This window comes from Garra rufa, chromosome 23 (genome assembly GCF_049309525.1).
Source record: "Garra rufa chromosome 23, GarRuf1.0, whole genome shotgun sequence".
In the NCBI taxonomy this organism is placed as follows: Eukaryota; Metazoa; Chordata; class Actinopteri; order Cypriniformes; family Cyprinidae; genus Garra; species Garra rufa.
Window position 1 is genome coordinate 8,866,629 of NC_133383.1, and position 72,089 is coordinate 8,938,717.

Here is a 72,089-nt window from a genome sequence, read left to right on the forward strand (position 1 = left end):
TGTCTCCTGGAAATAAGTAATGGTCTATTTTAAGAGAAAAGGAAACCGTAATCTCTATTACCTTGAGATCCTTTCACACCTGTCGATCAAACCGCCAGGAGGGAGACACCACAATAAACGCTCCACATGGGTGGACATCATTCTTAGTCTATATAAAGTGCAATAACATACCTCTCATCCTCACATTTATCCTTAATCTTGTGTCTCTCAAGCTGCATAACCAAACAATCCTCATGTCTAGTCTTGACAAGAAACAGATTATCTTTAGAGATTATAGAATTTCAATGCACCCTGACAAGCGCATATCTTAAATCCTTTTCCGATTTCTGATTCATTTTCTGATTTACTATTTTCTGAATTACTATTTCCATGTCACGTTCAGCTGTCAGATAGATAATTCTATCAAGTCTCAAAATCCAACTTGGTGGAAAAGGTGAAAACACTCTGACCTCCTTTCAGTTATAATTTCCATCAACAGATATCAACATTTCACATAAGCACCAGCTGACATTAATGCTTAGATACTTGGATTGTTACATATTCTTAATGACTTTTTAATAAGCAGAAGTTTCTTTTAAATATCTTAAGGATTCAGGATTTTAGGTTTATTTCTTTAGCTAACATATTTCATATCATGCCAAGATTCAGATTATGAAAATCAGTTGCATAACTACTCAACAGAAAAATGCGAGGAATCCTAGAAATTCCTTCAGACGCTTTAAAACTGTGTTCACGTCACAAATCTGTTCAGATGTTCACACAACATAGATAAAACACAGTTTATATTATTTCTAACCCTGTACAGCACGACATTTTCACCATCTACAAAGCGATCTTACCAGTAAGGCTGTGTTTTCTCCGGCGCTGATGCCGACAGTGCAGTGGAGAGCCCGAACTCGACTAATGACGGAGGAGGAGGATGCTGAAACTCCTTGTTCCAACATCAGTAGCAGCGGCAGCAGCTGATTCTCTGGACGGGACTTCAGGCGTGCAGATGGGCAGAAAGTGTCGAGATGAAATGCCGGGAAACTTTGCGTGGATGTGAATATTGCTGTCATCCTCCCCCTCGCTTGCAGATTTCACAGGCACCTTTGGCTCACCACTCGATTGGTTGTTGTTTGGAGCTCTCAGCAAACGAGCTTGATAGCGCTGCATGCTGTAAGAAAGGTTAATTAATATAAGGCTGTTAATTAAGGCTAATTGATAAGTCACTGCTGTAATGCGTGATGTGTTTTTATTAATTATTGAATAAAAAATAAGTGCTTCATTTAGATTTGGAAATTTACATTGCTGTTTAGGCTAACAAATAATGTCTGGAATTAGGTGTAAACAGGATACATAAGAACGCTTAAAAATCACCTTTTTGCGTCCACACGTTGCTTTCACGTATTTGAAAAAAAAAGGGCTTTTATCATTTTTACAAATAGTTTATTTTAGTGATGCTAGTGGTGTAACTATCAAGCAAACATCATACTTTTGTTAACATCGAATGTATTGTAATGCTGTCCAGAAATCATTTGAACGTTTTTTTCCCATGACAACATTATAAATATATAGAGTGTTTTCACCATGCGTTATCAATCCGCCGTTTTGGCGACACTGAGTGTAAACAATGCCACTGACTGAACCGAACGAAACTCCCAAATTTCGCTAATTATTGCTGCTGAAAATAAGAAATTATTGTCATGTTTTGGACTACTAATCGGTCAGACCGGGAAAAACATTTGGAGTAGGCTACTTTAGACTTATAACAAATCAAGGAGAAGAGTGCAAAAACTGTCTGAGGAACAAAAGGCATTTGTGGTTTTGCAAACTGAACCATTTCCGTTCAGGTAGGTGAAATATTAGACTAATATCTTAATACTGCTCGTATGTATCTTTATTTAGTCAAAATATTGTGCCCTTTCCTGTTTATTAACCCCTTAGCATTACTGTAAAATTTAACTCAATGCAAAATGTCCCGCGGATGGAATATTGGAATGCTAAAGGGCTAAGTCCATCTCTGTATGATTTACCAGCTTCCCCACATTTTTTCCATGGCTTAGATAGCATAAGTTAGTAGAACAACATATTCAGTAGTACGTTAACCATGCAATTCATGCTGTTGTTTACATCTGATGCCGCGTTCCAGGCAACCCGTAACTCGTGTTTTTCCGACCTTCTACCAGTGAAAGTGCACTGAAACGGCAGTACAACCCGTGACTTCCCACTCGTGAACTCGTACTAGATCGATGTACTCCCAGTTACGAGTTCTGATGTAACATAGCCCGCGAAACAACAAAGTCAGCCCTAATGCGTGCTGTGTTTATGCAAGTGGCACACGGTGGAAAAATAGAGCTTAGGACAATATAACGTTGCAATCAAATTAATAATAGTATAAAAATAATAGTAATTCATAAATGTGCCCAGGCAATTTGGCGTGACTTGCCTGGAACGCTACAAAGTCGTAAGTCGTGGTTTGAAGTGGTGATTTACCAGTTAAAAAACCTGCCTGGAACGCAGCATGAGTATCGCCAATATGGCCACGAATCTGGGTAACTGACCAAATCATGACATAAGTGCTAACCTTCTATCTGGCGAATAATATACTTGTGAGAACGCCCGAATATGTAATTATGCAGCTTTCCAAAATGCATTCAAATGTTTTGTTTTTGTTTGTTTGTTTTTTGTTTTTTGTTCAACATCATGAATATCAATACGCTATTCCGTTTGGCCTGAACAAAACATGCCAAAATGGCCTATGCGTCCTCTGTTTTTGGATTTTCTTACGACAACAAATTGGCATCCTGCTTGCTGGTTACCACTAGCTGGCGTTTTCAGTATTATTTTGGTATTTAAAAAAAATCTTACTCCTACATTTATTTTACTTAATAAAGATATTTTTTAACAACACGTACAACAGGCTACGCAACTAGAATTTTTTACTGTAAACCCTCACAAAAATCTTACATGATTTTAAATTCAGTAAATAAAATAAGATAAATTGTGTGATGTGTTCATGTTTGTGCTCTTTAATGGCATAAACAGATAATGTAATAATTTAATAACAGAAAAAATATTATTTAACAATTTACAAGGTTCCAATCAATGTAAAGCAAAGTCATAAAATATATACAGGTCTAAAATGATTATAAAATTGGAAACGTGTGAAATACCATGTCAGCTATAAAATACATTTTGTGAAAAAAATTGTTACAATGAAAATTCATTGGGTTTATTTAATTACAAATATTTAATATAACTTTAAACAACTTTACTGCATTACAATAAAGCAACAGTTATTTTAAGATCAGGTAAAAAGACATTTTGTAGGATTGTAGATTGAAAGATATTATGTAAGGCTATTTGAGACCATGAAGAAAAATACTGTAAAGAATTTTCTTTAGAAAGGAGGCTGAGGAGATGAAAAGTATTTTTAGTTCACTGAATGTTCAGTGAGAATGTCATAACAGTCCACACAAGCTATAACCTTCACTCAGTTTGTCTCCAGCAGCTGGAACTTTAGTAGAAGTGAATTCGTCAAAGATTAGTTAGTCAAACACATGTACTATGTGGACTAGATTATTGGTTTTTCTGACGTTTCGTTCCTTGACGTAATTAGGGTCAAAATGAATTCCACAGGCTCCATTTGAACATGACAGTATGATTTAAAAACAAATGAAATCCAAGAAATCTCCACTAGTGTATTGTTGAGGACTGGTAATCACATCAATTTGGGTGTATAATGAGTTTTCAGGCCCTGGGAAAAGGATTGCAGACAGAAGATAATAAAAGGCGCAGAGCACGCAAGACAACGAAGGCAGGCCGGAGAAGGAACTGTCATTACGAATAACGCTTTTTCATCTCAGGAAAAATAGAAAGAGAAATCACAACGAGCAGGCTGTCTGCTGCCTAACAGAATGTTTGATTAGATGTGCGGTGGGAGTTTGAGTCACTTCGGTGGCAGGTGCGTTGCAGTCGGTGATGATGCCTAGACCCTGACGTGTGAACCAAGCATGGAAAATATTAAACTCACTTCACTGGTTCTTGCCTATGATTAACTGCACAGGTCTATGCTATTTTTGGCATATTCAGGATGTAAAGAGCATCTTATACAAGACACCTAGCAGGGGGACAAAATTTTTTACTTGGTTTTTAGTCTTTAAGATACTAAAGCCATGCTGTTGAAATGCAAATGCGGTTCTCACTACCACTTTCAGAGGTACTAAAGGAGCAAAAGGCACTTTGAAGTGCAAAACCTGAGCAGTCTGCACAAGAAAAGCAGGTGACGCCACTGTTTCGAGCAAAGGAAGGTGTTGTTTTCTTCTTTTCTTTGAAAGGAGGGATTTAATCTAGGGAATATGTCTCATAGGTTTATTTTCTGTATAGACACAAAAGTCGTGACAAAAAAAAACTATATTTCATCCATCATTTCCATGGATTATGCACCTTGCATGCATGTCTATCTTCCGGTCTCATCCACATCGTTATTTTTACCTGTACAAAACAGCTAGATTTGCTGCTTGATATTTCAAATTGGTGTGTCTTACCATATTATTTTAATGTATTATCTTAATTATGAACACACTGGTTTGTAGTGCAAACAGTGTTACTGTTTACTGCACGTTGTTATTCTTTTTGTTGTTTAGCTATAGCAGCTAATGAACTGGAAGTCTCGCCCATAGGCTTACTTCAGCGAAGAATAAGGTGGATAAAGCACAAAATAAAAAGAGCAATAAAGTAAATAGAAAAAACTTCATTGTTTTGGTTAACAGAACAAACTGTACAAAATTTCAAACCTTAAATATTCATTAAAATGTTAATTTTAAAGAGAGCAACAGAGTAAATGTAACAGAAAAAACGTCATTGTTTTGTTCAACAGAATAAACTGTACTACAAAATTTCAAACCTTAAATGTTCATTAAAATGTTAATTTTCTACATTTTTGCCTTAAAATATCAGTTTCAAAATCATTTTGGTAGTAAATGTTGATTCTGGGAGTTTGTCGTTTAGTGATCATCGAAAGTTCTGATCTAAATTAAATGATTTGCGATACCAGCTCCGAAGTTTCAATCCAAATTTAAATGATTTGTGATACTGGCTCGAAGTACCAGCTCCGTGTAACAGCCGGTGCTGGATTGACGAGGCGAAAGTCAAAGTCAAATAACGAATACTTTTAATCTTGATTTCCAAGGAAGAGACAGGGGATTTCCACACACACTGAACACATTCGAATAACATCCAGGAACATTAAGGAGCATTGACATTAAATGACCGACAAAGGACTGAACTCAAAGACTGACTTATAAAGCAAACTAATCAAGAAAACACAGGTGATACAGATAATGAACAAACGAGGACTAATCACAGGACTAAACCAAATCATACAAACTGACGGGGGGAGACAGAGGGAGAAACCAAATTTCAACAGTGCAAACACAAGGCAAAAGACAGGAAACATAAGGAGACATGTGACACTCCGAAGTTCTGATCTAAATTAAATACAAGCTCGTTCCGAACTGAATTAAAAGATTTGCTATTCCACTCCAAAGTTCCTATTTAAATCCAATGATTTGTGATACTATCTCCGAAGTTCTGCTCTAAATCAAATACGAGCTCGTTCCGAACTGAATCAAAAGATTTGTGATTTCACTCCGAAGTTCCGATCTAAATCAAGTGGTTTATGATACCGGCTCTGAAGTTCTGATCTAAGTCAAATGATTCATGATACTGGCTCAAAGCTCTGATTTGAATCAAAACATTTGCAAACTTGTTGCAAAGTTCCGTTCTAAATCAAATGATTCGCGAAGCCGGTACCGAAGTTTTGCTCAGATATTCCGATTTAAATTAAAAGATTTGCGAACCTGCTCCGAAGTTCCATTTTAAATCGAATGATTTGCAATTCCGGGTCTGAATTTCCGATCTAAATCAAATGATTTGCAATGCCAGCTCCGAAGTTCCGATCTAAATCAAAATTATTCGTAATACCTGCTTCAAAGTTCCAATCTAAATCAAATACGAGCTCGTTCCTAACTGAAAAGATTTGCAATTTTATTGTGAAGTTTGGATCTAAATCAAATGATTTTCGATGCCAGCTGAAGTTCCGATCTAAATCAAATGATTCGTGATACTGGCTCGATGCTCCGATTTGAGTCCAAAGATTTGCAATTCTGCTTCAAAATTCCAATCTATATTAAATGATTTGCGATGTCAGCTCCAAAGTTCTAATCTAAATCAAATGATTTGTGATGTAAGCTCCGAAGTTCTGATCTAAATCAAACACGAGCTCATTCCAAACTGAATCAAAAGATTTCGATTTCATTCTGAAGTTCCGATTTAAATTATTTGGATTGTGATGTCAGCTCTGAAGTTCCACTCAGAATCCAAAGATTTGCAATTCCTCTTCAAAGTTCTGATCTATATCAAATGATTCGCAATGTCAGCTCCAAAGTTTTGTTCCAAATCAAATGATTCTCAATGTCAGCTCCAAAGTTCCACATCAAATGATACTGGCTTGAAGCTCCGATTTGAGTCAAAAGATTTGCAAACTTGTTTCAATGTTTTGTTCTAAATCAAATTATTTGCATTGCCGACTCCGAAGTTCCACTCAGAATCCAAAGATTTGCAATTCCACTTCAAAGTTCTGATCTATATCAAATGATTCTCAATGTCAGCTCCAAAGTTCCACATCAAATGATACTGGCTCGAAGCTCCGATTTGAGTCAAAAGATTTGCGAACTTGTTCCAATGTTTTGTTCTAAATCAAATGATTTGTGATGCCAGCTCTGAAGTTCCACTTACAATCCAAAGATTTGCAATTCCTCTTCAAAGTTCTGATCTATATCAAATGATTCGCAATGTCAGCTCCAAAGTTCAGATCTAAATTAAATGATTCACGATGTCAGCTCCAAAGTTCTGGTTTAAATCAAATTATTTGCAATGACGGCTCCGAATTTCCAATCTAAATCAAATGATACAGGCTCGTCGCTCCGATTTGAGTCAAAAGATTTGTGAATTTGCTCCAAAGTTTTGTTCTAAATCAAATGATTTGCATTGCCGACTCCAAAGTTCCACTCAGAATCCAAAGATTTGCAATTCCGCTTCAAAGTTCTGATCTATATCAAATGATTCGCAATGTCAGCTCCAAAGTTCCACATCAAATGATACTGGCTTGAAGCTCCGATTAAGAGTCAAAAGATTTGCAAAATTGTTCCAGTGTTTTGTTCTAAATCAAATTTGTGATGTCAGCTCCAAAGTTTAAATCTAAATCAAATGATTCGCAATACTGGCTCTAAGCTCAGATTTGAATCAAAACATTTGCAAACACACTCCGAAGTTCCGATCTAAATCAAATTATTTGTAATACCAGATCTGAAGTTCTGATCTAAATCAAATTATTTGTAATACCAGATCTGAAGTTCCGATCTAAATCAAATTATTTATTATACCAGCTCTGAAGTTCTGATCTAAATCAAATGATTTGTGATACTGGCTTGAAGCTCTGATTTGAATCAAAACATTTGCAAACACGCTCCAAAATTCACAAAAATACACATGTACAGCTATTTAATGATATATTTACGACAGTGAATTCCATTCACTCAACTGTAGAGGGCTCCAAAGTTGCAAAAATACACAAAACTACATACGGTTGCTTATGTTGTTTTACTGTATTCACGTTTTAATTTATCGGTTTTAATTATAATGGAATTTAGTGTATTGGACTTCAGTTTAGGTGTCTGAAATCAACACACAAATGAAACGTTTGACTAAAACCTTAATGCAATACAGTCCTTCTTTGTGTGACAACTAGCCCCGGTTCTGTGCAACTAACACTGACAGGAAAAATAACTAAGACAAAATATGTTGGTTGACTCATATTAGCTTCATTCGGAAAGTTTAGAGTTTAAGTACTTGAAATCAATATACAAAACCAGTGACTAAGAAAAATAACATTTGACTCAAAATGTTACAGTAAATGATAATGTTTTGCTAAACCATTAAGTTACGAAACCACTATTTAATATTCTATGAACAATGAAAACATTCCGTTTTTAAAATATTTCAAAAGCATTTTTTCTTTATGCAAGCGTTAAGGGAACATTCTATTTTATAATTTTGCAATTACCAGAACCTTACTTTTGAAAGTTCTCTGAACAATTTGCAACATTTAAAAAACATTCTCAACACAAAACATTTCAGAAATAAGCATTCCATGAACACTGTATAAATAGTGCTTTTGTGCTAACATTTAAAAATATATATATTTAAGAAAACTCTGAATGAACATTCTGTTAACGTTACTGAAAGAATGTTTATAATAACAACTTTAAGAGAACATTGCCAAAATGTTCTGAAAATATATCTTGTTGGCTGGATCTCTATGTGACAACTAGCCCCAAGGTATAATTAACAGCAAGAATAAAGAAGACAAAATATGTTTGTCAACTGATTTATTATTCATTTAGAAACGTATGTGATCAAGTGAAAGGATTCCACTTGTATTTAGTCTGAAGCTCAGTGCCTTAATTTGGCACTTGAGAAATTGAAAGCATCCCAATTCTAAGTCTTAAGTGATGAAAAGCTTAAAAGTCGTAAACAGTTCTTGGGAAAATCTCTTCATGGCACAGCTGAAATGAGCTCACTAAGCCTCTGATGTCATCCAGCACTCATTTTTTCTATTTAACAATCATCCCTGAAAGATAAAACCAAATCATTTACATTCACAACACATATAAACATCTGCTGTAAAGGAAAGAAATATATAACAACAGTCTTTTGGTGCAGTTTTTCTATGCTGTATGTGAAGAAATAAAACTCCAGAGAAAACAACATGCAAGAAAAGCCTGTTAAAAAATGCATAAATGTGACATTTGTGGCTCTCTCAAGGGTCTTCCACTGAAAACACACTGTATGCTTCTTGTGCTTTTCTTGACCACATGGTCACTAAAAACAAAATCACCCATTCCTGCACTCTGCATGAGCGCTGGAAGCAATACCACACTGAATGATTTCAAATGGTCAGTAGTTTGGTATGTGGAGCCATAATGTGGGATGGCATTTCTCTGGAGTATCCCTTTACGTCACGTAGCCTGGTATTGTGACCTGATGATAACTGCAGAGTGTCTCTGACATTTACATAAGAATCCCTGAACAGCTCTCTCACTCTTCCTCAACATGCACTTCACTGTTTGCACTACATTTGGTTTGTAGAGTAGGCCCATGTTTGGGTGAGGAAATCTTGAATGGAGAACGATAACACAGAATGACAGCACTATTGGATCTTAATCATATACAGCTGTATTTCTGTCCATCTATAAAAACATTCTATAGAAAAGTAAATTTTAATATATATATATATATATATATATATATATATATATATATATATATGACATTTATGGTTGCTCCCTAGATAAACATTAAAAAATATATTAATTAATAAATAAAAGGTAACAGGGTTGATTTTTACACTTTTTAAAAACATTATTTAAAAACAACATACAGTATTTTCTAATAATATATATATATATATATATATATATATATATATATATATATATATATATATATATATATAAAATTAAGACCATTTTTGTATTCACTAAGGATGCATTAAATTGATTAAAAGTGAGCACATGCTTTTATTTTTATTAAATATTAAGCAGCACAACTCATTGTTGATAAGATAATCAGCACATTAGAATGATTTCTGAAGCACAATCAAGTAATGCTGCTGAAAATTCAGCTTTAAAATGCATGTACCATTTTACTAAAAATGTTTTTAGCGGGTTCTTTAACTGTTCGTAACTGAATGCTAATAACATATATATAGAATTATGCTAACATCATGTTAATGACATTTTAACTGTATAAGCATAATGGTAAACATTAGACTATTGTTAAAAACATGCTAGCAACATGTTAATCATGCTAAAACATGCGAAAAGCATGTTAATCATGATAAAAACGGGCTAATGACATCCTAATAATGTTAGAAATGTTTGCAACATGCTAAAAACATGCTAACAACTTGCTAATGATGTTAAAACATGGTTACAACATGTTTAACATGCTATATCATGTTAATATCACCTAGCTAAGTGCTAAAACATGCTTAAAACATCCTAGGATCATTAGAGCTAAGACATGCAGATTGCATGCAAACATGCTATTGACATGTTAACTGTATTAGCATAATGGTAAACATTAAAATCTTGTTTAAAAGTGCTAACATGATGCCAACAACATGTTAATCATGCCAACAACATGCTAATCATGTTAAAAAACACAGCAAGTCTTCCAGGTCCAGAAGCAGCGAAAAGGCCCCAGACCATCACACTACCACCACCATATTTTACTGTTATTATAATGTTCTTTTTCTGAAATGCTGTTACTTTTACGCCAGATGTAATGGGACACTCACCTTCCAAAAAGTTCAACTTTTGTTTCGTCAGTCCACAGAGTATGTTCCCAAAAGTCTTGGGGATCATCAAGATGTGTTCTGGCAAAACTGAGACGAGCCTTTATGTTCTTTTTGCTCAGCAGTGGTTTTCGTCTTGGAACTCTGCCATGCAGGCCAATTTTGCCCAGTCTCTTTCTTATGGTGGAGTCATGAAGACTGACCTTAACTGAGGCAAGAGAGGCCTGCAGTTCTTTAGATGTTGTTGTGGGGTCTTTTGTGACCTCTTGGATGAGTCGTCGCTGCGCTCTAGGGGTAATTTTGGTCGGCCGGCCACTTCTGGGAAGGTTCACCGCCATTTGTGGATAATGGCTCTCACTGTGGTTCGCTGGAGTCCCAAAGCTTTAGAAATGGCTTTATAACCTTTTCCAGAGTGATAGATCTCAATTACTTTTCTTTCTCATTTGTTCGTAAATTTTTTTGGATCTCAACATGATGTGTAGCTTTTGAGGTCTACTTTCGGTCTACTTCACTTTGTCAGGCAGGTCCTATTTAAGTGATTTCTTGTTTGCGAACAGGTGTGGCAGTAATCAGGCCTGGGTGTGGCTAGAGAAACTGAACTCAGGTGTGATAAACCACAGTTATGTTTCACACAGGGCCATGTGGGTTTGGATTTTCCCTTCATAAAAAACCCTTCATTCAAAAACTGCATGTTGTGTTTACTTGTGTAATCTTTGATTAATATTTAAATTTGTTTGATGATCTGAAACATTAAAGTGTGACAAACATGCAAAAAAAAAAAAAAAATCAGGAAGGGTGCCAACACTTTTTCACACCACTGTATTATTCTAAATAAAAGACAAAATTACCACATATACTTTGGTTAAAATTGAGCAAAAATGTTGTTACAGTAAAGAGAAGTTGGGAAAGGATGGCATAATGTAGAATGACCTTATGCCCCTTATGTCTTTCCACTATGAATAAATCTAATGAGCACATGAGCAGAGATGTATTGAGTCTGACAGACTGTGTGCAGTCCTCTCATGCGTTTGTCATTTCTGCTACATGCTCAATACAAACCGCATAATTAATCACAGAACGCTTTGGCCCCGCCATGTCACTTCAGATGAGCAGTTTATGTGTTTACCCCTGAACAGTTGTATGAATGTTGTTCATTTCATTCACATACTGGGCAGCCTGTGTAAATTTCAACTTTTCAAAAGTCTGTGTGCTGCAGAAAACCAACAGCATTCAGAGTCGCTTGCATCCTGTCAGATGTCACATTAAGCCACATGATTTATTTCACGGTTTTTATACACAAGCCCAGCCAGTAGATTAACAGTCCCGCGGTGCTGGACAATATCATCCGAAAGGGGATATAAAAAAAGATGGTAGTTGCATTCAGGCTCAGTAGGAAAGGAAAGACTGTAATAAAAAAGAATAACTGTGGTGATCTAATCAAAGGCCAGATGGCAGAAGATGATGGAGGATTGCTTGCCAGTGGAGTGGGAGGGAATCCAGCCCTGGCACGCTCGTCCCGTGGTGTCACACCGACACAAATACGACATTAGCAACCAACGCTGCCCCACGGTGCCAGCGCATGAGGTCACAACTGTACACTATTTGACTGGCTGTTTTAAAGCCACATTTCATACATGTACTGTGTCCTTAAAGGCACAGTGCACACAAAAATTTAAATATAATGAGAATTTACTCCCCCTTATGCCATTTAAAATGTAGATGAATTCGTTTTTTTTTTTCATCAAAACAGAAATTTAGCATTACATCACTTACCAGCGAATCCTCTGTAGTGAATGGGTGCCGTCAGAATCCAAACAGCTGATAAAAATATCACAATAATACACAAGTAATCAGTATTAATTTTTAACTTAAAATTAGTCAGCCCTGTTACCATCATATTTTTGTCACGCCCTTGGACTGTTTGTCTTGGTTTTTTCCAGTGTTTCCCCCCTTTGGACTGTCTGTTTGGTTTCTGCCATGCCCATATTTGGTCTTCCTGCTCATTTGTGTGATCCCCTCCACCTGTTGTTGCAATTATTTCCCCTTTATAAGTTCGTTTGATTTCCCTGTTTCTTGGTCCGGCTACAAACGTTACACCTGTGTTCCTTCGTTGTGCATGTATTCTGTGCACTAGCTGTCGGACCAGATGCGAGACCCGGCCACGATGCACACCGGTGGATGTTTCAGTGGGGCGCGAGGGTGCTGAGGTCAGCACCGCCCACTGCATCGCCGCTGAGAGTGAGCTAAAACTGGACCTGGGACAGCTAGCGATGAAACAAGACTTGATTTATTTCTCTGAGGATATAGAAATTGAACTTTCTGTGTACCCTGAACTGTCTGCCTGTGTGGATTTCCCACACCCCTTCGCCTCCAGCCTCAGAGTCCTGGACTCCGCCTCGGCCCTCCGACCCTGCAGCTCCATCCCGACTCTCAGCTCCCTCGTCTCCACTGTCGCCCGCTGGTCCACCAGCTCCACCATCCCATCTGGCTCTGCCTTGGTCCACCCTGGAACCCACTGATCATCCTCCTCCCAGGAGTCCGTCCTTCCCCAAATCCTTCCTCCAGAGACTGTGTGTTTAGTTTTTTCTTTTTGTCGGCGTGAGGACGTGCCTACCAGGAGGGGGGGGGGGTCTGTTTGGTTTCTCCCATACCCATATTTGGTCTTCCTGCTCGCTTGTGTGATCCCCTCCACCTGTTGTTGCAAATATCTCCCCTTGATAAGTTAGTTTGATTTCCCTGTTTCTTGGTCTGGCTGCAAACATTACACCTGTGTGCTTTCGTTGTGCATGTGTTCTCCTGCGATTCCTATTTGTTAAAGACTTTTTATGTACTCTACGCCGTGTTGCGCTTCCCTACACGCTTCGTGACAATTTTCCCCTTTTAAAGTAAGGAAATATTCTACAGATTTTCTAAAGATTCTATATATATTCTAAAAAAAGTCATAATGATCCTTTTTAATTTTACAATTTAAAGTCTCATATTTTATATAAAGATACAGATATTGATATATAGATTTTTTTATGTTTTTGAACAAAGATTAATATGCTCACCAAGGCTACATTTATTTACTATATAAGCATTAACAGTCTAATAAACTAAAGTAAAAACAACAGTATTTGATATATATTTTAATTTTTATTTTTTTATAACAAACAAAAAATAATGCATTTATTTATTATTTAAATTTTACATTTATCATTAAATTTTTCCCACAACTGCTTTAATAAAACATATTAACTGGACTTGTTGAATAAACATAACTAGACTTTAGCTTGTAAAACTTCAACTAGAAAGGATAATGCCATTATTATTTTATGATATCATTTTTTTCTGAAAAATACACAAATAAAGACGTTTTCACAATGAGTTTATCATTTAATTAGTTTAAAATATTAACTAATATTTTATCCATTGCTTTCTCCGGTGAAAAAGTTGTTTCGCCTGAATCAGGAGAGAAATATACACAGCAAAAACAGTCTATTATTATGGATTATGGACTTATATTCATACCCCGAAATTAATATTCTGTCATCATTTACTCATCCTCAAGTAGTTCCAAGCTATATATTCATCTAATGTTCAAGATGCTGGTAATCAAACCGTTTTGGCGCCCATTGACTTCTATTGTATGGGTAGAAAACCCTAGTGTGTCGTTTCTCAAAATATCTCTTTTTTATGTTCTGCAGACTAAAGCAAGTCATGCACTTTTGGAATGACATGAGGGTGAGCAAATGATAACAGAATTTTAATTTTTGTGTGAGCAATCTCTTTAAAAGTTAATTCCCTTCTTATTTCCCTCTTAATGTGATCATTCATGTAGAATCCATTTAACCTCTTCAAAGAAAAGGTCAGCAAGTGCTGGAGTGTGCTCTCAATAAAAATGTAGCATTCAAATTAGCCACACAGAAATGGTCTTTCTATCTGACAGCAAAGCTGAAATTATAGCCGATATTTTTCTCAGCTCACTGAGCAGATGTACAGTATTTTACTTCTTAGATGTCATAATGAAGCACACTTCCAAAATATAAATGAGTTTTTAATAAAAGTGAAAGAAAAGACTTTGCGTATTTGATCAACAAGATAATATTAGTCAATATTAGTTAATTTTTTAACTAATTAAATAATAAAAAATGCTTTACTATGATTTAGCCAGTTAAGATATCTCGATATCTTGTCTGTGTAGATATCTCTGGATATATTTAGATTTTTGTTAGAACAATATATTATTAAATAGACTAAAAGTCAACCCCGTTACCATCATATTTCCATGTTTAAAGTAGTTTAATATTCCATAAATAAAATAAAATCTGATCATTAAATAATAATGGCATTAACCTTTCTAGTTGAAGTTTTACCAGCTAAAGTCTAGTTATGTTTAGTCAACAAGACCAGTTGTATTAAAGCAGTTGTCGAAATAATTCAATAATAAATGTAAAATTAAATGAATAAATAAATGCATTTTGTTTGTATTTTTTGTTTGTTTGTTATTATATTTAAATTTTTTTTACATTTAAAGTAAAATGATTCAACATAAATCAAACACTTACAGGTTTTAATAAAAAAAAACGGTAACACTTTACAATAAGGTTCCGTTAGTTAATGTGTTAACTAACATGAATCAAAAATGAATACATTTATTACAGTATTTATTCATATTTGTTCATGTTAGTTAATACAGTCATTTATTGTTAGTTCATGTTAATTCACAGTGGATTAACATCAACTTTTGACTTTAAAAATGCATTAGTAAATGTAAAAATGAACATAAACTAACAGTAATAGATGCTGTTAAAGTATTGTTCATTCTTAGTTAATATTAACTAATGTTAACTAATGAACTTTACTGTAAAGTGTTACCAAAATAAGCAAGATGTATTTGATCTTTTTTTTTTAAACTCAAAAGTATATTTCAATATGGAAAATTTTCATTAGATTTCAGATTTTTAATGCCAGTTAAAAAAGTGTAAAATCTAACATGATGTGAACTGAACGTGATGTGATTGGCCTGAAACATGAAGAAACTCTTTTTCTAGCAAGTTTTCCAGTCGAATTTCAAGTTGTCCGATCAATTTTTATCACACACCTTATCTGCCAATTCTGAAATGGGCAATTATAAAGAATCTCCTGTAATAATGGCGTGACAGCGGGTGCCCGGGCTGAAGTCACCCCGGGGATAAAGAGGGCTGCCGAGCCTTTTCAGCGCACTGCAATTCTCAGGGATTTTATCTCCCTTTGAAATCACACTGGTCTTTTTCAGAACTCCTCAGCAGACCAGATGTGTCTGAATAGGCTCTCCCTGAGCAAAGTTGCTTGCAAAAAGACCCAGGTGCCCTCAGAGCAGGAGACAGGCTGTGAGTCTGCATTTGATAATCCTCATTTTTGGAGCATCCGAGCAGAATGTGCTTTAATTTGAGATGACTCAACCAAGGTGCAAGTCAAGCACCAGCCAGCGCCACAGCCGTGCTGTCGAGAACTGGGTGAGAATACAAAGAGACCAAACAATCAATGCATGGTGTGTGATGACCGTACGCTTTCAAAACGGCATTAGCTAAAACAGTGCAGGGTACAATGCAATACTAGTAATCACCATATTTGTAGCGCTTTTAAAAACATAAAGGATTACTTTAAAATCTTTGTAAATTACTTACAGTTACTTATGATATATTTGGATTAAAAGGTTCACCCAAAAATTTTAATTCTGTAATTAATTACTCACCTACATGTCATTCCAAACCTGTAAAACCTTCATTCATCTTAAACACAAATTAAGATATTTTTGATGAAATCTGGGAGCTTTCTGACCTTGCATAGACAGCAACACAACTGACACATCCAAGGCCCAGAAATGTAGATCATCATTAAAATTGTCCATGTGAGATCAGTGGTTCAGTCATAATTTTTATGAAGAATACTTTTGTGCGCAAAAAATTTTTAAATAAATGAATATAGCGGTAAGCCGCGATTACCGGGGTTCAAGCACTTTAAGGCATTTAAGCACTGTAATGACCTAAATCAATGATTTAAAGAATTTTTGTTAAATTCAGGTTATTTACCACAGAAATATTGTTTTTTTTAAGGTTTATGACTTTTAAGATATTATAGCACCAGCTGTGGTCCAATCTCCCTAAAACTTTGCACGCAGGCGGACGCACTAACAAGGAGGCTAAAAGGCCGCAACCTCTAGCGTCAGTCGCTAGTGCCCTCTTGAGATCGGGGAGTGAGGTTTACCCGCACAGCTCCTACTGGCTGGCCTCCGTTTCACTTAGAGAGTCCAGAGAATTGTACCACAGTGTTTTTTCCAGATTGATCAAAAAACCTAGTAGGTTTTTTACATTTTCTCAAGCATTTAACAAACGGTATAATTGACAGCAGTGGTTCTAGAGGCAAAGTTGTTTGGAATGAGAAGGTCTATCGTATGATATGAATATTATGTGTATGTGAGATAAACCACACAATTTACAATTGTTTACGCCCTTGAAAAATGTGATATTGCCCCCCAATGGCCGATTCCTTTCAAATTTCTCACAGACCTTTAGAGTTTCGTTCTGATCGTTAATCTTGTCTAAAGGTTTGCTTACTCAAAGTTTATCGCAGCTATGTTTTTTTTAGATACACAAATGTCCTTATTGCAACTTGTGGCACTTTGGACCAATTTTCATGTTGTAAAGACAAACGGTTGCGTAGTTATGGCCATTTTTCCATTTTTTCGCCTCTTATAGCGCCATTAAGTGGCCTAACGCTGTAACTCTTTTCATGTGACCTTAGATAGGTTTCCAACTACACGCTGCATTCATGCCATGTTGTAATTACCGTAATTTTGAAATTACAACACGTGCATTCTATTGGGTACTGTTCGTGTCCTCGGACTTATGCGTTTCTATGCCAACACTATTATTGCTATAATAGGCTTAATCTGCTGCTGTCAGGTGACACAAGTCATAGCTTTTTTAGAGAATTCCGAGTTTATCAGGTGTAATTACAGGTTCTACAAAGTCATGAGCCCTTTTTACAAGTTGGAATCTCGTAATTATAGTAATTACGACATGGTGTGAATGCACTTACATTCCTGGATCCCTCAAACTGCATGTTTTCCAGGTTTCCTTAATTAAACACTTCGGATTCAGATCCTCAGGTCATTAGTAGAGACTCCAATAACTGAAATTCTGTGCAGTTGCTTTGACACAATCTGTATTGTTAAAAAAAATGCTTTATAAATAAAGGTGACTTGAAATTCGTGTGTTAGAAAAAGGAGAAATGCAAAATGTGCACTGTTAGAAGGGGGTTCCAGGCACATGTTTTTTTGAGATACACAAATGTCCTTATTTCAACTTGTGGCACTTCGGACCAATTTTCATGTTGTAAAGACAAATGGTTGCGTAGTTATGGCCATTTGTCAGTTTTTTCCCCTCTTATAGCACCACCAAGTGGCCAAGCTCTGCAACTTTTTTCATGTGACCTTAAATTTAGCACTTACATATACATTGTGAGTTTGCAAAGATATTTCATTCTGTTCAAAAGTTATAGCCATTTTAGTAAAGGCAGCCTTGCCTCTTTCGAAAGTTTCAGCATCCCACTTTTTTTTTGACAATTATTGATATTCACTCTCCAGAGAATCTTCTTGCACTGGTTTGGTTCCGATTGGGCAAAAAACCTAGGACTAGTTCGCAAAAGTAGGTTTTTCAAAAAATGCAAAATACCCAAAAAACTTTGTAATGGACGAATCCGAGCATTTTGGATTCCAACAACATAAGCAACTTGAGCCTGCGACGAATGGTTTAGGAGTTATGAGCGATTGCATGCTTATGATTGCTGTAGCGCCCCTGTTAGGCCGATTTGGGCGAGCTTTGATGACGTTGTAGATGGTGTGAGTACTATCATCCCTTCAAGTTTCAAGTCTCTACAACTTATGGTTTGGTCTGCCCAATAAGTTTTACGTTGGGTTTGCTGATCCTTGGCCATTCTAACAATTACAATAGGGTTTCAGTGATACGTTCAACAATTTCTTTTCTTCCGTGTCTCTGTGGACTATTTTAACAATGTCCTAACTGCATTTCTGGGCATTAAACATGTCAGGTGCATTGCTGTCTATGCAGAGTCAAAAATATCTAAATTTTAACCTTTATGACTGTTATAGCGCTAGCTGTGGTTCGGTCTCCCTGAAACTTTGCATGCTTGTTTAAAATCACCTGTCGCATGTGCTCACCAGGTTTTGTGAAGTTTTGAGTTTTCGTTTAGGCTTTATAGGCTTTTGGGTATATTTGGACAGGTCCCTTTTCTAAACGCACTGCTACTTTGCAGTTTCTAAGGTGAACCGAATGGGTGGTTTTAGTGTGTTTATGTTGTTCTGAGGACTTCATCACTTTGCCAAAAATCTGTAGATATGCCTCAGGTCCCAAAGGCTATGGGATTTTTCACCCATTGTGTCATCTGCCAGGTTAAAATCATACATATGATTGATTTAAAAACTGGTTTAAAAAACTTACGGTTCAATAGCCTCTATAGGGAAATAACGAGAAGAATAACAATGTGCAGTAAATGGTACAACTGTTTGCACTACAAACCAGTGTGTTCATAATTAGGACAATAGATTAAAATAACATGGAAAAACACACTAATTTGCAATATCAAGCAGCAAAACCAGCTGTTCTGTACATCTAAAAATAGCTGGGCATGGATGAGACCGGAAGCCAGACCCATAAAATTTACAAATGGCCCACTCTTATGGGAAAAATAAGGTGGATAGCATAAATGTTGTGGGTTGAGTTAGATGTGCTTAAGGGTTTGTTCAAGTCACCAACCCTACGTATTAGCAATAGCAAACACGCTGATTGAATTAGCCCCACTCATAAACCTTTTGGCTTTTTTATTTTGTCGAAAACATGCGCTCACAATTCCACCTTCCGTTCATCGCCGTGTCTGGAAATATCAAGTGGCAGGTGTCAGCCTACGAGTGAGGCTCACGTCCAAGTGTTTGCGCGCGGGTCACGCGGGTTAATTAATCTTCTGCGAAGAGATCAAGTCAATGTAAGGTTTTACTGCCAGGTTAAGATCTATGCGATCACCCCAGCCCCCTGCAATGGTCATAATAACCTTAAATGGGCTTTCAAGGCAGAAAACGGTGAATAGAGGTTTCAGAGTGGATCTTTGACAAGCACAACTGGGGTCTGGACTTCAGGCAGATTGGTTGCTATGGAGACAGCGCCCCGGCAGCACACTAATGGCAGGTTGCGTTGCGCAGATAAGCACAGTGCTAATCATAGACTATTGTCCTGAGATGCATTGTGCGTCTCTCGTGACCCTGTGTGACGGACCCCGCCTGCCAAATGTCTTTGGCTGGTCTCGTCGGGTGCATTTAAATCCATCCCTCCTTAAAATTCTCCCCTTCCACAGTTGTTTGCTCGGCCCGCTGAGAAATGCAGAACAGGAGTGGAGCACTGAAAAGCAGAGATGACTTGACTGAGAGCCCTTTTTTGGCTTGAAAACAATACAGCTATTCAAATATTAATAACTCTGAGAAGTCTAGCCTATCAGAGGCAGCCGTGGCCTAATGGTTAGAGAGTCGGACTTGTAACCCAAAGGTTGCAAGTTCAAGTCCCAGGTCCGGCAGGGATTGTAGGTGGGGGAGTGAATAACCAGCACTCTCCTCACCCTCAATACCACGACTGAGGTGAGTCCCTTGAGCAAGGCACCGAACCCCCAACCACTGATCTGGGTGTGTGTTCACTACTGTGTGTGTGCCCACTTGGATGGGTTAAATGCAGAGCACAAATTCCTAGTATGGGTTACCATACTTGGCCTCACTTCACCTCCTTTCCTTTCCTTCCTTTCAAAAATGGTGTACATCTGAAGATATGAAACACAGTCCTCAGGCTATTCTCTGTGAGACTGTGCACCTGTTGTTAGTATGGCTCTGGAAGCACTATTATATAACATTACCGTCATCATTGAACGCAGTTGCTTGAATCACAAAGAACAACCTTGTTTATGCAGTTGTGAAAGGCTGGACATGACTAATGCTTCCTCGTCGGTGAAATAGATGCTTTTTCACTGTTAGAATACCAATATCGTTCAACACTTTCTCTAATGTCATTCAGAGACTAATTAAATATAGGCCAGCAAGTCAAGGGGATGTTAAAAAAACATTTAAAAGAGAAGGACATAAAACGTAGGCTATTCACATAATTACATTTTTGTCTCTCTTACTCAGATACTCGGACCGCCCGGAGCTTCGGCTTTTTTAGTCATTTTGCGGGAACACGCCGGTCCTCTGGAGAACTGAGCGGTATTATTCAATCATCTTCAGCCAGATGTGATGGGCAACCCGCTACAGAGGGGGCGAAACGTCCTCATCTATCTCATTACATCTCTCATCGCTTTCATTACATGTCATGGGTCACCATCGTTGGAGCTCTGTTCAATGAGTAGACGCTGCAAGGACGGTCACATTATGTAGATAACGCCGCCGCTAAAAGGATGAACGGAAGATAGTTCGAGATTCTTTCATACACTTAAAAACAGAAGTGTAACTTTAACTTAAGTTGCATGGGAAATTGAAAAGCTGGGAAACAAGCTAAAAAAGAATTACATTTCGACCATATACTGTTTTACGTAGACCTAAATACTGCGTACTGTGCATTGTGCATAGTAAGCAAACTGTGGGATATTACCACACAAAACACTAGAAATCGCATTCTGTTTCAGGTTCTTCTGTTCATGACGATTCAAAAAGTGTGTCTAAAATAGCATACTGTCTGAGTACCCGGCTAAAAAAAAACAATATAGAAACCATTACAGAAATTCGAATGGTTTCCACTACAAATACCATTACAAACCATCAACTTTTAACCATTAAAACCATTAAAAAATATTATTCTGTAGTGTGTTTTGGGACATATTCCATTAAGGATTTAGTGGTTTTAACAAGCCACAAGAACTTGAACAATAGAAACTTGGATAACCTACTTCGGCCAAGCTTCTCAAGTGTGCATTTAATGGATAGTAAAATTAAATTTTACTATCCCATAAGGCCACAGGAGACGATTTAAAGGGATAGTTCACTCAAAAATGAAATTCTGTCATTAATTACTCACTCTCATGTCATTCCAAATCTGTAAGACCTTTGGAACACAAATTAAGATTTTTGTGTTTTTTTTTACGAAATCGCTCTTTTTGAGCTCAAACGTTTACATGCACCTTGCAGAATTTGCAAAATGTTAAGTATTTGACCAAAATAAGAGGGATTATACAAAATGCATGTTATTTTTTATTTAGTTCTGACCTGAATTAGATATTTCAAATAAACGATGTTTACATATAGTTCGCAAGAGAAAATAATAGTTGAATTTATAAAAATGACCCTGTTCAAAAAGTTCACATACACATTGATTCTTAATACTGCATGTGTATGTGAATACTGAAAGATCCACAGCTGTGTTTTCTCTTGTACTATATGTAAATGTCTTTTATGTGAAATATCTTACTCAGGTCAGTGCTAAATAAAAAATAACATGCATTTTGTATGATCCCTCTTTTTTTTGGTATAATAATTAACATTTTGCAGATTCTGACAGGTTTTTCTAAACTTGACTTCAATTGTATATCCCAGGGGTTTCCAACCACATGCTGCATTTATGCTGCCATGTTGTAATTACCGTAATTTTGAAATGCATTGTATTGGGTAATATTCATGTCCTCGGACTCGGAATTATGCGTTTCTATGCCAACACTATTAACGCTAAAATAGGCTAAATCTGCTGCTGTCAGGTGACCCAAGTCATAGCTTTCAGAGAATTCCGAGTTTATCAGGTGTAATTACAGGTTCTACAAGGTCATGAGCCCTTTTTACAAGTTGGAATCTCGTAATTATAGTAATTACGACATGGCGTGAATGCACTTACATTCCTGGAGCCCCTTTAACACTGCATGTTTTCTATAGGTTTCCTTAATCAAACACTTCTTATTTAGATCCTCAGGTCATTAGTAGAGACCTGAAATTGGTGTCAGACAAAGAAGAAATGCAAAATGCGCACTGTTAGAAGGGGGTTCCAGGCACATGGTTGGGAACACTGCTATATCCCACAATTCAGTGTGCTCGACTTAAAGGCACATGTAAGTTTTCACCACTAGAGGGTGCATATTCAAAACAAACAAAGAACCAAAGGTGTAGTTTGATGATGCTGTGATAAAGTGTTGTTTTCTTCATCCCCACAACCGATGCAATCTGACGGGACTTGGGCAGAAATCATGTTCATGGATGAGCTAATGTGCTAAAGACGTATTGACGTCACTGTAGTATGAAGCAGGGTGGGGCTGAATATCGTGGAAGCGAATTGGAGCGATTGCTAATGAAGGACGAGTGCGATATTTGGCTCGAAAGCAGGGGAGCTTTTATTATGCCACTTTTTCCGGTTATGCGTATGTAGAAAAAGCAGCACTGTTTTATCATACTAGATACATTTGAGTGTGTTAAAAGTTCTGTCATAATGCTACTCTAAAATAATACAATGCATAACATATTAAAGTGTCTTTGGGATTTCCATGTTTTCTACAAAATAAAACCAGAAACATTTGGGATAATGTAATTACACAAGTCAGCAAAATATATAACACTGTTCCAGTGGTTTTTGGATATTTTATTTAAAAAATCTTACATATTCTGCCTTCCATACATTTGGGACATATTTCATTGCGATTTAGTTGTTTAACAAGCCACCAATAGAAGGCGTAGTTGTCAGAATTCATAGTATTTAAAAAATAGTAGGCAAAAAATACTTGGACCAAGTTCGGCCAAGCTTCTCAAGTGTGCATTTGATGGACACTTTACTATCCGATGAGGCCATAGGAGATGATTTAAAGGGATAATTCACCCAAAAATTAAAATTCTGTCATTAATTACTCACTCTCATGTCATTCCAAACCTGTAAGACCTTTGGAACACAATTTAAGATTTTTTTTACGAAATAGAGCTTTCTGACCCTGCATAGACAGCAATGCAACTACCATGGTCAAGGCCCAGAAAGGTAGTAAGGACATCGTTAAAATAGTCCATGTGACATCAGTGGTTCAACCGTAATTTTATGAAGCTATTAGAAAACTATTTATGCGTTCAAAAAAACTAACATCATCCAACAACTTCTTCTCTTCTGTTTAATCGTTGACGTGCATGCTGATGTCACATGGATTATTTTAACAATATCCTTACTACCTTTCTGGGCCTTGAATGTGTGAGTTGCATTGCATAATCTTGGAAATAGTAAGTTCAGTTATTTCAGATACGTTACCTGAGAAAAACGCTTTTTCCTCATTCAGTATCTACGGTCAAAGGAGATGTTGTCAAGTTTTATGTCAGTGTCATTATTCTAACGCTAATTTTATAACTTGTTATAAAATAAAAATTCCCTCATCTAAAAAAAACGAACTTTCCATGTAAAACATTATACTGAATAAAAAATCTTTCACAGTCATCTACATGTCTGTCTATTTTGAAGTTTAGGCTATATCATACCCTATATGTAGTGCATTTGTGGGTGTTATTATAGCACAATTCTTAACACCTTACTTCGGACCTCACTAATTTTTAAACCCTGGTTACTAGCACTGTATAATGTGAATCCTATTACTAAAATTTACGGGTGTGAGTTCGGTTATAGAAAGCGGTTGTCACACCCGTAAATGACCGGACTGTGTGTGAACACGATCTTATTAAGGAGTGACAACCGTATTCTTTCTGTTGCTTTGTGAACGTGGCCTATAGTTCCACTGTCATTCCAATGCAGCCGAAGTGTTACTTTGCATATAATCTACATAAAAACACATGTTAGACAAGCAGTGTCCTCCCAAATATTGTTCTAACAAATCTGGTTGTTGTCTGTGAGTTGTCTGCGGAGGTCTGAACAAACAAAACAGCTGCTGGTTTGCTAAGGGTTTGTGAGCACCCAGCATGCACTGTAGCATGAATAATAATTTATTAAGACAGTTGTTGAGTGAACTGAAAAATCTTAGTGCATCATGTCGCCTTGACTTTTAACTTTTCTCGACAACCCTTTTTGTACAGTTCAGTGGCAATATGTTACGTTTCACCCTAAAATAAGTAGAATTCTGTTATGTGCAGAAGTAAGGAAGTTTTTAAACCCATTTAAAGGAATAGTTCAGCCTTAAATGATAATTTGCTAAAATTTGCTAAAATTACTCACCCTCAGGCCATCCAAGATGTAGATGAGTTTGAACATAAATGTAACCCTGGACCATAAAAGCAGTCTTAAGTAACATGGGTATATTTGTAGCAATAGCCAAAAATACATTGTATAGGTCAAAATGATACATTTTTCTTTTATGCCAAAAATCGTTAGGATAATAAGTAAAGATAATGTTTCATCAAGATATTTTGTACATTTCCTACCATAAATATATCTAAACTTAATTTTTGATTAGTAATATGCATTGCTAAGAACTTCATTTGGCCAACTTTAATTGCGATTTTCTCAATATTTAGATTTTTTGAACCCTCAGATTCTAGATTTACGAATAGTTGTATCTCGGCCAAATATTGTCCTATCTTTACAACTCATACACCAGAGGAAGCTTTTTTATTCAGCTTTCAGATGATATATAAATCTCAATTTAAACATTTGACCCAAAACATTGGTTTTGTGCTCCAAGGTCACAAATCTGTTGAGTACAGATTTGGTGAAATGTATCATTACATCACTTGCTCACCAATGGATCCTCTGCAGTGAATGGGTGCCGTCAGAATGAAAGGCCAAACAGCGGATAAAAACATCACAATAATCCTGAAATAATCCACACCACTTCAGTCCATCAATTAATGTCTTGTGAAATGAAAACCTGCATGTTTGTAATCAAATCTATCAATAAGGCATTTTTAAACTGAGTTCTCTATCCATAATATTACATTATATAACAGTGAAAATTTGGTCTTATCTGAATCAGGAGAGAAATATACACAGTGAAAACAGTCCACACCAATTCTAATCAAATATCTTGGTGGATTTAGATGTGAGAAGATGACAGGAGATTATTATGGAATATAGACTCTATTTTGGCTAGGAGCAATGGTTTAAAGTTAAAAACATCTTAATGGTGGATTTGTTTTTAACAAAAGTGCAGCTTTTTGCTTCACAAGATGTTAAAGCAACACTAAGAAACTTTTCCCTCAACTACAGGTTGGAAGCGGAATTGTCAACACTAAAGAGTTGTTTTACCTTAAAATAATGTTTCCGAACTCGTGTCAGTGGTTCATCAACTCATAACACGGTGAAACGGCATCTTCTTCGCTTTGCGACCCTCTATCGGCCATAACAGCACTATGTAAGTTTGGGTCGTCCGGTCGTGGTTTTGTAGTTCAAATGAGACTACAAATGCGACTTGCTTTACGGCAGGCTTCACAAAAGGTTTTCATACTTTTATAAAGTCATACTACCTTGTCACTGGACATCGTTATTTCCAAAGCCGGTCCTGGATAGCCTCCAAACAAATAACGTGCATGTGACGCGACGGTAGGCTAAATTATTTACGACAGCGGTAATGGACAATTCCGCTTCCAACCTGTAGAGGGAGCGTTGAGGGAAAAGTTACTAGTGTTGCTTTAAGTGATGGACTGGAGAATAATGTGGATTACTTGATGGATACTTGATTATTGTGATGTTTTTATCAGCTGTTTGGACTCTCATTCTGACGGCACCCATTCACTGCAGAGGATGCATTGTTGAGTGATGTAATGCTAAATTTCTCCAAATCTGTTCTGATAGAAACAAACACATCTACATCTTGGATGGCCTGAGGGTGAGTACATTTTCAGTGAACTTTTATTTTTGGGTGAACTATTCCTTTAAACTGCAAATATAAATAACTGTCAGTTCTGGAAGACACTCTTGAGGAACAAAAACAACAAAACAAAATATATGCAGTGAAATTTGTCTTCACAAACAGCTCGATTGAGCAATGCACAGGAAATAATTTCTCCCTCAAATGTCTCTGTGTTGCACTTCCTCGCTTTCACAGTCTGCCTCAGCAAATGTTGGCAATTATGTGCAAATTGCACATAACATCTCACTTTCAGTTTTTCTTGTCAGTGAAACGAAAAAACACAGGAGGCATAAAAGACCCACCAAAGGGCATTTTTCACATTTGTGGGAGAAAAAAAAATCTCTTGATGCATTGATTACAATGACTTTCAAAGCGATAAAGTGACGTGTGCTTGCAATGCTTATGAAACGATTAACATACCGTAGATAGGTGCAGTAAACAGGAGAGAGGCCGAAATGGCAGCTTGGAAAATCATGTTGATGAATTTCATTATGCTAATAACCATTAGGCAATCAAGCCTAAAATGTCTTTTTTCTGTCATGTGAAGAGCAGACATAAAAGCCAATTTGCTCAGCCATTCTAAAAGAGAGAATATTAGCCTTGACTTAAATCATCACAAATCAATAATGTGCAATCTAAAATCTGAATAATTAACACTAATATATGAATAATATTTAAACTGAAGTGTTAAAATATATTTAACACTTGAATCACAATAAATTAAAAATGCATTATCACCTGCAGTAGCAGATTGTAAAACCTAACACTGTAACATGGAAATTATTTAGACACTTCACAATATTATCAAACACATTGTATACACAGTTGTATGTCAGATATTTAACATTTGAGGCAACACAGAAATAATAAAGTGTGATAATAATCTGCCTTTATGGCACCTATGTTTGTATTCTTCCCAAAGGTTCTTTAGTTCTTATTTTTTACAAACAAATGACCCCTTGTGGACACAGGAAGAAAGTGCAAATACAGAAACAAACATATGAACTTACTATTGGGAGTTTGGACACCTTTATGGCAAAACCATATATGAAAAGACTTGAGCCGTTTAATAAAAACACAAAAACGAAATTAAAGCTGTAAGTCATGAAACAACAACAACCTTTGCAAATAATAAAACTGCAAAACAAATTTAAAAAAGCATAATTAATCAAGTTTGACGGCAAGATAAAAAAAGACATTTTATGTAAAATTGATCTAAAAAGTTATTAATTTAAAAAAAACATACAAAAATACTCCCATTTACTGAAATAAAACATGGAAAAAAATATTTTTATTTTTATTTTAAAGTAAAAAAAAAATCAAATAATATAAATTATGTATTTGAAACTAACTCAAAATAAAAAGGTTAAAGCTGAAGTACTAAAATATGAAAACTTTAAAAAAATAAATTAAACCTAAATTAAAGAATATAAAAAAAAAATATGACAAAAGCACTAAACAAAATTACATTACTACAAAATGAACTAACTAAAATTAGAACGAAAACTGAAAACATTCGAATGAAGGCAACTCCAAATTAATTTTTACTATAATAATATATAAATGATACTAAAATAACACTTATATATTAGTTTTGTTAAGAAATATAGTGCTGTGCAACGAATAATTGTGATTAATCACATCCAAAATAAAAGTTTTTGTTTATATAATGTGTGTACCTTGTATATTTATTATGCATAGCCTACATAAAGACACACACACATATAGTATATATTTTTATGTATTTGCATGTGGGTCAAAGACAAAAAAGGGTTTAAGCATAAAAACAATAAGTATAATATGGCTTTAAATGGTTGTTTTTCCAAATGTTCTTTAAAAGTTTTCTGTTTAATTGCATTTTTGTTTTCTGAGCAAAAAATAAATATCATACATTTTCCCTAATTTACAGAAGACACCCACTAAAATATCATTCATATTCATATCAAAAATCAATATATGACATTAAAAGACAAATTACTTTTTTTTACATTAAAAAAATTGCCACTATTCTAGGTTTTGCTCAGTTGTCAGTAAGAATTTTTTACTCATTTAAATAATTTAAAATTGAATATGCCTCCTTATTCTTTTATATATTTTAATATGTACAAGTCAGAATAAGCATGTTAGAATTTTTACATAACTATTGTTTATACTGAATGACAATGTAACATTATTTCAACCTAAATTTGACATTTTATTCTCCAAAAACCTTAAAAGTAGACAATTTACTTACATTTAATGTGCATTCTATGGACATAAAATCACTTTTGTAAATTTATTTTGATGTTGACATCTTTGTCATTAACCCATGTATATATTTATATTCATAAGTTATACTGTATGATATAGAAATATTTAATATATAAACAATATTTTTCTTAAATATATTAACCACGATTAATCGTTGCCCAGCACTAATTCATACACGTCGCACAGCATATTTTTGTCTTCCAAACTAATTTCAAGCATTAAATTAAAATAGTTTTGAGATCATTAGAAACTAATTCAATCAATCTAATTCAGACTTTAACCAGAATTCAATAAACCTGAATGAAAACACAAGAGTCAAATTCAGAGTAAGCATGTTTATTAGGTGTAACCTGACCAAACGCAAAAAGTACACTCCAATAATTTAAGTAAACTGTTTTTTTGTTTTTGGAATTGTTAAAACATTGTGTCCCACAGCAGGAGGACATGTTACATCTCCTGTACTTTGCAAAAAGACAAACATGAATGAGGTCACGACGTCTCTGGAATTCTGGGATGCGACGCTGCGGAGGAGGCAGCGAGATCAGTGAGGAAGCTCATGAGGCACTAGCTTGTAATGAGAGCCGCATGAAGGACAACGCTGGGCTTCACCCTCATGGAGCCAGAACCACACGATAGCGGTGTTGTCCTCCTCACCTGGACAAATACACGTATACATTTAACAAAATTAACTACGACATTAAGTACCTAGAATGAAGAGTTTCGACTTACAGACACAGCCAACGATTCTTTTGTTGGTGATGGATGGTACAAGATGGGGATCTGACTTTGACCCAGCATACGTCTTGGGCTTCAGCATGTTAAAAGGATCCTGGGAGACGAAAGAACACAAAATCAGTCAGTCAATCTGAAAAGTCTGTTTAAAATGTCCTTTAAGGGACTAAAATCCCTGCAAAAAAACCAAGGTCATTGGTTCAATTCCCAGGGAATGCATGACCTAATACAATAAACACCCTGGGATTTGTTTGAAATGTCCTTTAAAGCCTTAGAAACCCTTTATAGCATGTTGTTGGCAATGCCAAGGTCATGGGTTCGATTCTCAAGGAAAGAATGACCTAATAAAATGTATGCACTAGAAGTCACTTGAAATGTCTTTTGAAGGACTAGAACCTATGTATAGCATGTCTATGTATAGCAAGGTCATGAGTTTAATTCCCAGGGAGATCATGGCCTGTAATTAGTTTGAAATGTCCTTCATAGGACTACAATGTCTGTACAGCATGTCACTGGCAAAGCCAAGGTCATGGGTTCGATTCCCCGGTAAAACATGACCCAATCATTCATATACCTTGGAAATTGTTTGAAATGTCCTTTAATGGACTAAAATCCCTGTAGAACATCTCTGGTTTTATCTGAACGAGTAGTTCACCAAAAAAATTTGATTCTGTCATTAAATCATTTCTCATGTTATTCCAAACCTGTATTTCAGTGGAACGTACATTAAAAAAAAACGATGTAAATATGATAAAAAAAAAATCAATTTTTGCAGGTTCAGATCAACATGAGCAGTGTTCAGAAGGTTACTTTGAACAGGTAAGAGATCGCAAGTTACCGTATTTAAAATGTTATAAGTACATAAGTATAAGTGTAACTAATTACATTTGATTACTTTTCTACAGGGTTTGTACAGACATTGTAAAATCTAATTCCAGAACTTTCAAGGACTTTTCAAACACTACTTTTTTTATTTTCAAGGACTTCAATCAGAGATCTCACTTATCAATGTCTTCTTTCAAATTCTAAAAAAGATAAATAGACAAATAAAAATATACTAATAAAACAAAATGGCAAAAATAAAGTGAAGCACAAAATATTACTACTAAAGTACACTTTTACTATAGTAAAAAAAAAAACTTTTCTATTTGTGTATACTTTTTCCTTTTTGTTTTTATATCTGTACTGTCATAATTGTTTGGTGTTTTCTACTGTTTAGGGAAAAAAATAGAAAAAAAGATTAACGAAACCGCTGATCTGAAAGGAATGATTCAATGATCAATTGATTTGCAATCCACGCTCCGAAGTTCCGATCTAAAGCAAAAGATTTGCGGAACTGCTCTAAAGTTCCGATTTGAATCAAATGATTCGCGATCCACGCTTCGAAGTTCCGATCTGAAAAATTATTCATTAACCCGTTCCGATCTAAAACAAAAGATTCAGGATACGCGTTCTGAAGTCCCGATCTAAAACAAATGATTTGCGATACAGTTGGAGCGCTTCGAAACGCAATTTTCATTACAACTCAGTAATCAGATTTAACTGATTCAGAGCTTCGGAAAGCTCTATTTCACCCATACGCTTTTTTAAATCATTACAAGCGATGTAGAAATTAGAAAATGAATGGCTCTTTAAGTTTGCTCTGGCTTTTGCTATTGAATCGCTGAAACTAAATGTTCAAAGTCATGAGTTAGAATCAATCAGAATGGTTCCAGCGTAAATGATCAATATTTTGGTTCATCCGTTCCTCTTTTTGCATCTTCCGCCATGTTTACACAACACTGTCAGTACTAGGGCTGGGCAAAAAAATCGATTTTTCGATATATCGTTTTTTAAAATGTAGTCGATTCAAAATCGATTCTCAAAGGCCACATATCGAATTTTTCGATATTTATTTACACAAGCATTAAACATAAGATTTACGTTAAAGGGGCTATATGCAATTTTCTGAAATTTAAACTCGCGACTGGCACCTGTGGCCAAAAAACAGAACTGCTGATCCTTTCTGCTCGCTCTCGCTCGTCCGCTGCAAAGAAGTCAACATTATGTTTACAGAGGTAAGAACAGTCAAATACATATATTGTTTGAGAAACTTGCTCATCAGGAGATGTTTGAGTCATAAATGGTAAAATAAAAAGGCTATTGTTACGTTTATTTTGGGGAAAAAGTTGCATATAGCCCCTTTAATCTTATTACTGTTAATTTTTTACAAATGGAAGATTTGTATTAAATCTATATTCAATCATATTTTCAAATCAAGAATTGAAATTGAGAATCGAAATCGACTCGAGAATCGAATCGGAACATCTGAATCAATACCCAGCCCTAGTCAGTACTACTACTAGATTAGCTTTCTAGTTTTATGACTTTACCTGAAATAAGTGAAAAAAGTATGTTTTTTTTTGTTTTGTTTTTTGTGTGTGAAAAGACGTGCTTATTGAAAAAAAAAAAAAAAACATTCCTTACTGTCTTTCAATAATTCAAGCACTTTTTAAAAGTACCTCTACAGGAATATTGCCATTTTCAAGTTTCAAAAAGTCAAATTCAAGTACTTCTAGCACATGAAGAACCATGTTTCTAAATTTCTAACAATTGTTTTCAACCTTTAATCACATTCAAACATTAAAACCAGTAGTACAGCTTTAAAATCGTAACAAAAAATAGTAAGTATTATTAAAAGTATTCAGATGTAACCCTTTGTAATTGTCAACATTTTCTTAAGTAACTAATTTAAATGCACATTGTTTTCCCCAGTAACTGTAACAGATTACAGTAGCATTTATTTTGTTATTAAATTAAGTAGCATTACAATACATGTAACTAGTTACTCCCTAACACTGAATGTAAGGGTTAGTAAATAATGACCGAACTTCATTTTTAGGTGAGTTTGTTCCTTGCAATCTAACTAATATTTGGTGCAAGTTTGACAGCTTTCTGACAGGTCATACATACTGTGCCAGTTTTCATAGCATTTATAATCTTCTTCTCCATTCCAGTTGCCTGCTCCTCGTCAGTGGGAATACCTGCGTGGAAAATGACAATTAAGTAGACTTTTTATTATGAATTCTAATTTCGACCACACTGTCACTTTCTCAACTTATAGATGGCTAACAGTCACTAAATCGCATTTGTATAATTTTCTTTTTGAACTAAAATCAATGTAGCCCAACAATAGGCTACACATTACAACACCATCTCTTAAAATATCAAATGAGAAATCATAACTAAACGCATGTTTTTCTGTTTTGACTTCCGATGCGGTAAGCGCATCGACCTCCGCGGAAGGCATCGCGTCCTTGGCACGGGTTCAAACCGCCTCACAAATGATGCTACAGCGCGTTTCGGTTACTAAAAACACTTTGAGATGAAAGACTGACCTCCTGCCGCCATCCCTCTGCTCAGGGCGACCGCTGGAGATGCCCTGCAAGTCGTCGCGGCCCGGACGGCGCTTCTCAGCAGTAACCTTGCGGCCATGTCTTCCTCTTCCCCAAAAACTACTAGAATCGGGCTGATGACGTCGAAGAGGCGTTTATGTAACCAACGCGTCGCGTGAGTTAGACGTCAGCAACCTATGTATCCTATGTCCTCTGATGTAAAGTGAATGGACAGAAATGGGCCTTTTAGTTACAAAAACGCTCTGTTTGGCCACGTAAGTACAGTTGCTGTTACAGCTGTAAAATCATAAAAAATACAATCTATAATTAATGTTATTTGTTTACTTAAGGTTTGCTGTGACAAAAAGATTACCATGTTTACCACCTTTGTTTTTTGACATTTCATGGTTTTGGTAATTAAAGTAATTTGTACAAAGTACCTTAAAATACCATGGCAGGCCTATATTAAAATGTATTCATTCAGTATCTTAAAGGAGTAGTTTACTTTCAGAACAACAATTTACAGATAATGTACTCACCCCCTTGTCATCCAAGATATTCATGTCTTTCTTTCTTCAGTCGTAAGGAAATTATGTTTTTTGAGGAAAACTTTTCAGGATTTCTCTCCATATAATGGACTTCTATGGTGCCCCGAGTTTGAACTTCCAAAATGCAGCTTAAACGCAGCTTCAAAGGGCTCTAAATGATCCCAGCCGAGGACGAAGGGTCTTATCTAGCGAAATGATGTTATTTTCTAAAAACATTTATCATTTCTATACTTTTTTAATCTCTACGCAGAGTACACACAGAGCTAGACAAGATGAGCATTTGAGGTTAAAAAGTATATAAATTGTAATTTTTTTTTTTTTTTTTTTTTGCGTTTTGCTAGATAAGACCCTTCTTTCCTCGGCTGGGATCGTTTAGAGCTCTTTGAAGCTGCATTTTGGAAGTTCAGACTCAGGGGCACCATAGAAGTCCATTATATGAAGAGAAATCTTGAAATGTTTTCCTCAAAAAACAATTTCCTTACGACTGAAGAAAGAAAGATATGAACATCTTGGATGACAAGGGGGTGAGTACATTATCTGTAAATTTTTGTTCTGAAAGTGAACTACTCCTTTAAGTATCTTATTATAATCTGCTATGTACACTACCAGTCAAAAGTTTTTGAACAGTATGATTTTTTATGTTTTAAAAAATATATATATATTTATTTGATCCAAAATACAGCAAAAGCAGTAATATTGTGAAATATTTTTACTATTTAAAACTGCTTTTTGAATATAATAAAATGTAATTTATTCCTGTAATCAAAGCTAAATTTCCAGCATCATTACTCCAGTCTTCATTGTCACATGATCGTTTAGAAATTATTCTTATATGCTTATTTACTGCTCAAGAAACATTTTTATTTTTTATTATTTTTTTATATTTAAAACAATCGATTTCTTACTTTAGGATTGTTTGATGAATAGAAAGATCTAAAGATCAGTATTTATGAAATAAAAAAAAAACTTTTGTAACATTATACACTAAACTATTCAAAAGCTTGGAGTCAGTATAATTTTTCTTTTAATTATAGAAATATTTTTTTTAGCAAGGATGCTTTAAATTGATAAAGTGATGATAAGGGCATTTATAATGTTACAAAAAAATCTTTTTCAGATAAATGCGGTTCTTCTGAACTTTCTATTCATCAAAGAAACCTGAAAAATTCTACTCAGTTGTTTTTAACATAATAATAAAAATGTTTTTTGAGCAGCAAATCAGAATATTAGAATGATTTCTGAAGGATCATGTGACAGGAGTAATGATGCAAAAAATCAGCTTTGAAATCACAGGAATAAATCACATTTTAATATACATTAAAATAGAAAGCAGTTATTTTACATAGCAAAAATATTACAGAATTGTCATTTGGATCAAATAAACACAGGCATGGTGAGCAGAAGAGACTTCTTTAAAAATATTAACAATCTTACTGTTCAAAAACTTTTGACTGGTAAGTGTGTACACTAACTTCACCATGGTACTGTCTCAGTGATTGCCTTTTAATAACTAAGTTTAGTGGAAACTATTAATCTTGGTAAATGCTTGTTTAAAAACTAGTAAATACATTTTTAGGATTCTAAGGGAATATTTTCATTTATTACAATGCTAGAGTTTATTTTCTGTGCTTTGTTTGACAGGCATTTTTGAATCAACATTAAAAGAACAAACTTTTATTGAACATTATTTGGATAAAGTAAGAAAGCAGATTTTCCAAACACCCATTAACATCATTCGAGCACACTAACAAACCACAATCATTTTGTCACATGATATTGCATCTGATTGGTTACTGCAGACTTAAAGAAGCTCAACATAATTAGCAGGAAACATTCCGTAGTGACCGTCAGGACTGTAACCCCTCCACCAGCCCTCATCTATCATCTCGATCTCTGTGATAATATCATCCGGGTCAAAGGTGATCTCTGTGTCATCCGCTAAATGGGAAGCAAAGAAGAAAATATAATGCATAAATTGGTATGTTTTAACAACACATCTTCATTATAAGAGTTTATGGAATATAGTAAAATCTTGGTTTTTTTAATTTACAAACGTGTTAATCAGGCCTAGCTGTACTGTCAATGTGAATTTTATAAGTATACAGAATATTTTTTAGATACACTACCAGTCAAAAGTTTTTGAACAGTAAGATTTTTATTTTTATTTTTTAAAAGAAGTCTCTTCTGCTCACCAAGCCTGCATTTATTTGGTCCAAAGTACAGCAAAAACAGTCAAATTCTGAAATAGTTTTACTGTTGAAAATGACTGTTTTCTATTTGAATATATTTTAAAATAAGTAATTTATTCCTGTGATTTCAAAGTTGAAATTTCAGCATCATTACTCCAGTCACACGATCCTTTAGACTCATTCTAATATTCTGATTTGCTGCTCAAAAACATTTATTATTATGCTGAAAACAGCTGAGTAGAATTTCAGGTTTCTTTGATGAATAGAAAGTTCAGAAGAACAGCATTTATCTGAAATAGAAATCTTTTGTAACATTACAAATGTCTTTATCATTACTTTTGATCAATTTAAAGCATCATTGCTTAACAAAAGTCTAAATAAAAGCTTTTTATTTCAAATAAATGCTGAACTTTATCTATTTATCAAAGTAAATATGTACTTAAATATTCTTAAATATATAGTTTGTTTTAAATATTCATAATAATAATAAAAATGTTTCTTAAAGAGCAAATCATCATATTAGAATTTTTTTGAAGGATCACGTGACACTGAAAACTGAAGTAATGATGCTGAAAATTTTACTTTGATCACAGGAATAAATTGCATTTTAAAATATTATTCAAAAATAAAAACAGTTACTTTAGTAAAAATATCTAAAAATTTTACTTTGGATCAAGAGACTTCTTTAAAAAACATTAAAAATCTTACTGTTCAAAAACTTTTGACTGGTAGTGTCTAAAATTAGATAATATTTAGATAAAGCAGTAAATATTTTTATATTGAATTAATTTATGATAAAAAAAAATTATATCACCACTTACAAGCTTGGTAGTCATAAAGAGCTCTTGCAGAGATGTTCTGGTTTTCGCCTGTCTCTTCTTCTTCATCAGCATGGGTTTGGAAATCCTTCAGATTATTGGATAAATAATGCAATTTATATGACATTCATATTTAATGGACGCAAGGTTTTGGATGACGAGACAAGGAACAAACCTGGCTAACGTTCTCATAGAGACTTTCATGCGAGGGGATGTTGGTGTAGATGTTGTTTACGTCATAACTTTGCTGCTTCCCAGCATTAGGACTCGATCCCTCATCACCTGAATCTGCACCAGGATACACAGTAAATCACATTTCAGATATCATTAAAACACTGACTGACAATAAAAATGAGGTACAACGCTGTTTCATGCATGTTAAGTTATTTACACTGTAAAAGAGTTGGATACCCATGCTAAACATGGCCAAAGTTTAAAAAAAAAAACATTTGAACGTATAACATTTTTTAACATATTTTGACGTATTTCTGTGCCAAATACACACTTCCGGGTTTCTTACAAGTTTCGGAAAGTTTTTTTCGATCATGACTCTTCATGACGTCCTGAAGGGTGGAACTCCTTGTATGGGCATTTCTCCCGGAAGAGCGCGCCCGCGCACACAAAGACCAGAGCGAGCGCTGCGGCTTCATTCGGCTACACTGGACTCACTCTGGAATAATGTCTGGTTTGTAAAGAAGTGTGGTTTTGGTTGTTAGGCAAGAATAACCTTGCTCACCTTCCCGAAGAACCCAGCGTTACTTGAACAGTGGATGCAGTTTGTTTTTCCGGGGCAGAAATGGAGTTTTGCAGTTTTGCACTTGTTGACGAGCGTTAACAAGGCCCAGTTCGACGCTGGATTTACACATCGTTTGATACTAAAAGATGGAGCAGTCCCAGCTATAAAAGATCCCGGTTATGATTCAGAACTGCTGATGGTAAGTGAAACGGCATCAAATGTATGTGTTTTGTTGGCAATCGGCACGAGCTCTTGTGAATTTGTAGCTCCGCCCACGGCGCGCCTCCAAGAGCTCGGCTGTTTTCGGAGAGAATCGTAAAGCTGTATCTTTTTTTAAATATGATAAAACTAAAGACTTTTTGCAGATATGAAGGATGCAACACCACTCTATAGGTACTCAAGATTAAGGGGAGACATTTTTTCATGCACCTTTCAAGTTTGAGATTTTGGGCTTCATAGAGTGTTTTTTCAGACTAGCGGAAAGAAAATACCCAAAAGACAGCGTGTTTCTTTTATAGCAATGTATCTATTTGTGTCAATAGATTTCAATTACAATTCAAATTTTTAAAGGCCGTTTTCTCCAAGTTAGTTTTTTTTCTCCTAGACTGAGCCATAAATCTCCACTTCAGTATCACTTACACACACCAAACTTTACATTTTTGTTCCTGTCTATATTCTGAAGGTTTTTACAGAGGTATTTGTTCATATATAATTTGCTTGATTTTATATAACATTTTATTCCCCCCAAAATGGTAAAAAAAAAATATTTTTTAGTCTATTCCAAGTTTTTTCTGAATTATGGAGTGACAATATGAGATTCCCTCTGTAAAAACATTTGACTCTAATATGTCAAAAAACAAACAAACAAGAATTTTGAAACTGACTTCATCCAGTGTTTTTGTGTTTTGATTTGTGTACTAGAAATGTATGCAAATTACTGCATATTTAATTAAAAATGCCTCTTTTGCATATGTAAACCTAACTTTCTAGAAAATGTGTAAAATGCTTGAAGTTATTCATGTAATCGATAATCTGGTTAAGTAAGGTGATAACTATTAGTTCATTTTTTTTACTCTATTCACCTGCAGTGTCTCGCTTTAACATGAGATTGGGTGAAACTGTGTGTTATGTCCCCTTTAATAAGCATTACAGAGAGATACATACCATCCCATTCATTATCTGAACCCTCCGCTTGTTGAGATGCAAATGGATCATAGGAGAACGGGTCTGAAAGACATAAAGCAACTTATTACTTAACTGTTATATAATGTCAAACCACAGAAACAAGAATGATTGTTGCTTTTATTCACCTTCATTTTTTACTGTGATAGTCGAAGTTTTGTGCACAGGAGAGACTGGAGTTGGAACATGTGACACAGAGACGGCTGCTGCAGGGCGAACTGGAGATAAGGGCTGAGACCTGCTTTCATAGGGAGGGTACTCTTCGCTGACTGCTTGCTGGGATAAAAATGGGCTTCTCAGCTGACCTGAGGGAATAGATGTGAGTTTCTGAAGTTAGGGATAAAAGGCTTGGGAATGGGTGCATGTTTTATATGTGAGGGTTTTGTCAGAAGTTCTTATGATGAGTTGTTGGACAGGAGTTTTCTTTACCAGGTCGGATGGGGGAAGAAGGTGTTGCACTGTTGGCAAAGCTTCTCTCCTTCTGCATGAACAGCTCCCTGGGATTGATGGAACGCTGAGAGATGATGGATGCTGCCTCCTGAGAAAAGGTAGAATATGCTATTTTTATCTCCTTTAATTTCTTTTATGTCCTTTTCTTTCAGAATTTTTTTGTTTTTTTTTGATAATTTACTCACCCCCATGTCATCCAAGATGTTCATGTTTCTTTCTCCAATTGCAAATAAGTTACGTTTTTTGAGGAAAACATTCCAGGATTTTTCTCCATATTGTGGACTTTAATGGTGGCCAACAGGTTGAAGGTTCAAATTGCAGTTTGAATGCAGCTTCAAAGGGTTCTACACAATCCCAGCCAAGGAATAAGAGTCTTATCTAGCGAAACAATGTCATTTTCTTTAAAAAAAATTATATACAGTACAGACCAAAAGTTTGGACACACCTTCTCATTCAGGTGTGTCCAAACTTTTGGTCTGTACTGTAGATATGAATTTAACTGAAAAAACTTGTGAAAAAATATCTTTCAGGTGGTCAGCTCTGCAGCCACCTACTGGTAAAAGTTATTTGTAGTTGTTTTTTTTTACTGTTAAAACTGGATTTTCCAAAAGATGGGCAAAAATCTTACACTAAACCTTGTGAAATTATCCATGTTATCCCCATGAATTTTTTTTTGTAAAGAGTGTTTGACTTTCTTTGCACGTTTGCTTTAAACACTGGGTCGGTACTTCTGTCTTATGTCATGTGTGAGTGCTAGTGCAAAATGAGCATCTGTGGTTAAAAAGTACATACATTTTTATTGTTTTAAGAAAATGACAGATTGTTTTTGCTAGATAAGACTCTCATTCTTTAGCTGGGATCGTGTAGAGCTCTTTGAAGCTGCATTGAAACTGTAATTTGGACATTCAACCTGTTGGGCACCATTGAAGTCCACCATATGGAGAAAAATCCTGGAATGTTTTCCTCAAAAAATTTCTTTGTAACTGAAGAAATATTTGAACATATTGGATGAAATAGGGGTGAGTAAATTATCAGGAAATTTTCACTCTGGAAGTGAACTACAAGTGAATGATAATGTGTAAATCCTCCAAGACATACCTGGTTTTGAGCACCAATTTTGTTTTATTTGTAAGATTTTTTTTTTGTGTGAATGAAATCAATACTTTAGTCTAGAAAGGAAGCGATAAATTGATCAAAAGTGACAGTAAAGACATTTATAATGTTACCAATGATTTCTATTTAAAATGTTCTTTTGAACTTTTTCTTCATCAAAGAAAAAACGTATCACGGTTTGAATATCCCAAAAAAATAATTTAACTGTTTAAATGTTTCTTAAGTAGCAAAACTGTATTTTAGAATGATTTCTGAGGAAACATCAATGAAACAGAAAAATTGTAATACTATATCACAATATTACAGTTTTTACTGTACTTTTATTATATGTTGTACCTGATAAGCATATCTATGTCACATAAAACCCTAAAATGTATTGTTTTTAACTTAATATCTGTCACAATACAGTAAGTCAATATTTTTATATAATACTATTGTTTTATATTTTATTACATAATTCACAATACTTTGTGTGAAGTATAGCTCATTTGATCATAAAAAATGGTCTGATTTTCATCAGTGATTCACTTTTGGTACTTTTTGCGTCAAACCAGTGATTCATCAGAGGTTTTGTACATGGCTTAGAACTCTTTACTAAAGAGTTATTTGGAGAAAATCAATGAGAAATATACTTTGAGATCCAAGGACACTCTTAGTGTGGGCGCTAACAGTTGAATAATCAAAGGTGAACTCACATTGGCCTTCTGCACAGACTGTGATCGCAGTATTCCTGCTTTGACGGGAGACTGGTGTTCCTTCTGCTCTTTCTCCTTAACAACAAGTGAGGCAATCAAGAGTTACTAAAATTAAATATTTATGATTTTATAATTCAGATTTATTGAAGGAAAGGGGTAATTTTACCAATTTTTGTTGCTCCTGTTCTTTATTGTCTGCCTCTTGTTTCTTTTCAAAAATCCTATGAGACACCAAAAAGCAAGTTATTTAGCAGACACATAAAGCCAAAGTAACACTTCAATTTTTGTAAATGATATACACTACCGTTCAAAAGTTAGAGGTTTGTATGATTTATTAATGTCTTTTATGCTCAGTAAGGCTGCATTTATTTGATCCAAAAGATAGTAAAAAAATGTGAAATATTATTACAGATTAAAAAAATCACTTTTCTGTTTTAATACATTATAAAATGTAATTTAGTCCTGTGACACAAAGCTGATTTTTCAACATCATTACTCCAGTCTTTAGTGTCACATGATCCTTCAGAAATCTGTCTAATTGATGAAATCAGATGTGGAAATCAGCTTAATATTTTTGTGGATAATAATTTTTTGATTCTTTGAAAGTTCAAAAGAACAGAATTATTTGAAAAAATCTTTTGTAACATTGTAAAGGTCTTTGCTGTCACTTTTGATCAAATGAGTGTGTCCTTGCTGAATAAGAGAATAAATATGTTTCCAGTCCCAAACGTTTGAAGGGTAGTGTATATAGTTTTTCATAACATGAATACGACAGACTCAAAATCACTCGCCTCTGTTGGTCGATCTCCTTCTCCCTCTCCTTCCGTCTTCGCTCTCGTTCGTCCGCCTCTCGAGCTTCCTGGTCCCTCTGTTCTTTCTCCAGACGCTGCCTCTCCTCATTTGCCTTCCTGCGCTCCTCCTGCCGGCGGTTCTTTTCATCTTGCTGATAAAGGAGATGGAAGAGAACGTGTCGAGACAACAAAGAGCAGATGAGCTGATAAAAGGCATTGTGTTTTACCTTGGCGTTTCCTCACCTCAGCCTGAGCCCAGAAGTTGTCTCTTTGCGTACTTTGGATTTCATGTAAAGCGCTGACCTTTTTATAAACAGAACCCTGTGGGAACAAAGACACTGGAGTAGGCAAACAAGCAGGCATTCGAAGCCTCTATAAATATGAGATAAGGACATAATTCATTGCTTCACTCACCACACGTCCAGGAGGCTCGTAGTTATTGTTCTGCTTTGATTCTTTGTGGGCGTTGTAGTTGACACCTGAGCCCTTGGCCACCTTCTCCATGATGGCAGCAGGTTCAACATCATCATCTGATCGGGCGTTGATGGTCACATGAGCACCCTTTAAGAAAATGCACATTTAAAATAAGGAATTAAATGACCTTAATGTACTACAAAATGAAAATTTTATTAGCTGCATCTTACACTCACCCTCAGAAAATTGGCCATTGAATGAACATGATTGGCACAAGCACCCTTTCTAACATCCTTGACTCCCTCACCAGTCTGAAACCAAATATTAGCACAAACCACAAAGATGATTTCTAAAATGGAAGTTCAGAGGTTAAAGGGATAGTTCACACAAAAAAGAAAATTCTCATTCAGTCATCATTCATTTTTAATCTTTCCACTGAAAGTCAGTGTAACCAAAACTTGACAATCTAAAAGGATCATAATGGCATTATAAAACTAATCCTTATAAATTGAGTGGTTTAATCCACGTTGAGGTCAAAAGTTTACACCCCCTTTCAGAATCTGCAAAATGTTAATTATTTTACTAAAATAAGAGAGAGCATACAAAATGCATGGTATTGTTTATTTAGTACTAAATAGTTTAATTTATAAAAATGACCCCATTCAAAAGTCCACAGCCATTTTTTTTTCATTTAGTGATAGTTGTTCATGAGTCCCTTGTTTGTCCCGAAATGTTAAACTGCCCGCTATCCTTCAGAAAAATCCTTCAGGTCCCACAAATTCTTTGGTTTTCCAGCATTTTTGTGTATTTTTGAACCCTTTCCAACAATGACTGTGATTTTGAGATCCATCTTTTCACACTGAGGACAACTGAGGAACTCGTATGCAACTATTACAGAAGGTTCAAACACTCACTGATGCTTCAGAAGGAAACACAATGCATTCTGAATGTGAAGATCAGGGTAAATGTAACCTATTTTGTCTTCTGGGAAACATGCATAGCCTCTGAAGTGCCGTACTAAATGAAAAATAGGATATTTAGGCAAAATAAGAAAAATGTACATATCTCCATTCTGTTCAAATGTTTTCACCCCTGGCTCTTAATGCATCTTGTTTCCTTCTGGAGCATCAGTAAGTGTTTGAACCTTCTGTTTCCATTGCTGGAAAAGGCTCAAATACACAAAAATGCAGGAAAACCAAAGAATTTGTGGGACCTGAAGGATTTTTCTGAAGAACAGCAGGCAGTTTAACTGTTCAGGACAAACAAGGGATTAATAAACAAAAACAAAAAAACACAGCTGTGGATCATTCAGGTAACAACACCGTATTAAGAACCAAGTGGATGAAAACTTTTGAACAGGGTCATTTGTATAAATTCAACGATTATTTTCTCTTGTGGGCTATATGTAAACATCTTTTATGTGAAATATCTTATTCAGGTCAGTACTAAATAAACAATAACATGCATTTTGTATGATCTCTCTTATTTTGGTAAAATAATTAACATTTTGCAGATTCTGAAATGTGTATGTAAACTTTTCAACTCAACTGTATACTGTCACTTTATAGTATTTATATACCTACGTTTTATTTTATTGTGCCTTTATGACCTTTTTGGATCTTTGTTTTCCCTGGAATTTCAAGGGAGGAACAGACACTTTTCAAGTTTCTTTTAAATATGAATTCATGTTCTGAAGATTAACCAAAGTCTACTTTGGAACATGAGTAGATGATGACAGAATTGTTGTTTTTTCACTTTACATAATAAGGTAGGGTATTTCTCATCAAAACATTCAGTTTAAGACATTTTTTGTCTAGTCATACCCAGTTGATGAGCACAAACTTGGGAACTCCAGAGCTGGGGTCCAACACTCTACAGAAGGCGTACATGACTTTACCGCTGTTCAGTTCCTCCACCATTTCATCAAGCCCACCGTCTATGGCACATTCAGAGAAAACACACAAGCATTTGTAATTGTCAACTGCTGCTGACTTATCAAATAGGACAAACAAAGAATGACATCACTCTGTTGGCATTCGTACCTGCATTCTTAAGGTCTTATTAAAACAAATTCACTCACCTCCCTTCCCTGCAACCCGAATGTCATTACTGTTTCCTTCATAGGTGAACAACACCCTAAAATCAACAAACACAGTTTAGTATTTGTATCCAGGATCATTGTGTTAAAAATGACTGAAGATAATCACAACAAACATCTATAACGTGTAAAATCATAGAAAAACTACACCATATAAGTAACAATAATTCCCTTGAGCATGGGTTATGCAATATAATTTGCTAAAAAGTAATTTGCATGTTATGCTAAAGAGAAATAGGCTACCTCATTTAAAGCTACATTACAAGAATTTAATACGTTGAAATGTATAATTAGTGTTAGAAAATATCATTCATTCATCTATTCTCGATAGCAGGCTATGTTGTAGTAAGATTTGTTAACATGTAGCTGTCTTACCAGTCTGTGCCCGTTTTCCCGATCACCACTTCATTATATGCCTCTGTAAGCGCGGGTCCGTTTTTACTCAAGTTTACTGCCATAGTGGGTCATGAAACTTGCACGAATTTGCGGAGAGCTTTTAATGAAGATATAATCATAACCCTGCCTTCCTCTTTCAGTGGACCGTCTTCTGCCGTTTAGAAAACTCACCTGTCCCGTAAAATCTGGTTCAGCGAGTTTTTTTGGAATTGAAACGAGGAAGAGAAAACGTGTATTTTCCACGCAGTCGAATATCCTTAAATATTTGTTAAGGAAACAAATATAGATAATGCTAGATGTTGTTAGACGAAATATATTACAGATAAAATATAAGTCTTTCAATCGATCAATATCATTGGGAATCATTTTAGAGAATCGGTTTGTTCGAATCAGTTCAAATGATTCACCGATACTTTTAGTTAAAAGTATTCCAAGCGCGCCATTTTGTTTAATTATTTGTGTCATTGTGATTTTGTTCGTCCATTAGCCTAATGTTAACAATATGAGCAGCAGTGCTGTTCAGACTTCGCAGTTTTACTGTTAAACCAAAAGTAATTTTGTAAACAATCGTTTAGACTGAATCACATGTTCAAAAGAACCATTTGCTCGCGAATCGCACATTCGTATTGATCAGTGTAAGGGCGGTCCGTATGGTCACACGGGAACTAGTTGGACTAGTTAAATCACATTTTTTGCAATCACTTTAAGAATAGGCTAAGCTTCAGCTTTGCTTTAGAGTTTTTATAGACTGACAGAGCAAGAGAAACTCGACATGGTAAAGATTCGTGTAAAGTGGCCAAATGCATAGCTGTCATTTTGGCAAACTGACGTATATAAGAGAAAAACATTTATTTCATAATGAGATTTTCCCCCTATTTGCATTTCATGACTTCAGATCATTAATAGCACATTTGTGTAAGAAAAATGAAAGTGCAGTTAATTGTCACTTAAAGCCAAGCTCTTCATAACAACCGCAAAACGTTTCAAATTAATGACATAACAAATATTATACATGCATTGCATATTTATTGGTGTTTGGTGATTTCCTACAAGCATTTTTGGTTTTGTAAAAGATGACATTATACATTTGATCATAGTCTTCGTTGCATTTGCACAGTTTTGACCAGCAGGTGTCTTCAGGATGGCGTTTCTAGCACTTTGGAAACTAAATAGGCCTAGTTCTCTCTTTAAATATGAAGAGGTCAAGCAACAAATGAATGGGTTCATCCAATTTTCTCTAAAAGCTTATTATACTCACTGAAGTGAGTTGCAGTTTTGTTACTCTTCTGAGGAATGTCATTTTGTTGTTTTGGCAATGTACCCACACCAAATTTTGGTCTGATTTTTTTTTTCTAATGTTCATCCAATCTCATTTTGTAAGTGTTTTTTCTTTTTGTTACAAAGATGTTTTCTTTGGATTGTTTGACTGCTCAAAAGAGAATATGGGAAAATATAACTTAATTCCTTTGTGTTTCCTGCTAAATTTCACATAGGCCTGCATAAAATTAATGGAAAAAAGTTCTGTTAAAGGAACACTCCACTTTTTTTGTAGATAGGCTCCCATTCCGGCGTAATAGTCAAGGAAGTTTGCTGCTGTAATAATATGGCCGAAGCAGGCGCAGTAATATCACGCCGGTCACACTGGAAGTTACCTAGCTGGGAACTAATTTCAGGCACTGCGTGATATTACTGCATGAGATTACTGCGTGTGCTGTGTCCATATTACTGCAGCAAACTTCCTTGACTATTATGCCAGAATGGGAGTGTAGTTCATAATGTTATCAGCCTAGAAAATTTCCACCGGTCTTAGTACACGATATAACTACAGAAGAGTCAAGTTTTAAGATTCGCAATTCTGCTCCGAAGTTCCTATCAAAATCAACTGATTCACGATCCGATTGGAGCGCTTCGAAACAGTTAATCATTTTGCCACACAATGGTTAACTGATTCGGAGTATCAAGATCTGTCTTTTTCATTACATGTATCTTTTTCTTTTTCATTACAAAAATCATTACATGTCGAAATTTTAAAATAAATGGCCTTTTGAAATATTTTGCTAGTGAATAGCTTGAGCTGAATGAAGTCAAAGTTTTGAGTTTGAGTCATTCAGATCGGTTCCCGCTTGTCGTGTGTTCAGCCATGTTTACACGACAGTGTCAGCACTACTACTGGCTTAGCTCGCTAGTTTTATGAGATTTAACTGAAATAAGCGAAAAAATGATATTCACAAATAAATTAATCATTTTTTTCCACTACAAAGAAAACGTTAACTGTTTTCAACGTCAAAGACATCCGACACAAATCGACGGCCATAGTCCGGTGAGCCAACTTGTGAAAACACCCCATTAATACGATGAGCTGCAACATAAAATACATGTTAGCTGGAAATATTGTGGATAATGTTCGCATCAGCTTAAGTTAACGATATTTTAACTACTATCTTGACTACTGTAGTTCAGTTGGTGATCTTTGAGAAATTATTGTTGTATGTGATTGTTTTTAGTCTATATAGACTGATATAGTCGATGTGGAATTATAATAATTATCTTGTTTTTTTTTTTTACTTCATATATATATATATATATATATATATATATATATATATATATATATATAATATGTGTGTATGTGTATGTGTATGTGTGTGTGTGTGTGTGTGTGTGTGTGTGTAAATTATTTATATATATATTTTTTTTTATTATAACTTTTAGTGTATCATGTGTTCTGATGCCAAGTTTGAAATATTTTATAAATCAAAAACAATTCAAGAGTTCAATTACAATATTATTGTTGCTTTTTTGTTTGTTTGTTTGTTTGTTTGTTTGTTTGTTTGTTTGTTTTAACAACCTTATTCCATTCTCTCACTCAGCTCTAAAACAATAGCTGCAGTTATTAGTTTAACCGCAGGATGTCGCCATTCTCATAATTTTGGCTCCTCATTTCGGTCATGCTACAAGACTTATTATGCAATGGTTGGCCTTTTACAACAAAGTAGAGAAAAACTGTGAATAGTTTATAGAGGGACAGAAATTTTAGGGAAACCCACATGTTTTGCTCATTAGGTCTCCAAATCTATTAGTTTACACTACATTTGAAACAAATTAACTCAGCGCTTCAGTCTTCTCGAAGGATATGAATCAGTGTGTACCTCACAATTTCAACCACATTAATTAATCTGCCAGAGAAAATCATGTGTGTGCAATTAAATCCCGCTATTTTCTGTGACCACATGTGCAGCTTGAGCCAAGATCATATTTGAATGAATTAGTCGCAGATTTTCTCACACGAAGGCACAAAACAGATGATTGTCAGTGCTGAGTTTGATGTGAAAGGGGAACCTGCGTCTCTCTGTAACGTCAGCGTACAGTGAAAGCTTCAATAGCAGATTCCTATTTATGTGATTTGAGTAACACACTTTTTTTTTTCTCTCCACAGAGCGGTCACGGGTATCATTATGACCCCTCCCAGCGTCCGACTGTTCGTGATATGGCACTGCCAATGCCTTTTGGGCAGATTTCAACTCCTGCTGTCAGCTCCAGAGTCTTTGTCTCTGGCTAAGATGACCCAGTTTCGCGGTCGGTGTCGTGTTGCAGTCCCGGCCGTGCGAGAGTGTGTGTGTGTGTGTGTGTGTGTGTGTGTGTGTGTGTGTGTGTGTGTGTGTGTGTACGTGCACGCAGGTCTGTGCTAAGCGCGCCTGTTGACAGGTATGATATAGAGTGCATCTGCCCCCTGAGCCCTCTCACACACAGCAGACAATTGAGTGCGAGATCGTAATGGGAGCGGGGCCCCGAGGGCTCGGCCGTGGGGCTGGGAGGGCCGCGGCTCCTGTGTCATGGTTAGGCTGGTGTCAAGGTTTGAGTTTACGATCAACCCCCAGTCTTTCTCTCTTTCTCTCCACACACACACTCAGCATTACTAAGCCATGTGCCTCGCAGATCTCTGAGATTTCTCCCTTGAGGCCAATCCCTCGTAATCAAAATTAATTGCCTGTCCTTGAAACTGTAATCAGGTTTCACTTTCTCGCTTTTTCACTTTTGAGCTCAACAGGCTCAAATATTTCATGCACATTGTGATTATTGTCAGTTTAATGCAAATGCTGGATGCTTGCGTGAATGCAAATGTTTTGTGAATCTCACAAAACTTGTAAAGAACAAGATTTGGTAACATGGTGATGTGACCCTGGACCACAAAACCATCATAAGGGTCAGGTTTTTTTTAAATTGAGATTTATACATCATCTGAAAGCTGAATAAATAAGCTTTCTATTGATGTATGGTTTGTTAGAACAACATATGGCTGAAAATCTGAAATCTGAGTGTGTAAAAAAATCCAAATATTGAGAAAATCGCCTTTAAAATTGTCCAAATGAAGTTTGACCCATACAATGTATTGTTGGCTATTGCTACAAATACACCCATGCTACTTAAAATTGGTTTTGTGGTCCAGGGTCACATATGTGATGACATGATGAAATAACTTTACTGTCTATATTTTTTACTGTCTGTATTTTAACAAAAGAAAAGCAATCCAGGTCATATTTCTCCCCAAAATATAAAATATAAAAAAAACCCCGGCAGCATAGTGATATTTCATAACATGATAAAATGGCTTTACTGTCTTTTTTTCTTTTTTCTTTTTTTAAAAAGATCTCATGAAAAACTATCCAGGTCATATTTCTCCCCAAAAGAAGTATTTTGCTGTTAAATTAAAAAATATATATTATTATTATTATTATATTATATTATATTAAAAAAAAAGTAGCATGGTGATATTTTATAACATGATAAAATAGTTTTACTGTCTATTTTCTTACAAAAAAACTCTTTCTCCTCAAATGAAATATTTTGCTGTTAAATGTTTTTTTTTTTAAATAATTTGTTACATTATATTATATTATATTATATTATATTATATTATATTATATGTAACATCATAAAATAGCTTTACTGGGTTTTTTTTTTTAATACAAATGATCTCATGAAAAACTATCCAGGTCATATTTCTCCCCAAAATAAGTATTTTGCTGTTAAATTAAAAAATATATATTATTATTATTATTATTATTATTTTTTTTTTTTTTTTTTTTTTTTTTTTATTGAGCGCAATAAAACATAGATAGACAGCAACATGATGACATAGACTGAGACCAGTCACAGATATATACACAGATATATACACATATATACGCAAATGAGACACAGAGGGGGAGAAAACTAAGTAAAACAAGACAAAACAAAGCAAAGAAAAAAAAAAAAAAAGAGTACAAGAAGATGGGAGCAAAAATTAGGACAAAAACAAAAAAAACAAGCTGTAAATGTATGGATGTGGTAGTTTGAATGGGTACAGAGATAAGTTAAATCATTCGATTTCTGTGTTGTTTAGTGAAAAGATTTAACTATAGACATAACTGTACTAAATATTGAACAGGAAGCAATACGATATACAATAGTAGTGATATTATAATACAATGTTAAACAGCAATCGGGGCAGTAGATGTTAACTTCAGTATAATGGGACAGATCCAGGATACAATAACGGCAATGACAGATGATATCCTACTTTTTACGTGACTGAACAGATATATTATTATTATTATTATTATATTATATTATATATTTTTTTTAAAAAGTAGCATGGTGATATTTTATTACATGATAAAATAGTTTTACTGTCTATTTTCTTACAAAAAAAACTCTTTCTCCTCAAATGAAATATTTTGCTGTTAAATGTTTTTTTTTTTTTTAATAATTTGTTATGTTATATTATATTATATTATATGTAACATCATAAAATAGCTTTACTGGGGTTTTTTTAATACAAATGATCTCATGAAAAACTATCCAGGTCATATTTCTCCCCAAAATAAGTATTTTCCTGTTAAATAAAAAAAAAAGAGATGATATTATATTGTTTTAAAAAAGCATGGCGATAATTGATAACATAATAAAATAGCTTTATTGTATATTTTTGCAAAAAATCTTGTTTCTTGTTTTTTTTTGTAAATAATTATGTAATTTACTAGCAATTTCTTTCAGCCAGGTTATATTTCTCTCCAAAAGAAATATTTTGCTGTTATATTATGTTATTCAAAAAAAGATAGCGTGGTGATTTTTGATGTAAAAAAAAAAAATATATATATATATATATATATATATATATTATAATTAAATACGTTATATATAATATTTCATAATATATATATATATATATAAGATACTTAATTTATAATATTTATATATATATATAATTTTTTTAATTTTCTTTCTAAATTTTTATTTAATTATATTAAATTTTTTATTTAATTTAATTTTACAATTTCTTAAATTATTTTATAAATTAAATCTATAACCTTTTAGATATTATATTTATATAATTATATATATCATTTTATTTATATTAGATTTATATAATTATATAGGTACCTCTAAACACATTATATTTAGGGGCCTGTATCACTCCAATTTTAAAAAACTTTTTTTTTTTTGACATTTTTAGACAATTTGAACAATGCTATATATTTTAAGTAATGCTTAAGCAATGGTTTTTTTTTAAGTAATGATTCCAATATTTTCTTTTTAAATCCTCTTGTTTTGATTAGATTTTCTTCAATATTGCTCATGTCGAGACGTGTTTTGCCCTTATAACCTTTTTTTGGATTTTCTAAATTAGGACTTGCATTATCTGCTGTGCAAACACAGCTTTGCGGTCCATTTCCTCCAGACTGGTTTAAGACTGTGAGTCAACATTAGCAGTCAACTGGTGGATCGTATAGCATACAACTGAGAAAGAAGCCTAATTGAAATGTTTTTCAATTACTTTGTCACATTTCTCCCATATCTAGCCCTGCCTGATATCAGACTGGCTCTTTGGGGACTTTTTTTGTTTTTGTTTGAATTTTCACCGGCGGGTTGCTGTAAACGTACAATGGCCTCATGGCCTGGGGGCTTTTTTTTGTTTAATGTGTGATTGTTTGTGCCTGTTTCCCACTCAAACGTTTAGAATAAATAATCGTCCACCCCCTCTAACTGCTTACTTCTCCCACGGACATGCACACACAGTCCCATTAGCATCTGATTTGATACACATCATGTTAGTAAATGAATGGCAAACTAGTGAGTACCCCCTGCCAGGCCAATCGATGAAATGCTCCTCAGGTGCAAACATCTCTCCAGGGCTGGTAATCAAACCCCCAACCTCAGCACACCTCCTTATCAGAGCCATCCTTAATTAAGAGCCATTAACATTCTTTCTCACACCTTCCTTTCAGCCGAGCGGCCCGGCGGGTTCCAGACCCCTTGCTGTCAGGCTTGAATGAGCAATGCGCACATTTATTCAAGGCCGGAGTGCAGCATGCTGGCCCTGAGCCGGATGGTGCCAGACCCCTGTCCCGCCCGCACATGCAGCCCAAACACAGCGAGAGAGGCGCTTGATTGTGTACATTGTGGGCATGTAATGTTTATTAATGCCTCGGCCATGTAAACCTTTGTTTATCATGCCAGTAAAGCCTGTCGCAATATTGCTTTTTGACAGATGACGAAGGCTGTGGTAATGAGTGTCCATTGCTCCGGGACAGCTGCTAGCGCTTCGCAGCACAATACAGCTGGCCAGCTCTAATTACCTCAACCGTGAGCTGGTCATCTGAGAAAAATGTAAACCATTCAGCAGGAAACAGTGAGACGGGCTTCAGAGTGAGTTATTGATAATGTGGCGTGTAGCACTTCATCTGGAGTTCACGCTGCTTCCTGCACATAAATTCATTTGGAGTCAAGTGCATAGCGTGCGTTTGCATTGAGCATGTAATCTGGCCATCGTTATTAATGGTCATGCACACGTGGCCATTTCTAATAGACAAATAATAATATAATTGTTAGTCATTTTAATGGAAATTAGTGTAAGAATGCATTAGTGAGATTGTGTATTCATGATATACAGTCAATTAAATATATTATGTTTACAAGACAGCAATTTAAAAGCTAAACATGCTTAAAAATAAATGTATTTCATTTATGAGTATGCTAAATGTGACCCTGGACCACAAAACCATTCATAAGGGTCAATTTTTTCGAAATTGAGATTCATACAAATTCGGCCAAGATACAACTATTTGAAAATCTGGAATCTGATGGTGCAAAAAAATCTAAATTTTGAGAAAATCGCCTTTAAAGTTGTCCAGATGAAGTTCTTAGCAATGCATATTGCACAAAAAATAAGTTTTGACATATTTATTGTAGGAAATGTACAAAATATCTTCATTGAACATGATCTTTACTTAATATCCTAATGATTTCTAGCATAAAATATCATTTTGACCTATACAATGCATTTTTGTCTATTCCTACAAATATACTTGTGCTACTTAAGACTGGTTTTGTGGTCCAGGGTGACAAATAATTGATTATATTATATTTAGCATCAAGAGAATCGATCAGATTTTTGGGACTATTAAGATTCTGACTATATTTTCAATAATTTGTCATTATTAAAAAGGTGAAACAAATGTTACATTATTTAAAAGAGAAAGTTTTGTATATTATGATAGTATTTGGTGCCATTTAAGTTGATTTTAATTTTAAGTTTAGTGAGTTAATTTACTATATACAGTAAAAAATATATATTATCTTTAACAAGCCTTAAATGGCTACAAATGCTATACAAATTTTTCATTCATAGTGAAAAAGTCAATGCATGTACATTATTTTGTCATAATGTGACATCATTTTCATGATAATTAAGCACATTTACCCCTATTACACATTATTGTAATGCAAAACTAAATCCCATTGTCATTTAAATGTGAAATAATAATGTTTCATTATTTAAATAGGAAAGTATTTATATAGTATGATTATATTAGTGTTTGTTGTACTTGCTGTATATATATAAATATATAGTGTCATTTGAAATTGTCTTCTAAAATAGTTATTTTACTTTAATTGCATTGAAAAGGACCTATACATTGCCATTAGAGTAAAATTACTGAGCTTAAATATAGGAGCCTGATAAAAATGCACTGTGAATAAAATCTTCATAGAGAGAGAGAGAGAGAGAGAGAGAGAGATTAGATATAGATATATAGAAAACAAAAACATGATTTTTCACTCAAAAATAAAAAACAAACAAAAAAATATTTTGCAAAAAGAGACTGAATCCTATTTTTAGAACTAGATTTTGACATTAATTTTCATCACAATTAAACCCATTTCTCATTTTTGTACTGCAAAAAAACCCTCATAAAATGTAAAAAAAAAATGGCACATTGTTTAAGCTGTAATGTTTGTATATATTATGAATTTGTTGTACTGCCTTTAATTTATGTTTTATGAAATTATTTCATTTTAAAAATATATAGCTGAATGATTTACAATTTTCTTTCTTTTTCTTTTTTTAGAGCATTAAGAGCCAGGGGTTGAAAACTTTAAATTTGAAGATCATGGTAAAAAATAACTTATTTTGTCTTCTGTGAAACATGCAAGTATATTCTGTAGCTTCTAAAGGGCAGAGCTAAATGAAAAAAAAAAAGATATTTAGGCAATATAAGAAAAATATCCAAATCTTCATTCTGTTCAAAAGTTTACACCCCCAACTGTTAATGCACCGTTTTTCTTTCTGGAGCATCAGTGAGTCCCTCAGTGTGAAAAGATGTTCAAATACACAAAAATGCTGAAAAACCAAAGAATTTGTGGGACATGGAAAATTATTTCGAAGAACAGTGGCAGCGGGCAGTTTAACTGTTCAAAAAACAAAGCTGTGGATCATTCAGGTAACAACACAGTATTAAGAATCAAGTGTATGTAAACTTTTGAATGGAAATCAACTATAATTTTCTCTTGTGGACTAAATGTAAACGTCTTTTATGTGAAATATCTTACTCAGGTCAGTACTAAATAAATAAGCATTTTGTATGATCCCTTTTATTTTGGTAAAACAATTAACATTTTGCAGATTCTGCAAGGTATGTAAACTTATGACCTCAACTGTATTTTCAAAGAATGCATTGTGAATATAACTGTAATAGTTTCTGCTCCACTGGAAGTTTTATTGTTCAGCTTCTTATGATTTGCCTGTAATCAGACAGAATCAGAGGTCACTGAGGAGGCCGTTAGCTGTGACTGTATCACAGAGTTTTGATGTGCACTCCTGAGGTGTAAACTTCACCTCGAATCGCTCTGACACATTTCACAGGGGACTTTTACAACCTGTGGGTTGCGGTGGTCTAAACGACATTGTTTGCTTTGACTGTGGTTAGCACAGTCCCCACAGTGTTTAATGGTCTATTTGGTGAGCTGAGAAGAGGCTTTTTTTTGACAGAGTGACTGCTTTTTTACGGTGAGAGTTTGTGTCCTAATAGTACCTCATTTCCTTTCCACACTAGGCTGGCCAAAACAGAAGCAAACTGATGGCACAGTGAAGCCAAACACCTCAGATAACACCTCTGCTGTCCACATGTCCTACACAAGAGGATCGTTAATTCTGAGGTATCCTGCAAAAATAGCTCTGATGTTAAAATGTAATTTTAATGGAGAGTAATGAATGAAATGAAATTCAATAGTATTCAACAAATAGTATTAATAGTTACTTCAGACTCTTTATATTGTAAAAAGGTAATGATGCAGTCCTATTTGTGACCCTGGACCACAAAACCAATCATAAGAGTCTTTTTTATTATTATTCTGAAGCTGAATAAATAAGCTTTCTATTGATGTATGGATAATATTTGGCCAAGATACCAATATTTGAAAATCTGGAATCTGAGGTTGCAAAAAATCTAAATATTGAGAAAATCACCTTTAAAGTTGTCCAAATGAAGTTCTCAGCAATGCCTATTACTAATCAAAATTAAGTTTTGATATATTTATGGTAGGAAATGTACAAAATATGTTCATGGAACATGATCTTATCCTAATGATTTTTGGCATAAAAGAAAAATCAATCATTTTGACCCATACAATGTATTGTTGGCTTTTGCTACAAATATACCAATGCTACTTAAGACTGGTTTTGTGGTCCAGGGTCACATTTTAGGCTTAGAAAAGAAAAGGCCTGACTCATAATTGTGGTATGATGTGGTTTTGGTTAGTGATTATTGTCCAGAGGGACATTTTTCTCTGGTCTCAGAGGGCATAATCTAATGTGGGGATAAATCAAATCAAGCCTGAAGTGTGCTGGTGGTCAGACCTCTTGTCCATTGTTGGACTGACCCATTGATTCCCCAGGGAGCTCAACATGGTGGCAATTAGTCTGAACCCTTCCCCTCCCATCCATTAGTCAGTCCAAACAGCATCCAGCACACCAGGACTCCTCCATTCCCTTAATCATTAGCCTCTGGTTCAAACAGAAATCAAAGTCAGATCCTACACTTCCATTAGACAAGTCTGTTTAGTGGCCTAAATCCACTCTACAGTCTTTCTGGAGAGCATTTGTTCCTTTACGACATCGTGAGGAACCCACTTGATCGGTGGCTCTCTTCAGGAGATCTGACACAACAAGTGGCCGGCGCTATCCAAACAGGTTTATCACACAGCAGCTTCGGCAGGCGCTCTCCAGCTGTTTGAAATACTGTGACACATCCTTCCGCCTCACCCCTTCTCTCGGTTTCCTTGAGGAACAAAAGAGGGATTTCCTTTTGGACTGATATATAGCGTGGCTGGAGAGAAACGGCAAGAGTTATAATGGGAGATAGAATGTCTTTGCGCTATATGCTTGTCTCATCAAATTAGCCCGCTGACCGCTGACAGACAAAAATGAGACACGGCGATGGGGATTTACTTTACTTTTCCCGCCATGATTGGATGCAGGGCTGGGTAGATTACTTGCAAAGTGTAGTCTGTTAATGATTACAACTGAAAATGAATTAGTAACGTAATCTAGGTCACTCATTTTAAGGATGTATTCTGATTACTTTTTAGATTTACTTTTGGATTACTTTTTTGTAAATGCATTTCATTCTTTTTATGTAATCCATAAAAAGTAACTGTAATCTGATTAAGAGCCATATAAAATGTAATAATAATCCAGATTGAATGTAAACAGTTACTACCCAGCACTGATTGGATGAGATCATCCAATTCGTAATCTATTTGTGTGATTCAGTCTCGTCTCTCAAAGTCCTGGATGAATGAAAAGCTTTCTGACTGGTTTAGTCTTTCCTTGTTCACTGCTGGTCTGAAGGCCCAATGGAAGAGTTGAATACGCACACAAAGAGCCCGCGGAGCTCGTGGGGCCCCACGGCCCCATCCTCCCCCAAACTCAGGCGTCCCGACCAACTGCTACAGTCCACATAATTCCAATCCGGTTTTCACTTCCTGTTTGCAAGGGGTGGTCGGTCATCGCACAGACACTGGCTTGTACACTAACAGGCTCATAATATTGTGCAGGGAACTGATGCCTGCAAATATTTTGCTAGACGGATGCCATTTATTATTATTAGTATTTTCCCACCATCAGTTACTAAAGCCTACATGTCAACTGCAGTGATGCTACTAGAATTAAATATGTCTGTTGGAGTCCGTATAGGTGAAAGTTGGCAACTAGTGTCAGATTAAGTAGAATAGATTTTCTTGTTCACATTGGATGAGATTTGAATATGGCATTCTGAGTGAATTTAGTGTGTGGCTATGCTGTTGCTAAGTCATTCTAAGTGTTGTATTGTGTTGCTATGGCTTTCTGATTAGATTTATCATGTTGCAATGGTGTTTTGAGTGGATTTAATGTGTTGCTAAGGCATTCTGAGTGATTGAAGTGTGTTGCTATGGCATTCTAAATGGATTTAGTGTGTTGCTATGCTGTTACTAAGGCATTCTCAATAGGGTTGCAAAAATGTGGAAAGTTTCCATAAAATTTTGGAAACATTCCAGAAAATTTGGAAACTTTCCAGGATTTTTTGGAAACTTCCTGGGATTTTTGGAAAATTTTGTTGCTATAGTGTTGCTAAGGCATCTGAGTGGATTTAGTCTTTTGCTATGCTGTTACTAAGGCATTCTGAGTGGATTTAGTTTGTTGCTATGCTGTTACTAAGGCATTCTCATTGGGTTAGTGTGTTGCTATGGTGTTGCTGAGGCATTTGAGTGGATTTAGTCTTTTGCTATGCTGTTACTAAGGCATTCTCAGTGGGTTAGTGTGTTGCTATGGTGTTGCTAAGGCATCTGAGTGGATTTAGTCTTTTGCTATGCTGTTACTAAGGCATTCTGAGTGGATTTAGTTTGTTGCTATGCTGTTACTAAGGCATTCTCATTGGGTTAGTGTGTTGCTATGGTGTTGCTGAGGCATTTGAGTGGATTTAGTCTTTTGCTATGCTGTTACTAAGGCATTCTGAGTGGATTTACTGCATTGCGATGCTGTTACTAAGGCATTCTCAGTGGGTTAGTGTGTTGCTATGGTGTTGCTAAGGCATCTGAGTGGATTTAGTCTTTTGCTATGCTGTTACTAAAGCATTCTGAGTGGATTTAGTCTGTTGCTAAGGCATTCTGGGCGGTTTTAGTACATTGTTATGCTGTTACTAAGGCATTCTGGGTGGTCTAGTCAGTGGATTGCGATGCTGTTGCTGAAGTATTCTGAGTGGTTTAGTGCATTGCGATGTTGCTGCTGAGGCATTCTGAGTGGTTTAGTCTGTTGCTATGCTCTTGCTAAGGCATTCTGAGTGGTTTAGTACACTGTTATGCTGTTACTAAGGCATTCTGGGTGGTCTAGTGGATTGCGATGCTGTTGCTGAAGTATTCTGAGTGGTTTAGTGCATTGCGATGTTGCTGCTGAGGCATTCTGAGTGGTTTAGTCTGTTGCTATGCTCTTGCTAAGGCATTCTGAGTGGTTTAGTGAATTGTTATGCTGTTACTAAGGCATTCGGAGTGGATTTAGTCTGATGCTGTGCTGTTACTAAGGTATTCTGAGTAGATTTAGTCTGTTGCTATGGCATTCTGAGTGGTTTAGTGTGTTGCTATGCTGTTGCTGAGCCATTCTGAGTGGATTTAGTCTGTTGCTATGCTGTTACTAAGGCATTCTCAGTGGTTCAGTGCGTATCTATGCTGTTGCTGAGGCATTCTGAGTGGTTTAGTGCGTTGCTATGCCGTTGCTGAGGCATTCTGAGTGGTTTAGTGCGTTGCTATGCCGTTGCTGAGGCATTCTGAGTGGTTTAGTGCATTCCCTGGAAATTAAACTCTCAACCTTACTGTTACAAGAGGTAAGATCTATCATTTTATCTACAGGAATAACCAGCAAGAAACTATTTAGTCCAATAATTAAAAAAAAAAAGTTTGTAACTCGTTTCAGATTAATTACAGTAAGTAATGTTTTCCATTTGTAGCATTGTGAAACTTGTATTTCCATTTTTGTGACCAGTTTTTGTATCAAAATGCACATCATTACAAGCCAAACACAGCAGTGAAGTTAGTTTGAGTTGTCTCTCTGCTAGTGCCACAAGTTTAGTCCATTGGAACGTAAGGTCAGCAAATGGAGAGGAAGGGATATGACTATGACCTCCGCTGGGATAAACGGGGAAACAGAGGGTTTGTATTTATATACAATGGGCACTCAGCAGCCGCTGCACGCTGGGACTGAGAGCTTTCACCACCGCGTGGGGTTAAAGGTTAATAGCCTCTTGGAGTTACATGCATAGAGCACGGGTGAGAGGTCACAATAGGGAGATGAAGACAAACAGGTCCAAAGTTTCACTAAATTCAGATAGTTTTTAAGTTAGAAAGGAATAACCTGTGCTTTAATAGGCATTTTTATGTGTTTACATTTATTATCTTACAACTAGTGCTGAGTAGATTACTTACAAATTGTAGTCTGATACTGATTATAGATTACATGGTGGAAATTGTAGTTAGCAATCTGATTATGAACATTTTAAAACGTAATCTAATCTAACAAGTACTTAATTTTTGGAATCTAATTACATAATGCAGATTACATGTAATTAGTTACGACCATGCACTGCTTTTTGCTTGTGATAATTTTTGTATAGACCTTTAAAGATGCCTACACCAGATTTGATTTTAGTTATGCTGAACATTAACTGACATGCTCTAGCTGTGACTCTTCCATGTGTAACTCTGAGTAATTGTACGCCTAAAGCAAGATGTTATGGCTTTACAATCATATCTCCTATAGCTCAGTTGAGTTTTCGTTTCCTGAAACCAACTATAAAAATGTGTGCAGTATAGAAACGGCAAAATAAATTGTAATGACGCCACTGCGTAGGCTGATCTTAAAATAATTTATTAGTCAATGAACAGTCATTAGTCAAGATCAGCTGCGTACAGGCAGCATAAAATGGCTAATTTTAGTTTAATGGCCACATATATTAAAGCTATTGAAAACTGGGCTGTGCCGAGCTAATTATTCAACCTAATTGCAGCCGTGTCATGTCAACAAATAAGTCGCTCTTTGCTCTACACCCTTCCTTACTCAGATTTAGAGATTGGTATCGCTGTCGGTGCCTGCCGTAATTAGCACCTTTCTTTTCGTGGAGAAAATGAGTCTATGATATAGGCTTTGTCTTATATTTGCTTTAAGGAACCTAATTTTTTTTTTTTTTTTGCCCAAGCGGGCTCTTCCTTCTGTGTTTAGTCATCAACGAGTGAAACCACAAAGATTTTAATAGCTCCAAAATGTTCCATCAATCTTTGTCTTTAGCAGTTGGCTTGGAGTCTAGATTAATGTCACTGCCTGTTTTGGTATGTGGTTATCCTCCCTATTTGGATGCACTTTTTGTGACAGCGAGCGAATTGCTCAATGTAACATTCCAGATGTGAGTTTTGTCAAAATTTCCATATGCCTGTGCACTTCCAGTGCCTAAAACTCACACGGATTTGACACTTTGGCTCTCAAGATATACGACCGCCGAGAAATTAGCACAACAGACGCTGTAGAAAACAATTAATCATCGCTGCCAAACTGCATGATGCCTCCAACTGCAAAAATGCAAAGTTTTAGCGTTGATTCTGGAATTCTGTGTCTGTGTTGCGTTTGGGGTTGCACATTTTATCTGATCTGTAAATGCTCATTGGGGCCCTTGAAACTCAACATTACTGGATCTCATGGGTGAAATATATTATATAGAAAGATTTCCACAGTATTTGAATGGCCATAATTCACAAAGTTCCAATTGCTGATTGGATGTTAAGATGTGGGCGTGGCTCTCAGGTGGAGGCAGGTGATTTTAAACTTGCAGGGGCGGGGTTTAAGCAAACAAGATGGTCAAAAGTTGAGGTCAAAAGTTAACATATACCTTGCAGAATCTGCAAAATGTAATTACTTAAGCAAAATAAGACAGATCATGCAAAATGCATGTTATTCTTTATTTAGTACTGACTTGAATAAGATATTTCAAACTAAAGACATTTAAATAGAGTCCACAAAAGAAAATAATAGTTGAATTTATAAAAATGAACTAGTTCAAAAGTTTACATACACTTGATTTCTAATACTGAATTGTAACCTAATTAATCCACAGCTGTTTTTCTTTAGTTAGTTTTAGTTTAGTTTGTTTGTCCTAAACAGTTAAACTGCCTGCTGTTCTTCAGAAAAATCCTTCAGGTCCCACAAATTCTTTGTTTTTTCAGCATTTGAGCCCTTTGCAACAGTGTGATTTTGAGATCCATTGTTTCACACTGAGGACAACTGAGAGACTCATATGCAACTATTACAGAAGGTTCAAACGCTCACTAATGCCTCAGAAGGAAAAACAATGCATTAAGAGCCAGGGGTGTAAACTTTTGAACAGAATGAAGATGTGTACATTTTTCTTATTTTCCTAAACAGCATGTTTATTTCATTTAGTACTGCCCTTTAGAAGCTACAGAAGATACTTACATGTTTCCTAGAAGACAACATAAGTAAAATTTACCCTAATCTGAGAACAAAACATTGTTTCGCTTCTAAACTTGATTTCTTGAAAATGTGCTACTAGATTCAGTTATTTGGGGTGAATGTGAACCAGTCAAGTGAAAAATATTTTTATTGTTGACTAAACTGAAACTTAAGTTCCCAGCATTCTTTCTCACTCATGGGGAGAGTAAAAATTAAGTATATAGTGTTGAAATTAAGAATTATTTGTATACTTTTGAACGAGATGAGAAAAGGGGGACACTTGAAAGTGTTTATTATTCAATTATGCTTGAGCGAATGATTTCATTTCACAAAATCTTGCACATTTTCCCCCAAAATGTGGGTAAAAATCAAGTCTGCATGCTATTCCTGTCTCACAGATACTTGGCCATTTTTCTTGGCCAAACCAGGAAAATGGACATTGAAGCTGTACAAATTAATCACCGCATGTTATTCCATCTTCTCGTAGGCTGCAGAAAGATTGTAAGGAAAAAATACCCTGAAGGATTAACATTCTCTTCTCACAATGTTTCTAAGCAGCTGTGGGTTTGTGTTAAAGCGGCGAACTGCAGCTGCATTAGCTGTGCAGGGATCCTCTGTGTTTGTAAAAATACAGAAATATTCACAGTAATATGAAACAGACTGTTTGCATGACTTGCATACTTTAATGGTTCCTAAAAACACAGATCCATACCTTTGATTCGATGTTACTCAACGAAGTGTGCGATAAGAAATCTGATATGTCATACTATCAGCACTATGTTGTCTCTTAAACAGGAAAAGCGTGTCTGCTTCTGCAAACACATTTGATCAGGTGTAGTTAATGATTCTCGGCCCAGGCCTGAGTGAGGGCGATGTGTTAGCGGCTGTTATTAAGATCAATGCTCTGAATTTGTCAGGCATAAGGACTCCACATGTGGCGCTTTTGCAATATTTGTGTGATGTTGTGGCAACATGAATATGCCTGAAGAGCATTATTTGAATGTCAAGTGTCGGTTGCATGGTGCCAATCTGTCTAGAGATGCATCTCATGCTAGAGAACATAATTTTCCCAGTGGGGCACGTGCAATGTTAAACCAGTCAGATCTGCTCTGGTGTACTGTGGTGCATATATTAATGTGCTGTTGGGATTGTCATCTGTTCTAATCTGACAAGCATTTGAGAGCTTTAGGATAATTTATATCAAGAAATATGTTACAAATTCCCTAGTACTTAACATAATAAATCAAGTGTTGTTGTCTTCATACATTAGGCATGGCTGTATGCTCAGTGGTTGCTCTTATATAATTCATGAGTCTTTTTCAGAATTGGGTGCATTGGGTTAATGATTCTCAATTGTACATTGTAAGATAATAAAACACTTTTACAAAGACAGTGTATATAGTATAGTCTGATTCTTGAACAAATTAATCTAATGAAGGGTTCTTTTTACTGAATCAAAAACATACAGCGCAATGTGAAGCTCAATTCTTAAATGAATGACTCTTATGACCTGGTTCTCTTTGTTAAATGAAAAAATACAGCAAAACTAGTGCAGTCTAATTTCTGAGTGAATGACTCGAATTAATCTGTTTTTTTTTTTTTTTTTTTATAGCACTACCAGAGTAGTCTGGTTCTACAGCAAAATCAGTGTGAATCCTGAATTAATAACTAATGAATTGGTTATTTTTACTGAATCAAAAAATACAGTGCAACCAAGATAATCTGATTCCTGAATGAATGACTTTCATAAGCTGATCCTTTTCAGTGAATGAAATACATTGGCCGATTTCTGAATGAATGAATCTGAATCAGAAACATACAGTGCAACCAGTGGAGTCTGATTCCCAAACGAATGACTCTTATGAAACGTTCTTTTTTCAGTGAATCAAAAAATTAGGCCGCCTTCCAAATGAATCAGTTCTTTTTACTGAATCAAAAACATACAGTGCAACCAACATTGTACGATTCTTGAATGAATGAATTTCATGAGCCAGTTATTTTCAGTGAATGAAAAACAGAGTAAAACTAGAGTTGTGCAATTTTTGAATGAATGACTCTAATGAATCAGTTGCTTTTACTGAATCAAAAACATACAGTGCAACCAGTGGAGTCTAATTCTCAAACGAATGACTCTTATGAAACGTTTTTTTTTTTTTTTTTTTAGTGAATCAGAAAATACAGCAAAATCAGACCACTTCCCAATCCCAAATGAATGACTCTAATGAATCAGTTATTTTTACTGCATCAGAAACATACGTCGCAACCAGTGTAGTCTGATTCCCAAACAAATGACTTTTATGAATCATTTCTTTTTATTGAATCAAGAACATACAGCGCAACAAGTGTAGTCTGATTCCCAAACAAATGACTCTCATGAATCAATTCTTTTTATTGAATCAAAAACATCCAGCACAACCAGTGTAGTCTGATTCCCAAACAAATGACTCTCATGAATCAATTCTTTTTATTGAATCAAAAACATCCAGCACAACCAGTGTAGTCTGATTCCCAAACAAATGACTTTTATGAATCATTTCTTTTTATTGAATCAAGAACATACAGCGCAACAAGTGTAGTCTGATTCCCAAACAAATGACTCTCATGAATCAATTCTTTTTAATGGAATCAAAAACATCCAGCACAACCAGTGTAGTCTGATTCCCAAACAAATGACTCTCATGAATCAATTCTTTTTATTGAATCAAAAACATCCAGCACAACCAGTGTAGTCTGATTCCCAAACAAATGACTCTCATGAATCAATTCTTTTTACTGAATCAAAAACATCCAGCACAACCAGTGTAGCCTGATTCCCAAACAAATGACTCTCATGAATCAATTCTTTTTATTGAATCAAAAACATCCAGCACAACCAGTGTAGTCTGATTCCCAAACAAATGACTCTCATGAATCAGTTATTTTTACTGCATCAAAAACATACGTCGCAACCAGTGTAGTCTGATTCCCAAACAAATGACTTTTATGAATCATTTCTTTTTACTGAATCAAGAACATACAGCACAACCAGTGTAGTCTGATTCCTGCATTAATGACTCTTATGAATCAGTTCTTTTTACTGAATCAAAAACATACAGTGCAACCAACATTGTACGATTCTTGAAAGAATGAATTTCATGAACCATTTTTTTCAGTGAATGAAAAACAGTAAAACTAGAGTTGTGCAATTTTTTTTAATAAATGACTCTAATAAATCAGTATTGTTTACTGAATTAAAAACATACAGTGCTACCAGTGGAGTCTGATTTCCAATGGACTCTCTTGAGCTATTTTTTTCTGTAAATCAAAAATACAGCCAATCCAGGCGGACCCCAAAATGAATGACTCTAATGAATCAGTTCTTTTTACTGAATCAAGAACATGCAGCACAACCAGTGTAGTCTGATTCCTAAAGGAATGACTCTTATGAATTAGTTTTTTTACTGATTCAAAAGCATACAGCGCAACCGGTGTAGTCTGATTCGCAAACGAATGACTCTTATGAACCAGAACCTTTTAGTGACTCAAAGACACAACTAACTAATATTCGTCAAAAAAATAAAACATTTTAAAAGAAATGCTGTGTGAAGAAACAGTTGATATATTACAAAGATCTAATTTGTCAAATGCATAATGTTCCTTTCATAACAACAGCTGTCATTTTGTTTCAACCAGAGAATAGTATTTCAAATTTATGTTGCATTTTAATGTGTGCAACGCCCTAATGTTTTAACAGCTAAAATAAAACTGAACAATGGAAGTCATATTGTGCTGACTGGCTCCGTCTCATTAGAGTTTTTACTAGTGCCTGTACAGAAAAGCTGAAATAATGTTCACGTCTCCTCCGCGCCCAGAAGTGTGCTGCGGTGTGAACAGGAGGGGGCTTTTCATGGATGTTTAATGTAGATTGTATTGCAGTTTTATTTGTGTGCTTTTTATGAGCTAGCACATGAAAATAATACAGGAATAGCCTAAATAACCTGGATTTTTTTAATCTATTTGTCCTAACACTTATGTAAAACAGATTTAATCATATTTGAATCTCTTATTTTCCACAGTTACGCCAAACAGACCACCATCGGTTGAAAGCAGCCATATCATCTGGTCATGGTAATGGACGTTTAAGGCAAACACATCTGTTGAATCGGGGCACCTACAGCGCTTCTCTCTTCGCTGGAGAATGTTTCTGTCTACGGCCCAGATGAGGAAAGTCTCCAAGCCACAACATGACATCCATCTCAGGATCTTTAATGAGGATGTCTACCACTGGAGACGCTGGATTCATGTGAGGCCCACATCGGTGAGGACAAAGGGTGAATTCTTCCCTGGCCGAGCGCGGCTAGAGGAAGTAGTGCAGATGCCAGTGGAGATAACTGAGTGTGGGTCGAGTTTCCACCAGCTGGTCGCACATACTTCTGCTGCGCGCAGAACTGTGTGTAATTGAGAGCGGAGTGTCTGAACCAAAACGTATTATGCAAATATATTTTTGAATGGCTGCAATGTCTTTTGAATGGATGCAGTGACGTTGGTGGGGAGAGTGAAAATTTTGAAATTAAGGCTCATTATGAGAAAAGGGAGAGACTTGATCGTGTTTAATAATCAATTCTGTTTAATTACAATTCTCTCTTTAATATATATTTTAATAGAATTTAAATACACTGTTTAAAATAACTAAAGTTTCTTTTAAATAGTTGTAAATACTGTACATATATATTCTATAAAATATAATTTTTATATTTAAATAATATTTAAATAATGTTAAAAAATAATTTGCATTTAAATTCTGTAAAGTTAAATACTTTATAGAATTTAAAGTATATATAAAATATATAAGTATTTTCAGTAGAGTTGCATTTCAATAAAAAAGTCTGTTTTTAATAGTTAATAGTACATATATAATCTATAAAAATATATTTTATAAATATAAATTACAATATTGAAATAATAAATGTTAAAAAAGATTTACATTTAAATTCTACATTTAAAGTTATGTGTGTGTGTGTGTGTGTGTGTATATATATATATATACACACACACACACACACACACACACACACACACACAGTATAATGTACTTAGTTTTAATTTAAATGAAATGAATTTTTGAAACTTAAAATACTATAAAAATAAGTATTTTCAATAGAATTTTAATAATAATAGTAATAATAATAGCACATATATATCTATAAAAATATACTTTATAAATATAAATTACACTATTGAAATAATAATTGTTAAAATTTACATTTAAATTCTGCAAAGTTATATTTTATATTTATATGACAAAAATGATTTTTACCATTTATTTAAATATTTTTAAATTTACATTTATATATAAAATATTATATATATATATTTATTTATAAAATTAAAAATAATTAAAATTACATGTGAATTACATTAAATGTAAATTTAAAAATATTCATTTTCAAAATTCATTCATTCAAAATCATTTTTGTCATTTAAATTATATTTATAATGTGTAAATAGCTAAATATTTCACACAGACACACACACACACACACACACACACACATATATATATATATATATATATATACTTTTTAAATAAAATTAAATTGTGTATTATTAAAATATATTATTCAACTTATTAAATTATATTTTACATTTAAATTAAATACCATATATATTTTTTATATTAATATAATATTATATCATGTATTTATGAAGATAATTATGTGTAATTAATAATTAATACATTTTACAATTTTATTTAAATTCTATATTTAAATATTTAATTAAATATAATATATATTTGCACATTGCCCTTGTATTGTGGATTGTTCTGCCAGAACAAGCGTTTCTGGATTTAAAGATTTATGCTAGTTCCTAGTTCCTCTAAAAAGGTTTTAATCTACTTTAAACAACCAATTTGGACTTTACCCACCTTCTGTACAAGTAGATTAAAATGAAGCCATTGAAGTGCACTTTAACTGCTGACCAATATTCCTCACACCTGTCACACCCTCTGCACGTTCCCTCAGCCCCAATCACCACGATCCTCCACCAACCAGCCAATCACCACCACAGCACACCCGTGAACCATCACCAGAATACTAATCACCGTCACCTGCACCGGCAATCACCACACCCTTTATATACCTACCTCTGCCACTCACTCATCGGCTGGTATCAAAGTTGCATGGATGTTTCTCTGTGGATCTTCTCCCCCTCCTGTTGTCTCTCCTGTGCTCCTCGTGGATTCTTCCGATGTTCTCCTGTGCTCCTCGTGGATTGCTCTGATGTTCTCCTGTGATACACGTTAATCGTGTTAAAGGGAAGTGACTATTGCTAACGCTATGATCCTTATGAACTTGAACTCACCTGTTGTGTTTGTTTGAAGATTTGACCACAGAGACCTTATTTCACCCGATTGCACGTGTGTTGTACTGTGCACGTTTGTTAATAAATACCTTGAAAGATACTCACCTTCTCCCTTTGTGTATGGTCGTGACAGGATACCAGCCCATAAAATATTAACTCACCGCTTCACTCATGGAGGCGAGTGCCGCTATCACCGAAGACACCCCCGATCCATTTGCGGATATGGTAAACGTCCTTCGTCAATCTCTACCTGCTGCTCCAACGACGATTTCCAACACGCCCCTCTCTCGCCCCATGAGTTATTCCGGAGACCCGGGTGGTTGCAATGGTTTCCTCCTGCAAAGTTCCCTCTATATTGAAGCCAACGCACACCAGTTTCCTAACGAAATTTCTAAAATATCTTTTATGATTTCCCTCCTCACTGGACAGGCACTCCAATGGGCAGACGCACTCTGGAATTCACGGAGCGACGCTTTAATCTCCTATAATGCTTTCGTTGCCCACTTCAAGGACGTGTTTGGAGCTGCGCTCACTCCCCTTTCGGTGCACGACGAGCTGATCACTCTGAATCAAGGTGCGTCCAATATCCATGAATACACCCTGCGCTTCCGCTCCCTAGCGGCCACCAGTGGTTGGAACCAAGTAGCTCTCCTAGCAGCCTACCGTAAGGGGCTTAAACCCCAGATCCGCAAGCATATGGTTATTTACGATGACAACGTACCGCTGGAAACCTTTATTAAGAAGGCAGTAGGCATTTCTCAACATCTCTCAGCGTGTCCTTCTACAAAGTCTGTACCCAGCTTCCCTCCACTCCGAACACCGTCACCCCAACGAGACGCGGAGGAGCCTATGATTACTGACTCCTATCGCCTGGATCCTGCGGAGAGGAAACGACGAATTAATAATCATCTGTGCCTATATTGTGGAGAAGCCTCTCACTTCATCAGTGCCTGTCCAGTCCGCCCGCCTCGTCCAATGGTGAGTACCGTATCTATTACTCCGGCCATGTCTCTCTTACCCCATATTACCGCTAAACTAATAGTAAACTCTCGTACTCTCCCCATCTATGTGCTCGTGGATTCCGGAGCGGCTGGCAATTTTGTTTCATCACACTTCATTGCTAAACATCGAATTCCCACCGTTCAAAATGAGGTCACATACCACATAACCACAATCCAAAACTCACCATTGGGCGATGGTAAGATATCTCGCCGGACCAGAAAAGTGACCCTCGTCTCCCAACACAACCACCGGGAACATCTGACCCTCCTAGTACTCCCGCGAGCCAACGTGGATGTCATCCTGGGCAGACCATGGCTCATTAAGCACCAACCCCGCATAGATTGGAGCACAGGAGAGGTCCTGGAGTGGGGCGCAACGTGTGAGGACCACGGCTACCATCCTTCCTCGTCAGATGCAAAGTCTCCATACCGTCCTATCCCTCTGCACGCCACCACCATAGAGAGCCCTGCCACTCAATCCGCCACCACCATTCCCCCCGTCTATCAGTCTTTCACCGATGTCTTCAGCAAGGAACGGGCCACTCAACTACCACCGCACCGGCCCTGGGACTGTAGTATCGACCTGCTGCCAGGCGCCAAACTACCCCACGGGAAGATCTACCCCCTCTCACGTCCTGAGCAGGAAGCCATGGAGAATTACATCCAGGAGGCTCTCCAACAGGGGTTCATCAGACCTTCCACGTCCCCAGCAGCATCCAGTTTCTTCTTCGTCCCCAAGAAGGATGGTGGGCTCAGACCTTGCATTGACTACCGGGTGCTCAACGACGCCACGGTGAAATTCGCCTATCCACTTCCTCTAGTGCCAGCTGCCTTGGAGGAACTACGGGAAGCCCGCGTCTTCACCAAACTCGACCTCCGCAGTGCATACAACCTGATCCGTATCCGAGAAGGAGATGAGTGGAAGACCGCCTTCATCACCCCCACCGGTCACTATGAATATCAGGTGATGCCCTATGGCCTGGCTAACAGTCCTTCCGTATTTCAGAATTTCATGAACGAAATCTTCCGCGACTACCTCCATCGATTCGTAATCATCTACATTGACGATATCCTCATTTACTCACGTAACCTAAAGGAACATCAAGACCACGTCCGTCAGGTTCTCCAACGCCTCCGTGAGTACCAACTCTATCTAAAATTAGAAAAATGTGAATTCCATCAGCCCACCATCTCCTTTCTCGGATACGTGATCACTGCGGAGGGAGTTCACATGGAAGCCGGCAAGGTGGACGCAGTGGCCAAGTGGGCGGAGCCCAGGACGGTGAAGGAGCTTCAGCGTTTCTTAGGCTTCGCTAACTTCTACCGACGCTTTATAAAGAACTATAGCCTCCTATCGGCTCCACTCACTTCCCTCTTAAAGGGAGGTCGCCGGGTACTACAGTGGACTCCAGAGGCTCAGCAAGCCTTCGACCGTCTAAAACTAATGTTCACCACCGCTCCCATCCTCAAGCACCCCGACCCTTCAAGGCCCTTCGTGGTGGAGGTAGATGCGGCGGACGTGGGCGTAGGAGCCGTGCTGTCCCAGTGGTCTGATGAACCCCGATCCCTCCACCCGTGTGCGTACTATTCCAAAAAACTTACCCCAGCTGAGCAGAATTATGGAATTGGAGACCGCGAACTGCTGGCCATAAAGCTCGCCCTCGAAGAGTGGCGGCACTGGTTGGAAGGAGCCCAGTTCCCCTTCACCGTAATAACCGACCACAAGAACCTCCAGTACATTCAGAACGCCAAGAGACTAAATGCCCGCCAAGCTCGCTGGTCATTATTCTTTGCCCGATTCAATTTCCACATTACTTACCAACCCGGCCACAAAAACACCAAAGCAGACGCCCTATCACGTATGCACTCACCTGAACCTACCTCTGACGATCCTGATCCAATTCTACCCCCATCTGTCTTTCTCGCACCCATACTATGGCAGCTGGATGAAGATATACGGGCCGCCACCTTCGAGGAACCTGCACCACCGGAGCTTCCCCCGGGTCGTGTCTATGTCCCAAGCCGTCTCAGACCCCTTCTGCTGGATAGTACGCACACGTCCCCCGGCTCAGGACATCCTGGCAGCAGGCGAACCCTCTCGCTCCTCCAGCAGAAATATTGGTGGCCCAACATGAGCAGGGAAGTGGAACGGTACGTCCAAGGATGTTCGGTCTGCGCCGTCAACACAACCCCACGCCGCTTACCCGAAGGTAAATTACAACCGTTACCTATTCCCCGCCGACCCTGGACACACTTGGGCATTGACTTCGCCACAGACCTGCCCCCCTCTCAGGGTTACACCACAATTTTAGTGGTAGTCGATCGATTCTCGAAAGCTTGCAAATTAATACCTCTCAAAGGTCTCCCCACAGCACTAGAAACCGCAGAGGCACTATTCCACAATGTATTCCGGAACTTCGGACTCCCAGAAGACATCGTGTCCGATCGGGGACCCCAATTCATTTCCAGGGTCTGGCGGGCCTTCTTCCAACTTCTGGGTACCACAGTCAGCCTGTCATCCGGATATCACCCTCAAACGAACGGGCAGACCGAACGGAAAATACAGGAAATCTCCCGCTACCTTCGGACGTACTGTTCCCAACATCAAAACACCTGGAGCCAGTATCTACCGTGGGCTGAGTATGCGCAAAATTCCCTCCGTCAAACCTCTACTGGTCTAACCCCATTCCAATGCATTCTAGGTTATCAACCAGCTCTGTTTCCATGGACTGGAGAGTCCTCCGAGGTGCCCGCGGTAGATCACTGGTTCCGAGAGAGCGAGAGGGTGTGGGACTCAGCGCACGTCCATCTCCAGCGGGCAGTACGGAGGCATACGGAACATGCCAACCGCCGTAGGTTACCCAACCCAGTTTACCTCCCCGGGGACCAGGTATGGTTGTCCACTCGAGACATACGCCTCCGGCTGCCCAGTAGGAAGCTGAGTCCCCGCTACATAGGGCCCTTCACCGTGCACTCACAGATCAACCCTGTCACCTACCGTCTAAACCTACCTCCACATTACAGAATCGCCCCCTCGTTTCACGTTTCCCTACTCAAGCGCCACACTGAACCCCTGTTCCCTTCCTCCACAGAGTCGGAGTCACCTCCTCCTCCCGACCCGCCAGAGATCCTTGGAGATAACATCTACCAAGTCCAAGAAATCCTAGACTCCCGGCGGCGGAACGGCCAGCTCCAGTACCTAGTGGACTGGGAGGGGTTCGGACCCGAGGAGAGATCGTGGATACCCCGTGACGACATCCTGGACCCGACTCTCCTCGAGGAATTCCACCGCCAACATCCCGAACGCCCAGCTCCCAGAGGTCGTGGTCGTCCCCGTCGCCGTTCTTGGGTGCCAGGAGTCACCCGTGGAGGAGGGGGTGATGTCACACCCTCTGCACGTTCCCTCAGCCCCAATCACCACGATCCTCCACCAACCAGCCAATCACCACCACAGCACACCCGTGAACCATCACCAGAATACTAATCACCGTCACCTGCACCGGCAATCACCACACCCTTTATATACCTACCTCTGCCACTCACTCATCGGCTGGTATCAAAGTTGCATGGATGTTTCTCTGTGGATCTTCTCCCCCTCCTGTTGTCTCTCCTGTGCTCCTCGTGGATTCTTCCGATGTTCTCCTGTGCTCCTCGTGGATTGCTCTGATGTTCTCCTGTGATACACGTTAATCGTGTTAAAGGGAAGTGACTATTGCTAACGCTATGATCCTTATGAACTTGAACTCACCTGTTGTGTTTGTTTGAAGATTTGACCACAGAGACCTTATTTCACCCGATTGCACGTGTGTTGTACTGTGCACGTTTGTTAATAAATACCTTGAAAGATACTCACCTTCTCCCTTTGTGTATGGTCGTGACAACACCAGCATACTTAACTAGTTTAACCAGCATGATATTACGTTGGC

General features: G+C 36.3%; 3 protein-coding genes across 3 annotated transcripts in view; all 3 read right to left on the reverse strand.

The window, feature by feature from the left end:
- Window positions 1-1,017, reverse strand: part of npy8ar (neuropeptide Y receptor Y8a) — a 20,075-nt gene extending 19,058 nt beyond the window's left edge. The window contains exon 1 of the mRNA XM_073829796.1: window positions 840-1,017. The gene's annotated coding sequence lies outside the window, so the exon portion shown is untranslated. The remainder of the gene's footprint in view (window positions 1-839) is intronic.
- Window positions 1,018-28,797: 27,780 nt separating this feature from the next.
- On the reverse strand, window positions 28,798-32,717 carry cox5ba (cytochrome c oxidase subunit 5Ba). Its single transcript, XM_073829785.1, has 4 exons — window positions 32,587-32,717; window positions 32,162-32,232; window positions 29,207-29,306; window positions 28,798-29,131 (listed from the first exon to the last, which is right to left on the reverse strand). The coding sequence occupies exons 1-4, from the start codon at window positions 32,681-32,683 to the stop codon at window positions 29,019-29,021; spliced, it is 381 nt and encodes a 126-aa protein (XP_073685886.1). The 5' UTR covers window positions 32,684-32,717; the 3' UTR covers window positions 28,798-29,018.
- Window positions 32,718-34,411: 1,694 nt separating this feature from the next.
- On the reverse strand, window positions 34,412-44,177 carry dbnla (drebrin-like a). Its single transcript, XM_073829915.1, has 15 exons — window positions 43,993-44,177; window positions 43,600-43,655; window positions 43,343-43,455; window positions 41,756-41,830; window positions 41,520-41,666; window positions 41,349-41,426; window positions 41,106-41,257; window positions 40,481-40,535; window positions 40,315-40,389; window positions 38,486-38,594; window positions 38,185-38,361; window positions 38,039-38,101; window positions 36,314-36,426; window positions 36,142-36,226; window positions 34,412-35,069 (listed from the first exon to the last, which is right to left on the reverse strand). Exons 1-15 carry the CDS (start codon window positions 44,073-44,075, stop codon window positions 34,933-34,935), a joined length of 1,518 nt encoding a protein of 505 aa, XP_073686016.1. The 5' UTR covers window positions 44,076-44,177; the 3' UTR covers window positions 34,412-34,932.
- Window positions 44,178-72,089: the final 27,912 nt, after the last annotated feature.

What these genes read in the sequence shown, in the direction of transcription:
- cox5ba (XM_073829785.1), bottom strand. Translation starts at nt 32,683, where the DNA reads ATGGCCGCAAGGTTACTGCTGAGAAGCGCCGTCCGGGCCGCGACGACT. An exon ending in ATGCTATGAAAACTGGCACA is followed by an intron (nt 29,307 to 32,161) that starts GTATGTATGACC and finishes TTCGTCTCCCAG; the next exon opens with GATCCTTTTAACATGCTGAA. An exon ending in AAGAATCGTTGGCTGTGTCT is followed by an intron (nt 29,132 to 29,206) that starts GTAAGTCGAAAC and finishes GTATTTGTCCAG; the next exon opens with GTGAGGAGGACAACACCGCT.
- dbnla (XM_073829915.1), bottom strand. Translation starts at nt 44,075, where the DNA reads ATGGCAGTAAACTTGAGTAAAAACGGACCCGCGCTTACAGAGGCATAT. An exon ending in ACGAGCCTCCTGGACGTGTG is followed by an intron (nt 41,427 to 41,519) that starts GTGAGTGAAGCA and finishes TTGTTCCCACAG; the next exon opens with GGTTCTGTTTATAAAAAGGT. An exon ending in TATCACAGTAAAAAATGAAG is followed by an intron (nt 38,102 to 38,184) that starts GTGAATAAAAGC and finishes TATGTCTTTCAG; the next exon opens with ACCCGTTCTCCTATGATCCA.